The sequence below is a fragment of the Aquarana catesbeiana genome, linkage group LG03 (genome assembly GCF_042186555.1).
Source record: "Aquarana catesbeiana isolate 2022-GZ linkage group LG03, ASM4218655v1, whole genome shotgun sequence".
NCBI classification, from domain to species: Eukaryota; Metazoa; Chordata; class Amphibia; order Anura; family Ranidae; genus Aquarana; species Aquarana catesbeiana.
The window spans coordinates 644,035,133-644,098,590 of NC_133326.1; the positions used below are offsets into that span (position 1 = coordinate 644,035,133).

A 63,458-nucleotide genomic window follows, 5' to 3' on the forward strand; every position below is an offset into this window, starting at 1 on the left:
TTGGGATAGCAGGCGCGCGCCCGCTGCACAGCGGGGGTGCCGATGCTCATGACCGCCAGCCACGAGCGATCGTGAGCAGGAGAGACAGAACAGGGACGAGTGTGTGTAGACACACACTTCCCTGTCCTGTTCTGACAGATCGTGTGTTCCTATTAGCTAGGAGGGGGGGGGGAACGTCCCCTCTCGCCTCCCGTAAGAACGATAAAGCAGCGGAACAGCCGCTATGATCATTCTTATGGTGTAGGGAATCGCCGGCTGAAAAAGCGGATATCTGAATGATGCCTGTAGCTGCAGGCATCATTCAGATATCCCCGCACAAAGTCAAGGACGTCATATGATGGCCAGCGGGCGGGAAGTGGTTAAAATGCATTTTTTTTTAACACAAAGTTGTCCATTTATACAATATTTCTAACACATAGCATGTACATACCAAAAACGACACCCCAAAATAGATTCTCCTACTCCTCCTGAGTACGGTGATACCACATGTGTGAGACTTCCACAGCCTGGCCACATACAGAGGCCGAGTACAGCCGAGTATGGCTGAGCATGGCCAAGCATGGCTGAGTATGGCAGGGTATCGCCGAGTATGACTGGGTATGGTGGAGTATGGCTGGGTATCACCGAGTATTGCAGAGTATGGCAGGGTATGACAGGGTATGGCAGGGTATTAAAGAGTATTGCAGAGTATTGCGGCGTATTGCAGGGTATTGCTGAGCATGGAGGGATGGATGTCTGGCTCTGGATGTCACTGCAATTGTTACAGAGCAGCGCTGTGGGCACTACAGATCCAGCCCACAGCTCTGATGCCATCCGATCTTTCCCCCTCTCCTCCCACACTGTACTGATCGGTACACAGAGGGGAGAAAGGAACCGGCGTCATGACATGACACCAGTTTGTTTACAAGTGATCGCTCCATCATTTGACGGAACGATCACGTGGTAAATAGCGGACATTTACTGTGATCCGTGGGACCCGGCGGTCACGGATGTTCTCGAGTGCGCGCCCCAGGGGGCGCACGAGAGTGGGATTCTGGGAGGACGTCACTGTACGCCCTCCCAGAGTTATCCAACCGCCCTGCAGCCGTCATTCGTCTATGGGCCGGTTGGTAACTGTTTAAGTAACAGATAGAAATCAGGGGTCAGGATTAAGTTTCGGAGCAGAACATGCGAACAGGCAAAAAAATTGTACGAAAACCGTTAAAGTCCATAGGACGCGAAAGTGAAAAATTAAAAGTGCTAATTTTGAAGGGTTATATGCAAGTTATCACCATAAAAAGTGTTTGGGGACCTGGGTCCTGCCCCAGGGGACATGTATCAATGCAAAAAAAAAGTTTTAAAAGCAGCCGTTTTTTCAGGAGCAATGATTTTAATAATGCTTAAAATGAAACAATAAAAAGGAAATATTTCTTTAAATATCGTTCCTGGGGTCTTCCTAGTCTGCCTGTAAAGTAGTGCATCTTTCCCATGTTTATAATAGTACCACAGCAAAATTACATTTCTGAAGGAATAAATGTCATTTAAAGCTGCTCGCAGCTGTAATGTATTGTTGGATCCCGGCAATATAGATAAAAATCATTGAAAAAAAAATGGCGTGGGTTCCCCCCCAGTCCATTACCCCGAGCCAAAAATACAAAAAAAAATATGTCGTGAATGTCCCCCCCAAAATTCATACCAGGCCCTTCAGGTCTGGTATGGATATTAAGGGGAACCCCGCACTAAAATTTAAAAAAATGGTGTGGGGTCCCCCAGGCACTATATACACAGCAGTATATATACACACTATACGGCCTGAACTATATACTCTGCAGAAAAATTGGTCCTTAGGTGTTAGTGGTGCGAGAACACTGTAACCCCTCACAGTTACTCTTGTTGGGCGCAGGAACGGGCCCTGCTGTGAAATATTATATAAAAAATTGTAATTACGTGGCCCTGTTAAACAGGGGCAGGAAAATTGAGCCTTGGGTGGTGCCCTAAACAAAAAATATTGTTAGAAGCTAGCATCATCAAGATTGGGAAGGAATAGGATAGTCAGCATAGGCAGTCTTCAAGGGATCCCAAATCCATAGCAAATTCAAACAGTTACATCAGCATCAGGTGCTTGATAGCTGCTGATCCAAGACTGATTCATTTTTATGAATGTGTGCCTATCAATGGAGTCTGCGGACAGGCGCACTCTTTGATCTGTTACAAACCCTCCAGCAGCACTGAATGTCCGTTCAGAAAGCACGCTGGATGCAAGACAGGCCAGTAGCTCAATTGCATATTGAGCAAGTTCTGGCCAGTGGTCCATCCTCAAGACCCAGTAACCCAGTGGATGCTCCGTTGGAAAGGTCTTCAAGTCTGCTCTTGCCCCTAGATATTCCTGCACCATATAATGCAGACGCTAGCGATGGTTGCTTGAACCGAACAGACCTTGGCGCTGAGGACTGAAAAATAGTTTAAAGGCATCAGTCAGCCGGCCACCTTATCCACCGCTCTTCCTCTGCTGAGCCTCAGCAACACGTTATCCAGCACCAGGAAATGGTAACCTCCCAGGCTCTGAAAATGCGTTACACAAACCTTTCTTCAAGGCCTCCTGAAGATGTTTCATCCTCTGCGGAGGCAGGATGAGTTCTGCAACTTTACCCTTGTAACATGGATCAAGAAGGGTTGTCAGCCAGTAATGATCTCTTTCCTTGATACCACGAATCCTAGGGTCCTTTCACAGTCTTTGTAGAATCAGGGAGGCCATGCAGCATAAGTTTGCAGAGGCATTTGATTCTGAGTCCTCTGGATCACTAAGGATCACATTATCCGTAACTAAAGAAGAAGGGGGGACACAGGGAAGAGAGAAGGTGCTGCTCACCCCTGATGATTGAAACAAAAAAGAAAGAGACAAATTCCCCACTTGGGGTTTTTAGGCAGCAAAAAGAAGGGAAAGGGTGGAGAGCCAATTCATAAAAATGTATCTTTATTGTACAAAAAACTTGAACACACTGGTTAAAAAGAATGAGCTCCCATGGGGTGTATATCAATGCATAACACTCAACACATACACTGTAAATATATATTCATGACAACATGACATGTAGGTTGACTTAGGCAAAATATAGATGGACCTGACGCGTTTCGACCTGTTCCAGGTCTTCTTCAGAGGTCAATTTTGCTAAAATTATATCAAGAGATGCATGTGTCAAAAAAAGTCAGTGTACATTGGAAACAAATACATAACATATCAATACAGCATATTTACCCAGTAATGAGTGTTCTAAACCCAGGAGCTTCTTTGTTGGGTAGATCCCTTTAAGGTTAAGAAATTGCCCGTTCACCTTCCCCCGGAGGTCTCATGGCATCACCGCCGCAGCCCCCATTTCCAGGGGGAGGAAGATCCCAAGAAGATGTGACTTACAAGAGGTCACACTAAGAGGCACCCCCTATACGCAGGCCACCCAGGCGGTCAAATAGGGAAGACACCTGCAGTAACAACCCAGGGAAAGAAGAATAAAAAAGATGGAAACAATGTATATTATGTATTGGTGTGCACTCCAACATAAAGTCTAATGGGTGCAAGAAGCGTATATATGTTTGTATCGGCCTGGTTATAAAAAACCAGGACTGCCTATATCCACCCACAACATGGGCCGTGGCCCATGCGTACTGGGTGTGTGTGTCTGTGCGTACAAAGATCCGCACAGACATATATGTGCGTGTATGCACACCCACATATATATACCATAATCATGGTTTAAATTACCCATTTAGATATGAGAGATATGGCGGAGTGCACACTGAGGTAGAAAAATTATCTAAATTGAAAAGGAGGTAATAGAAAACGAATTAATACCTCAACCCTATAAAGGAGTGTAGGTAGAATAGGGAATGTGATTGATGAAGGGTGAAACAGGAAAGTGAAAAAAGTTATAAAGACCTGGGATATAAATCCATGATGTAAACAAGGAGGTGTGTGAGAAGTGAACACACAAAAATATAGTGAGAAACAAAAACCATTGCAAAATAATAATAATGTGAAAGCCAGGTGAACAGTGCCCTCTGGTGAGGGAAAAAAATTATATATCAGGTGTGCCAGGTAAATTACCTTATAAGCAAGATAAAAACAGTGCAGAAATCACACTATGTTGCCCAAAATTGCTTGCACTTAGGTATGACCTGACCCGGGATAGGTCACTGCCTAGAACTGGCTAAATAAGCGCCTGTCCAGGTTACCATTTGGCAAGTCTGAAAGTATAGAATAAAATAAAAAATATTGAGTATTTAGTATGTATATGTATATGGTCGTTGTAATAGGCCAAAAATTATATTAGAGGGCAGCAAAAGTGCAATAACGTGAAACCAAATAGTGTACTTACGATGAGAAGCCGTAGGGGAGACCATCAGCTAGACAGGAAGTGTTCAGAGTGATAGGGAGGGGATGAGGGAATGTATATAAGCCCCTGAAATTAGGGCGGAGCTCCAATGTGGGTTGATTGATGGCAGGTGTCAGTATTCCACTAATAAGACCGCTCCGGGGGGGACCTAGTACGGGGGCATGGCGGCCGCGAAGCGGCCTCGTGTGATCTCCTCGGCGTTCAGGGAGAGCAAGCGCCCCGTCCACTGACGTCATCACCGTCGCAACTGCGTGACGTACCCGCGTCACGTGGCACGCGCGGGGCCCCGCGCATGCGCAGTGAGCGGAGACGTCCGGGGATGTCCCTGAACGCCGCCGGCAAGGGGGAATCCCCAATCTGGCAACCAGGTCCACCCTGGGTATCCAATGGGGAACGGCGGGAGGGGGAACCATCCATAGAGGAGTCCCGCCTCCCCGCCTTACCTTGCCGGGAAGACACATCTGGGGGAGCCAACCCCGGGAGTGGGGCGGCGCAGGCAGCCACGATGGCTACTCCAAGGGGGAAGGGGAGCAAGCTGATAAAGGGGACAACATTTCAATAATTGTACAAGATCAATAAAGTACAAGAGTAGTAACAAATATGAATGTAAGTATGTCATCCTATATTGATGCACACAATTGGCAAAAAAGATTTTCATATAAGACATCCATATATGCAGGGCAAATTCACATATCTAGGTATATAGAGATATCATGAGATAAAAAACATGAGATAAAAAACATGAGATAAAAAACACATTCTAGAGCAAAAGAAGAGACAACACAGATGGAAATCAAAAATTGCATGTACACTGCACATCAAAAAGTGTACGCAGAGTGAATACATAGATGGTCATGAGTATCCCTAAACTATCAGAAAGGGGGATGCATACAATGCATACAATTCCTTGGGTTTCTGGGGACTGAAAACCATCCTTTGAAGACTGCTGCTGAGTGTTATCCTCTACACCCATGCTGATACAATCCTCCTCCTCCTCTTCTTCCTGTGTGTTTGGCGGGCCCGCAGGAATGCTATCTGGATAAAGGGGGCCTTGAGAGGAAAGGAAGTCCTCTTCCACCCGTTGTTCTGCCTCAAGTGCCCTGTCTAGGATTCCATGAAGAGTGTGCTCCAGCAGGAAGACTAGAGATACAGCGTCACTGATGCATACATTGTCGTTGCTCACAATCCTTGTGGCCTCCTGAAATGGTGACAGAACAGTGCATGCATCCTTGATCAGTAGCCACTGGCATGGCGAAAAGAAGCCAAGCTCCCCTGACCCTGTCCTGGTGCCATACTCGCTCATTGATGGCCCTCTGCTGTGTGTGAAGCTGCTGCAGCATTGCCAATGTTGAGTTCCACATGGTGGGCATGTCACAAATTAGGCGGTTGGTGGGCAGGTTGCATTCCCTTTGAATGTCAGCCAGCCGAGCACTGGCATGGTATGTCCGGCGGAAATGACCACAGACTTTTCTGGCCTGTCTCAGGAGATCTTGTAAGCCTGGGTACCTGGTCAAGAACTGCTGCACCACAAATTCAAGACTTGTGCCAAACATGGAACATAGGTCAAGCGTCCCTGTTTTTGAGAGGACTGGAGGTATAGTAGGGTTGGAGATCCCAGATGAGGAGAAAGTGGAAGTCCACCTTTTTCTATGATGTGGGTCTTTCGAGTGCTGTGGCCAACAGACTGCATGGCAGGTCATCATATGTTTGGTCAAGCATGTGGTGCTCATGCGGCCACGCTTGATCCGCTTCAGACATAGGTTGCAAACCGCAATGGTGCGATCTGCTGCACACGTGTCGAAAAAGGCCCAAGCAGCTTATTCCACTGGGTCCTTGTCCAGTCACTCCTTCCGTAGCCCCACTATCATGCACGGAGGAGTCCCCAGAATTATTCGACCACAGTTCCCCATAAACGTTTACTGTACAAAATAAGGTCCGTTGGCATGGACCATAGGGTGAGTACATGGATTGAAAACTGGCTACAAGGGCGAGTTCTGAGGGTGGTGATAAATGGGGAGTACTCAGAATGGTCAGGGGTGGGTAGTGGGGTTCCCCAGGGTTCTGTGCTGGGACCAATCCTATTTAATTTGTTTATAAACGACCTGGAGGATGGGATAAACAGTTCAATCTCTGTATTTGCAGATGATACTAAGCTAAGCAGGGCAATAACTTCTCCGCAGGATGTGGAAACCTTGCAAAAAGACCTGAACAAATTAATGGGGTGGGCGACTACATGGCAAATGAGGTTCAATGTAGAAAAATGTAAAATAATGCATTTGGGTGGCAAAAATATGAATGCAATCTATACAGTGGGGGGAGAACCTCTGGGGAAATCTAGGATGGAAAAGGACCTGGGGGTCCTAGTAGATGATAGGCTCAGCAATGGCATGCAATGCCAAGCTGCTGCTAATAAAGCAAACAGAATATTGGCATGCATTAAAAGGGGGATCAACGCAAGAGATAAAACGATAATTCTCCCACTCTACAAGGCTCTGGTCCGGCCGCACCTGGAGTATGCTGTCCAGTTCTGGGCACCAGTCCTCAGGAAGGATGTACTGGAAATGGAGCGAGTACAAAGAAGGGCAACAAAGCTAATAAAGGGTCTGGAGGATCTTAGTTATGAGGAAAGGTTGCAAGCACTGAACTTATTCTCTTTGGAGAAGAGACGCTTGAGAGGGGATATGATTTCAATTTAAAAATACTGTACTGGTGACCCCACAATAGGGATAAAACTTTTTCGCAGAAGAGAGTTTAATAAGACTCGTGGCCACTCATTACAATTAGAAGAAAAGAGGTTTAACCTTAAACTACGTAGAGGGTTCTTTACTGTAAGAGTGGCAAGGATGTGGAATTCCCTTCCACAGGCGGTGGTCTCAGCGGGGAGCATTGATAGCTTCAAGAAACTACTAGATAATCACCTGAATGACCGCAACATACAGGGATATACAATGTAATACTGACACATAATCACACACATGGTTGGACTTGTGTCTTTTTTCAACCTCACCTACTATGTAACTATGTATGTAACAGTGTCGTTATATGCTGCTGGAGGATGCACAGCGATTTGAAGGCTCCGATGTTGGTTCACAGGTTGAGGAAGGGAGTAACGTGAGCCTAGAGAGAGGGGGTGCCACAGAAGGACAAGAAGCTGGCAGTCATGTTCCCTCAGCTGCAGCATGCTGCCAAGTTTGCTCCAGTGATGAGGAGGGAGGGGATGATGAGGTCACTGACTGTGCTTGGGTGCCTGAAAGGAGGAGGAGAAGACACATCTCCAATGAGGCAGGATGTCCGCTAGGGGGCAGCTTAAGGGCAGCCACCCTATTGCATCACACCGCAGAGCTCTGCAGGTGCAAGGCGCTGCTGACTCCCCGCTGACTTTTAAAAGCTGTGAAGCCGGCGTCGTCAGCGTGTGAGGGCTGCGAACCCGGAAGTGATGTCATCCGATGAGCGGCTCTGTGACCAGCCTGAACCGCAAACGAAAGGCCGGAGAGGGGATGTGATGTCATCAATGAGGGACGCGTTTCGGAACCATCATTCGTTCCTTTCTCAACCTCGGATTACACTGATGGCTGGGGAGGATATATACAAGCACACTGGCAGTGGATTGGCCGGGGGGCGGGGATAACAAGGTTAAATAACAATAGGTCTAGTGAATGCATATGAATGTAGACACACACCTTCAATAGCATGCTGAAAAACGAAAAAACAAACCAATTGAAGAAAATAAAATCAAGGATGGTGATAATAAAGGTTAAAAACGATCTGTATGACAATCAAAGTACCCAATGTGTGGGTCTGACAGATCATAAAAAATGCTGCACATAACAAATTGTCCGCAAATGGGTAACAAGAAAGGGGGGGGGGGGGGAGAAAAAAGGGGACCATGCATGACATTAGTAACATTAAAATATCATCATATAAAAATATATAAAAAATATATATAAAGAATATGACATGAGAACGCCCATAGATTCGAATAAAAGAGGGTATGTGGAAATAAAAGTATTAGTGATAATAAAACATCTTTTTATTAAAAATTCTAAAAAAAGGGGGGGGGGGAGATAAGATAAGTGTGGTAAAGAAATGTATTGTCAAAGTATGGCACTAACTTCGAAGTCCTCGTTTAACCCTCCAGGGGCTAAAACATTTAATAGAAATATCCAATACATTTCTCTATGGCATAGTCGTCGGTAACGTTCAGCTGGGGGGAGATCTTTTGACATTGCCTCAATGACCCATACTCTGAGGCCGCTAGTGGACTTATCATGGACGTGTAGATAATGTTTGGGGACACTGTGATTATCTAGTCCGCCTTCAATAAAGCGACGGTGTTCACCAAACCGTTTCCGTAGTGGCCGGATAGTGCGCCCTACATAAAATAGACCACAGGGACAAGTGAGGCAATATATGACATGGTCAGAGGAACATGTGTGGAAGCCCTTTATTGGATATGTTTTGCCTTTGACGTGAAAATCTTTCTGGCCATGTGTCACAAACCGACAGGTCTTGCAGAGGGGTTTGCGGCACTGATACATCCCAGAAATAGCTAGGAAGGTGGGCATATGATGACCAGGAGGTGGAGGTCTAGCCCTGAGTTTGCTGGTCGCTACCTTACTCTTAATATTGGGTGCCTTCCTATAGGCAAATTGGGGTCTATCAGACAGAGTGGGAAGTAGATGTTCGTCTTGTAATAGTAGAGGCCAATGTTTTTTAACGATATTTTCCATTTGTTTGTATTGGGTATGGAATTGGGTAATAAATCGTGGATTACTATTGTCAGTGTTTTGGCGTGGATGGGAATTATCAGTAGGCGGTTTACTCTTATATTTTTGATACGCTGTATCCACGAGATCAACGGGGAATCCCTTTTCAAGAAATTTTTCTTTTAGGATGAGACCTTCAGTATCATAATCACCCTGTAATGTACAGTTCTTATTAAGCCTACAGAACTGGCTCTTAGGTATGTTGTTTAGCCAAAGAGGGTGGTGGCAGCTCTTATAGTGGAGGAAGGAATTTCCAGCTGTTGGTTTGGTGAAGTTTTTGGCGTGTATCTCCTTACCTATCCAAAACAGTTCGAGGTCCAAAAAGGCTAATTTGTTTGGGTCAATAACAGAGGTAAAGGTAAGGCCCATATTATTGGTGTTGCAATATGTAACAAAGTCTGAGAATACTGATACACTGCCATCCCAAATGATGATCACGTCATCTATATAGCGGCCATAAAAAACAATATGGGAAAAAAATGGATTGTTGTTCCATATATATTGATGCTCCCAATGCCCCATGGTAAGGTTCGCATATGAGGGCGCAAAATGCGCCCCCATAGCTGTCCCCTGTAGCTGCAAAAAAAAGTTGTCCTCAAATTTAAAATAATTGTGTGTAAGACAAAAGGAAGTGGCCTCAACAATAAAGGAAGCTTGCCTTGGATTGAGCATGGGATCTTGACAGAGAAAGAACTGTAGGGCATTGAGGCCCACTTCATGAGGTATAGATGTATAAAGGGATTGAACATCTAGAGAGGCCCAGTGGTAGTTTGTGTCCCAGGAGTAGGTGGTTAAAGTTTCCAGCAGATGAACGCCATCTCTAATATGTGACTGGAGAGATTGGGCCAGTGGCTGGAGGAATTGATCTATGTACTGTGATAGTCCACTACTGATGCTATCCATAGAGGCCACAATCGGTCGCCCAGGTGGTGTTTTAAGGTCTTTATGCACCTTGGGCAGGTGGTAAAAGTAGGGAGTGAAATGTACTTCTTTAACTAAAAAAGAGGCCTCTTGTGGTGTGATGATGTTTTCCTTCAGTGCTTTTTTAACCAGAGAAGAAGCTTCGGTGGTGAATACGGGTAAGGGATCTTTATTGAGTCTGATATATGTATTGGTGTCAGATAATAGTCGCATGGCTTCAGAGACATAATCAGCTCTATTCTGTATCACTATACCTCCCCCTTTGTCAGCACTCTTTATAACCAGTTCTAGATTGTTGGTGAGTGTGTCAAGAGCTCTTTGTTCATGATGGGTAAGGTTGGAGATGGAGTTTTTATTCTTATTTTTATTGTTATTACACAGCTCCTGTATTTCTGCATGAACGATGCGATAAAACGCATCGATACATGAGCCTTTGGACTGGGTTGGATAGAAGACCGATGTGGGTTTGAGGGTGGTGTTTTGAATGGGTGGAGAAGTTATCAGATGTTGCGTGTACAGCACAAAATCATTATCGTGATCTGCTGAAGGAGAGGATAAGATGGAGGGATGATAGTACAATTCTTCTAAAATGGAAAGGGGATCACTGTCAGTATGAGCCTCAGTAGTATTATGGGACACTTCAAGTGTGTTTGAATCAACATGTGAACGATGTTTATTGGATTGGATGTTGAAAAATCTTTTTAAAGTAAGGAGACGGACAAATTTATTCAAATCTTTGAAGAGAAGGAAGGGATTGGGAGCAGCAGATGGAGCAAAATTAAGACCTCGACTAAGTAAGGAGATTTCGTCATTAGTTAGGATATGGGAGGAGAGGTTGAAGATTTTAACAGTACTCTCTTTTTGCTGGGGTCTGGAGTGTTGCTTATTGCCTCTGCCTCGACATCCTCTTCTGTGTGTTTTCTTTTTTGTGGTTTTGTCCGAGGAAGATCGAGCACTAAAAAAGGGACCGCAGTTAGTTCTGAAGATGAAGTGGTTGCAAGGGGTGTGATAAGTGAGGAGTTGGAGCCAAAAGATACCAAAGAAACAGGGGATGTTATAGATGGAACACATGTGTTATTAACAGTATTGCCAGTACTCTGTTGGCTATCTGAAGTAATAGTAGAACAAGGAAGGGCGTTGTGGATGTTAAGTACAGTGGAAGTGGGGGTTACTTGTGTCACCTGTATAGGCTGAACAAGAATTGAACTGTCAGTAGGGGATGGTGTCGTGGGTGCCAAGGCAGTGGTATTGATTACCTTATTCTGCAAACTCCCTCCACCAGCAGCTGCTGTGTTGGAAGTTGTTGTTTTATTGGAGGGGAATATTTTACGAGGGACAATGGGAGCAAACGGATTGATATCCATAAGGGATGGAAGACTGTGAACGGATTTGCGTTTCCAGGAAAAAACGTTGTTACTACTATAGTCTTTCAAGTCTCTGCTAAATTTCCCCAATTTTTGTTTTATCAGAGCGTCTTCTTTTTTATGGGAAAGTTTGGTTAAGATGGACAGCCATGAGGAAGGTAAATGGGTGGTGAGATCTGCAATGTGGGAAAATACTGTTTTTATTTGGTGGAGACATTGTTCATATTTAATATGTCTCTGTGCAGAGATAATTCTGATCCATTTGTTGGTGCAGAATTCAGATATGGAGGACCATTCTCTCTGGGACTCTGGGTCTAGGAAAGAGCATGTTTTTAAAATTCTCAGGCCTCTAGGGGTAATGTGGGCAGACAGATATTTGAGAAGAAAAAATTCATCCCACCACTGCTGGTTAGCAGAGATGACTAGTCTTTCTAATTTTCGGAACAGTGAACAGAGAGATTTATATTCTACATGAGAAAATTGTAGTGTAGGTGTAAAGAAACCTATGGGTATGATTGCTAGAATGTCATTTATTTTAGAGTATTTTAAAGAATCTATTTCGGACAGAAAATCCATGACTCAGGAAAGGAAATTGGTGGAAAACCGAAAAAATGAAAAAGGATTGGATATACAAAAAAATAAATAAATAAATAAATAAATAAATAAAATTATACAAAATTATTAAAAAACTATTAAAAAACAACTGTGCAGTAAATAAACTTACATAAACGAAAAATATGCATATGGGAGACACATGTACGCAGGTGGCATATAAACTCAGGATATATGTGTACGAAGAGACCAACAATCTAATGCTGAATACAGGAGTCCGTGCGTCAATCTAAAAATAGCTTCATATGAAAACAATAGAAATAAAAAGTAGTATAGGGCGCACAGGACTAGCGTAGTCGGTCCTCTCCTGTGCCGTTCTCCGGTCCTCTCCCGTGCCGTTCTCCGGTCCTCTCCCGTGCCGTTCTCCGGTCCTCTCCCGTGTCCTTCTCCGGTCCTCTCCCGTGCCGTTCTTCGGTCCTCTCCTGTGCTGTTCCCCAGTCTCCGATCCCCCTGTGCTCTTCACTGGTCCTCATGCTCTTCTCCGGTTCCCTCCTGTGCTCTTCTCCGGTCCCCTCCTGTGCTCTTCTCCGGGTCCCCTACCTGTGCTTTTCTCCGGTCCTCTCCCTGTGCTGTTCTCCGGTCCCCTCCTGTGCTGTTCTCCGGTCCCCTCCTGTGCTGTTCTTCAGTCCTCCCCCCTTGTGCACTTCTCAGGTCCTCATGCTGTTCTCCGACCCCCTCCTGTGTTGTTCTTCAGCCCCCCCCCCCCGCTCTTCTCAGGTCCTCATGCTGTTCTCCGATCCCCTCCTGTGTTGTTCTTCAGTCCCCCCCCCGTGCTCTTCTCTGGTACTCGTGCTCTTCTGCGGTCCCCCCCCCGTGCCCTTCTCCGGTCCTCTCCCGTGCCCTTCTCCGGTCCTCTCCCGTGCCGTTCTCCGGTCCCCCTTGTGCTCTTCTCCAGTCCTCATGCTCTTCTCCGGTCCCCCCCTGTGCCCTTCTCCGGTCCTCTCCCGTGCCGTTCTTCGGTCCTCTCCCGTGCCGTTCTTCGGTCCTCTCCCGTGCCGTTCTCCGGTCCTCTCCCGTGCCGTTCTCCGGTCCTCTCCCGTGCCGTTCTCCGGTCCTCTCCCGTGCCGTTCTCCGGTCCTCTCCCGTGCCGTTCTCCGGTCCTCTCCCGTGCCGTTCTTCGGTCCTCTCCTGTGCTGTTCTCTGGTCCCCTCTTGTGCTGTTCCCCAGTCTCCGATCCCCCTGTGCTCTTCACTGGTCCTCATGCTCTTCTGCGGTTCCCTCCTGTGCTCTTCTCCGGGTCCCCTACCTGTGCTTTTCTCCGGTCCTCTCCCTGTGCTGTTCTCCGGTCCCCTCCTGTGCTGTTCTCCGGTCCCCTCCTGTGCTGTTCTTCAGTCCCCCCCCCCTTGTGCACTTCTCAGGTCCTCATGCTGTTCTCCGACCCCCTCCTGTGTTGTTCTTCAGCCCCCCCCCTGCTGTTCTCAGGTCCTCATGCTGTTCTCCGATCCCCTCCTGTGTTGTTCTTCAGCCCCCCCCCGTGCTCTTCTCTGGTACTCGTGCTCTTCTGCGGTCCCCCCCCCCCCCGTGCTCTTCTCCAGTCCTCATGCTCTTCTCCGGTCCCCCCCCGTGCTCTTCTCCGGTCCCCCTCCGTGCTCTTCTCCGGTCCCCCTCCGTGCTCTTCTCCGGTCCTCTCCTCTGCTCTTCTCCGGTCCTCTCCTCTGCTATTCTCCGGTCCTCTCCTCTGCTATTCTCCGGTCCTCTCCTCTGCTATTCTCCGGTCCTCTCCTCTTCTCCGGTCCCCTCCTCTGCTCTTCTCCGGTCCCCTCCTGTGCTCTTCTCCAGTCCCCTCCTGTGCTCTTCTCCGGTCCCCTCCTGTGCTCTTCTCCGGTCCCCTCCTGTGCTGTTCTTCAGTCCCCCCCCCTGTGCTCTTCTCAGGTCCTCATGCTGTTCTCCGACCCCCTCCTGTGTTGTTCTTCAGTCCCCCCCGTGCTCTTCTCTGGTACTCGTGCTCTTCTGCGGTCCCCCCCCCGTGCTCTTCTCCAGTCCTCATGCTCTTCTCCGGTCCCCTCCCCGTGCTCTTCTCCGGTCCCCTCCCCGTGCTCTTCTCCGGTCCCCTCCCCGTGCTCTTCTCCGGTCCCCTCCCCGTGCTCTTCTCCGGTCCCCTCCCCGTGCTCTTCTCCGGTCCCCTCCCCGTGCTCTTCTCCGGTCCCGTCCCCGTGCTCTTCTCCGGTCCTCTCCCCGTGCTCTTCTCCGGTCCCCTCCTCTGCTCTTCTCCGGTCCCCCCTCCCCCTTGTGCTCTTCTCAGGTCCTCATGCTGTTCTCCGATCCCATCCTGTGCTCTGGTCTCCATGCTATTCTCTGGTTCCCCTTCCCCTTGTGCTCTTCTTCAGTTCCCTGCTCTTCTGCAGTCCCCCTGTACTGTCTCCCGGCCCCTCTTCTGCCCCCGCAGCTCTGCCAGGTTCCCCCCTCCCCTATCCCACCAGTTGCTGCGGGGATATGTCAGAATGGAAAGCAGGGAAGGGGCCGGTAAATACATACCTCCCAACTGTCCCTGATTTGGAGGGACTGTCCCTCATTTAGAGCAATGTCCCTCTGTCCCTCTTTCTTCCTTGTTTGTCCCTCATCCCCTCCTGTGTTGTTCTTCAGTCCCCCCCCGTGCTCTTCTCTGGTACTCGTGCTCTTCTGCGGTCCCCCCCCCCGTGCTCTTCTCCAGTCCTCATGCTCTTCTCCGGTTCCCCCCCCCGTGCTCCTCTCCGGTCCCCCTCCGTGCTCTTCTCCGGTCCCCCTCCGTGCTCTTCTCCGGTCCCCCTCCGTGCTCTTCTCCGGTCCTCTCCTCTGCTCTTCTCCGGTCCTCTCCTCTGCTATTCTCCGGTCCTCTCCTCTGCTATTCTCCGGTCCTCTCCTCTGCTATTCTCCGGTCCTCTCCTCTGCTATTCTCCGGTCCTCTCCTCTGCTATTCTCCGGTCCTCTCCTCTGCTATTCTCCGGTCCCCTCCTCTGCTCTTCTCCGGTCCCCTCCTGTGCTCTTCTCCGGTCCCCTCCTGTGCTCTTCTCCGGTCCCCTCCTGTGCTCTTCTCCGGTCCCCTCCTGTGCTCTTCTCCGGTCCCCTCCTGTGCTCTTCTCCGGTCCCCTCCTGTGCTCTTCTCCGGTCCCCTCCTGTGCTGTTCTTCAGTCCCCCCCCCTGTGCTCTTCTCAGGTCCTCATGCTGTTCTCCGACCCCCTCCTGTGTTGTTCTTCAGCCCCCCCGTGCTCTTTTCAGGTCCTCATGCTGTTCTCCGATCCCCTCCTGTGTTGTTCTTCAGTCCCCCCCGTGCTCTTCTCTGGTACTCGTGCTCTTCTGCGGTCCCCCCCCCCCGTGCTCTTCTCCAGTCCTCATGCTCTTCTCCAGTCCCCCCCCGTGCTCTTCTCCGGTCCCCTCCCCGTGCTCTTCTCCGGTCCCCTCCCCGTGCTCTTCTCCGGTCCCCTCCCCGTGCTCTTCTCCGGTCCCCTCCCCGTGCTCTTCTCCGGTCCCCTCCCCGTGCTCTTCTCCGGTCCCCTCCCCGTGCTCTTCTCCGGTCCTCTCCCCGTGCTCTTCTCCGGTCCTCTCCCCGTGCTCTTCTCCGGTCCCCTCCTCTGCTCTTCTCCGGTCCCCTCCTCTGCTCTTCTCCGGTCCCCTCCTCTGCTCTTCTCCGGTCCCCCCTCCCCCTTGTGCTCTTCTCAGGTCCTCATGCTGTTCTCCGATCCCATCCTGTGCTCTGGTCTCCATGCTATTCTCTGGTTCCCCTTCCCCTTGTGCTCTTCTTCAGTTCCCTGCTGTTCTGCAGTCCCCCTGTACTGTCTCCCGGCCCCTCTTCTGCCCCCGCAGCTCTGCCAGGTTCCCCCCCTCCCCTATCCCACCAGTTGCTGCGGGGATATGTCAGAATGGAAAGCAGGGAAGGGGCCGGTAAATACATACCTCCCAACTGTCCCTGATTTGGAGGGACTGTCCCTCATTTAGAGCAATGTCCCTCTGTCCCTCTTTCTTCCTTGTTTGTCCCTCATTTTGGTCTGATCTATATAGTTGTATATAAAATGCACTAATTATCTATTAAAAAGCATTTTACAGAGCTAAACCTTTAATCCATATTCCAAATTGCTGCATTTGTAAATTCCAGAAGCCAATATAAAAGAATAATAGTGGGAAAAAAGCACCTGTGGGTTTAACCAATCTTTTCTTTGTATAATTCTCATTTAAAGGGGCGTGCCCTATTCCTACATATTTTTGCTAATAGGTGTCCCTCATTCCCATCTCAGAAAGTTGGAAGGTATGCAAACCCCGCCATAGCGCTGGCGCTCGCTCCGCCTCCAGCTCCACCTGAGACTCTGGCCACTGGTTGCCTAGCAACCAGTGACCTCACAGCCACGACTCTGCCCAGCATTAAAAGTGGAGAAGTTAACTTTCTCCTCGTCCGCGCCTATCACTCTCCAGTCTCCACCATGCCGGACAGAACACCTGCACTGCAGTCTGGGTTACAGTCTCCGTGGCTCTGCCCCTGGCTGTATCCCTGCCTCATACCGCAGAGCGGGCCAAAGCCGCCTCCCCCTCCTTGGCTGTTTACATGTACACAGGAGCCGGAGGAGGGACACTGATCTGAGGTCTGTTGTTAAGCTTATATTATTATATGTATATAGATGGACTGAGGAGAGGGATAGGGACAGTGATCAGGAAAAAGGTAAAAAAAAGCACCCCCCCCCAGCACATTTCCGACATCCACCTCTCTACTAGCACAAGTGGAAGGGGAGGGAGTCAGTACTGTTGGGGGGGGGGGGGCATAACAGTTTTTATTCGTACAACCCAGTGGGCTGAACAAAAAAAACTGAAGAGCTCAGAAGGAGCTGCTGTACTAACTATCCTATGTTAGTACAGCGATCTCCCCCCGCTGAGCTATTGTGTTCTGATAGGGGGGCACCCCTGCCAGAACATACCGGCCAAGGTGCCGATCGGCAGAACTTTTTTGGTCATGCACCTACAGCAGAAGCTTCTGTCGGACTGGGTGCTGTATACACAGGCCAAATATCGTCTGGTTTCTATTGAACTAGCTATTGCCGCCCGATATTCAGCCCGTGTGTATGGCCCTTTAAGCCTCATTTTCCCCTGAACAACTTGTAAGATTAAAAATGGAACTTCCGCTTTTCGGAACCCTCCCCCCCTCCGGTGTCACATTTGGCATCTTTCAGGGGGGAGGAGGGTGCAGATACCTGTCTAAGACAGGTATTTGCACCCACTTCCGGCATAGACTCCCATGGGAGTCTATGCCTCTTCCCGTCCCCACCACGCTGTCTGCTGGGAACACACAGCTCCCAGCAGAGAGCGGGGACCACTTGGGACGCGCAGCGCGACTCGCGCATGCTCAGTAGGGAACCGGGAAGTGAAGCCGCAACGCTTCACTTCCCGATTCCCTCACCTAGGATGGCGGCGGCAGCTGCCGAGAACCGAGCGGGTTCTCGGCGTCCCCTGCCGACATCGCTGGACCCCGGGACAGGTAAGTGGCCATGTATTAAAAGTCAGCAGCTGCAGTATTTGTAGCTGCTGGCTTTTAATATATATTTTTTTTTGGCGGTGTGGGTGAACCCCCGCTTTAAAAAAAAAAAAGTGTTAAAGGGACACTTTCATTACTTGTAAATTAAATATTACTGCTTTGAAAAACGCAAATATAATACTCCCAGTTTTTGTCTGGTGAGTCCAAATTTTTCTAAGATAGAGGCGCTGCTATAACACACAGAAATTTCAAAATGTAGCTCCATTGTGACTGCCCTCTTTCCAGCCTACATCACAAGTGTGTTCTTGTAGGGTGTGCATTAGTGAAAGCTGGATTCACCAGCAGGATTTTCTCAGTGTGGGTTTCCCGATGGTGATAACATTGAACCATTCCTGTGTAATGTGTGTTGAAATGGCAAGTCATAGTCTTTATTGAAAGCTTGTGTGTCAGGGTGACAGCACAGGAGCACGACTGGAAGTCAGGGACAGAACATTGTCACTGTTAAATACTAATGTAACAGATGAATTGACAGTAGAGCAGATTTTTGATCATTTACACTTCTTTACACTAGCTGTCTGAAGATCATGTGTAATTAAGTGTTCTTGCATAGCAAGACCACTTACTGTTATCTCACATATATATTATTCTTATTATTATAGCCAAATTTACCACCCTAACTCCTCCCACAGTTTTTACACTACATAGACAAGTAATATACCGAAACGTGCGGATTGTTCCCGAATGGTGTGCTATTACTTTGTGGAACGTTTCGCCGAATGGTTCACGAAATATCGTCGTTTTTGCGGCGAAATTGGTCCCATAGGAATGAATGGGGAAACTAGAGTGGGAGATGACAAAAGCTGGAAAATCAGAACATGATTTCTAAACTGCCGCCACTCCCTCATTTTCAAGCCCACCTACACAAATCTTATATCAAAACGTTCAGCTATCCCTGCTGCCACTAAACATGTCCACGGCTAAGCCATAGTCCTGATAGTTTTCACAATATGACCATTTGTTTGCAACTCACGCCGTCCATTGACATTCATTGAAACTACACTCTAGCCCCCTCCAAATTTGAAGGGCAATTTCTAAACTGCGACTGTGCCTTCATTTTTAATATTTCAGAGACATACTATACATCAAAATCTAGGTCTGGGTCTTGTGATTCTCACAATATAAAGATCTTCGCTGTAGGATGTATAGTTTTTAAAATACGGCCATTTGTTTAGAGGTCATTTCAGGAAATTTTAGCCATTAATCAGAGTGTACTGTTAGTGTTTGTTTTGTTGCCATGGTTACCAAAGCTTCTGTTATACACAGGGGGGGAGGTGGCTGGAGCATCTCAGCTCTGATTACAGAGCCCGGGGGAGGGGACAGACACACCATGTACAGATTTATAATAGAGGAATATGATGGGGCAGTTTTGATGGGGTAATTCTGATGGGGCAGTTTTGATGAAGCAGTATTTGGGAAGCATAAACAGGGCATGAGCGTTGCTAGGAAACAGTGGTTGTAAACACAAGATGCTGAGACACTCCAAATGCATGTGACTTCATCTGCTAGACTTGATAATGCTTGTAGACTCCTCCCACAGTTTTCACACTACAGAGACAAATAATATACCGAAACGAGCGGATTGTTCCCGATTGGTGTGTTATTACTTTGTGGAATGTTTTGCCGAATGGTCCACGAAATGACGTTTTTGCGGCGAAATTGGTCCCATAGGAATGAATGGCGAAATGTTCAAAACTAGAGTGGGAAGTGACAAAAGCTGACAACCCCATGATCAGCCAAAACATTATGACCACCCCATGATCAGCCAAAACATTATGACCGCCCCATGTAAAAAAAAAAATATTTTTGAAAAAAAAAATTATTTTTGAAAAAAGTAAAAAAATAATTTTTGAAAAAAAAAAAATTATTTTTGAAAAAAAAAATATTTTTGAAAAAAAAATTACTTTTAAAAAAAAAAATTATTTTTGAAAAAAAAATATTTTTGAAAAAAAAAAATTATTTTTGAAAAAAAAATTACTTTAAAAAAAATAATAATTTCGAAAAAAAAAATATTTTTGAAATAAAAAATTACCTTTGAAAAAAAAAATTACTTTTGAAAAAAAAAATCATTTTTGAAGAAAAAAAAATCATTTTTGATTAAAAAAAATTCATTTTTGAAAAAAAAAAATACTTTTGAAAAAAATGTTCAGCTCTTTTAGCGAATGATGGAACTTTTTTACTACTATTTATACTTTTTACAATATTAAGCTTTTTAACACTTTTCAGTTACTCAAGCCACTCCACCCCACCCAGTTACTCCGCCCACTCCAGTTGTAGAGGCAAGAACACTTTCACAATTTCCCCAGAAATTGTACCTTTTCTAGTTCAGTGTGTAATAGCTACATGTTACAGAACTCCTGTTTATAGGACACTGCACTATGAATGGTGCCTTAGATAAATATGTCTCAGTCATGTGGTCTTCAAGGAAATCTAAAAATGAAAAAACAGTTATGTCATCACATGGTTGTGCTTTCTAATACAATTTGTGAAAATTTAGAGGACATATACACACAAAAGGGTTGATTAACAAAAGGGTTGATTCACTACTAGATTGTAAGCTCTAATGAGCAGGGCACTCCGATTCCTCCTGTATTGAATTCTATTGTAACTGTACTGTCTGCTCTCATGTTGCAAAGTGCTGCACAAACGGTTGGCGCTATATAAAATGATCATCACTAATCAGTAATCAGTGTAAAGAAAAAAAAAATCCCAATCACCTCCCCAGAGTAGTAGTGTCACTATGGTGACAGTAATGAAAAAAATAGTAATAACAATTGTAAGAAAAAAAAAAATTGTAAAATATATTTTTTATATACACATATATATTATATACACACACACACACTTTATTATTTTTTTTTTACATATACTGGCACCAGTCAGTGTCCCCAATCACCATTGCACCAGCCGCTGTGTTCCTGATCACTGCCACATCAGTTAGGCCCCTTTTACATGGCCAGGTTGGTGGGGCCGCCAGATTCTTGCTGCTGGAATGACTGAGTTATGTTCGCATGTAGCCGCACACAGAGCGGTTAGCTGTGATAAGAACAGATGTCCAGGCCTGGATGCAGTCAGCTGTGTCCAGGCTCAGACATCTGTCCCAAATTTTCAAAAGACTCATTATGCCTCTCTGAAAATACCTTGGAGTGCTTGCTTGCCAAAATCGGGTCATTTTGTGGGTGTTTCCACTGTCCTGGTGCTCCAGGGCTCACAAAAACGTGATAGGTAGTCAGGAAATTAGATGTGTAATTTATGCTCCTTGAAAGCCCAAAAGTGCTCCTTGGGCTTTCAAGGGGCATAAATTACACATGCCCCTCTATTCCATTGCCCCGGGCCGCTCTATACATTTGGGCAATGGAAAGTCTCACACATATGGTATCCCCATACTAGGGAGGCCTAGCAGAATGTGTTTTGGGGTGTAATTCTCAGTATGCCAATGCCATGTGTGAGACATAACTTGTCAAAATGACAACTTTTTGAAAAAAAAAAAGCAACACATTGTATATTTCATTTGTTTTTAATTTCCAATAGTAACAAAAAAAAATTGCAACTTCAAAAAACTCACCATGCCTCTTACTAAACATGTTAGATGGTCTACTTTCTAAAAAGGGGTCATTTGGGAGGTATTTGTACTATTCTGGCATTTTAGGGCCTCAATAACATGAGATAGGCAGTCAGTAAATCAGGATTGATCAAAATTTCAAAATATATTATACCACACTTTGTAAACTCTGTAACTTTCACACAGACTAAATAATATATAAAATATGATTTGAGTTTGATTTTTACCAAAGAAATGTGGCAGAATACATTTTGGCTTAATTTTATGAAGAAATAAAGTTTTGCAAGTAAAAAAATCTAACAGAAACCAAAAAAAAAAAAAAAGTGTTTTTTTTATTTAATTCAGTATTTTTTCGTTTATATAGCAAACAATTAAAAACCCAGTGTAGATTAAATACCACCAAAAGAAAAAAGCTCTATATGTCTCAAAAAATTATTAAAATTTCATTTTGGTACAGTATTGCATTACTGAATAATTTGTCATTCAAAGTGTGACAGAGCTGAAAACTTAAAAATGGCCTGGGCTACGGACTATCCGGTGTCAGATGACCCTGCCTTCTTCCTGCTTCACTGCTCTGACATTCCTACTACTACGTACAGAAAGTCGGTAACACGTCATTTACCTAACAATGCCAAGCTCTGCATTGCTCTTTGATGGAAAGAATCTGACCCTCCGTCTATCCAAATGTGGCTTAGAAAGGTTGAAGACATTAACAAAATGGAAGATCTGGTGCTATCTGCGCAAAACAAACATGAACGATATTAGGAAACGTGGCTTTCCTGGAACATGTTCATATATTCAGATGAGGGCAGATCCCTGTTAGATTTCTCCCCGCAACCACCTTAAACATCCCCTCTGGCCAGCCTGTTCGGATGTTTGGGTTTTTTTTTTTTCCCCCTTTCTCCTTCTTATCCATCTGCTCCCTTCTTCCTCCCACCTACTATATTGAAAACCTGGGTACTCAAGCTTGTGTGCACTTAGTAGTTTTATTCTAATTCAAATATTGGTGCAATTCATCCCTGTACAGTCTGTTTTTTTTTTTTTTTAAGTTTTCCGTCCATAAATGCACAATTGAGCAATACCAGCTTGAGTATTTCAAATACTATGTAGACATACTCTGCATTACTCGTCTTATAACAAATATAGTGCTCCTCACTACAAACATTTGTTCCTCGGTTCTTCAAGGTCCACTTATGAGCATAAATAAGATACTATGACATTATGTAGATTAGCCTCTGGTATAAAAATACAGCAAGCCCCCCACTTACGAACGTGTTCTGTTCCGGGAGCACGTTCGTAAGTCCACTTTGTTTGTAAGTCCAACAACGAGAGGTTTATAATGCTTTTCACACAAAAAAAATCCATAAAAAAAAAAAAAAACAAGCATAAAAAATACTGTAAAAAAAGCATTTTTAATCTTACCAGAACAGTACCTTGAAATGTACAGTATAACAGCTGGCATACAGGGGCTGGCATGAAGTGAACAGAGAAGAAGAGTTACTGACTGGAGGAGGGAGGGGAGGTGGGAGATGGTGGAACTGAAAGATCATCAGCAATAGGAGATTACATAGTTACATAGTTTGTGAGGTTGAAAAAAGACAAGTCCATCGTGTGTGCTTTTATGTTAATGTACATTGTATATCCCTGTATGTTGTGGTCATTAAAGTGCCCATCTAATAGTTTTTTGAAATGATCAATGCTCCCCTCTAATACCACTGCTTGTGGAAGAGAATTCCACATCCTAACAGTAAGGAACCCTCTACGCAGTTTAAGGTTAAACGGCTTCTCTTCTAATTTTAGCGTATGGCCGTGTGCCTTTTAAAATTCCCTTTCACTGAAAAGTTTTTTCCCTATCCTAGGGTCACCAGTATGGTATTTGTACATAGATCTCATATCCCCTTTCATGCATCAATGCTTGTAGTCTTTCCCCATAGCTGAGGTCCTGCAGGCCCTTAATTAGCTTTGTTGCCCTTCTCTGGACTCTCTCCAGTTCCAGCACACCCTTCCTGAGGACTGGTGCCCAGAACTGGATGACATACTCCAGATGTGGCTGGATCAAAGTCTTGTAAAGTGGGAGAATTATCGTTTTATCTCTGAAGTGAATCCCCTTTTTAATGCATGCCAATATTCTGTTGGCTTTGCTTGCAGCAGCTTGGCGGGCAAGATGCAATTTCATTCATGCCTGATGTTGATGGCACAGGTTCTGGTACCTCGCTGGATTCAATTCTATCTACTCTTGAAAAAAACGATCCAATGATGTCTGGGTAGTAGCTGTTTATTTCTCATCATAGATGACACGGTAACACTGGATGGCATTCTGAACAGCTTCTGCGACCTTTGTGTATCGTTCTATGTTTGGGTCCCGTGCCTCAAAAACATACAGTGCCTCCTCAAAATAAAGAAAACCCCCTTGCCATTTCCTGCATCAAGAGTCTTTGGTTCTTCAGTTATTTCTTCCTCCTTTCGCTGGGCCTCCAATTCCATCAGGTATTCATTAGTAAGCCCCTTGTGTTGCACAGCAAGGAGTTCAATGAAGTCATCTTGCAGATCCAGGGCCAACTTCTTGCTGAGGGTCACTAAATTTGCGAAGACCTCTTTGGACTCAAATCCACGAACATCATTAACAAGCTGCGGGAAAAGCTTCTTCCAAACCTCATTCATAGTGATGGCCGTAATCTCACACCAAGCAAAGTCAATGTTTTTTATGACCTTGTGTTCTAGTTCTTCCAAAATTGTTGGAAGGATGTTCCTGATTTGTCATACACCTTTACTGCCTGACGAAAAGTGTGACGTAAATAACTTTTCTTGAAAGTTGCAATAACTCCCTGGTCCATAGGTTGGATTAGTGCTATAGTATTCGGTGGCAGATGCACTACTTTGACATTGGGATGAAAGTCATACAAGAATGGGGGGGGGGGGGTTAGGGGTGGCCCGGAGCATTGTCTAGCAGCAAAAGAATGTTGAATGGGACATCTTTATCCAAGTAATATTTCTCTATCTCTGGGATAAAGTGGTGGAAAAAACAGTACTGGAAAAAGTCCTGCGTAACCCAGGCTTTGGAGTTACTCTTCCACACAACAGGAAGAGTCCTGGGCTCTTAGATTTTCTGCATGGTAAACTAAGAGAGGCTTCAGTTTCATATCACCAGAAGCATTGCCACCAAACAGTTAGCCTGTCCTTTGCTGCTTTATAGCCTGGCGTCAACTTTTCCTCCTTACTGATGTAACTTTGGTCTGGCATCCTTTTCCAGTACAGTTCTGTCTCATCTACATTAAAAACATGCTCAGGTAAATAAGCACCTTCCTCATTTTCTTGACGCATTGCAGGAAATTCCCGGGCAGCTACGGTATCTGCACTCACCATTTACTTTTACATTGTGAAGGTTGGTTCTAGCCTTGAACCTATGAAACCAGCCATGGGTGTCATTAAAAGATGCACCTTCTGATTCTTTACCTGTTTTTTTTTTTCAAGCCTTCATACAGGCTTTTTTTGATTTAGCATTAGGCCGAGAGGGACTCAACGCTGATGTTGATCCTGCATCCACACACTGAGAAGTTCCTTTGTTTCCTCTGTCACTTTTCCATGCTCTTTTTAAATTATTGTTGACATCATTGGCACAGCAGACTTCACATGTTCCATGATCTTGTCCTAGTTCTTTAGAATTGTGTAGATGGTTGAACTATTCATGTTATAGAAACGAGCGATGTCTACTATCTTTTCTCCTCGCTTCAATCCTATCAATTATTTTCACTTTTGTTTCTATTGTTATTGCTTGGTGCTACTTAGCAGTCCCTGCTACATCAACATTGCTTTTATGCTTGCTTCCGGACATTCTGGGCTTGAAATCCAGACTGTACACTATAGTACTGTACACAGCGTCACGACCGCTTGTGACAGAGGGTGCACGCATGTGACAATGTCCGACAGACACGTGAGCTACTTCCGTGAGTTGACATGCGAACAAATATTTGCATCTTTGAAAGTTTGCAACTTGAAGATTTGTTTGCATCTTTGCATAAGTAGGGGACTTACGGAAGGAGCTAGTGCATTAATTTGCAGTTTACCATTCAGAACCACTTAGAGACCTGTAGCATATGCCAGGAAATGTAAGTGTTAAAGTGGTTGTAAACCCTGTTACACCACTTTTACCAATTGTATTGAATATCTCCTAAACCTTAAATATCTCCTAAAGCAGTTTAGGAGATATTGTCTATGCACTGCTGGTGACGTCATCGGCGCATATGCACTGAAGAAACAGGCCACTGGTGCCGTTTCTTCAGTAGCTGTGGCGTGACCGCAAGCGCGGGAGCGACGTCATCGCGGCTCTGGCCAATCACACCCCCGAAGCCGTGAACCTGGAAGTAACACCAGTGGAAGATATCTGTGCTGTACTCGGAGGGCCGACGCCAATCCAGGGCATCGTTCGAAGGTAAGTATTTCATAATGAGCTAGTATGCGATGCATACTAGCTCATTATGCCTTTGTCTTGCAGGATCCCCCCCCCGAGGTTTACAACCTCTATAAAGGGAACCTGTCAGAGAGATATGCAGACTGTTCTTGCTGCTATCCTAAAATGTATTTGTCCAGCAGCGTTAATACTTTCTCAGTCACTGTCCTTGACCAAACTGTGCAAAAAGTAAATGACAGAATTTCAGATCTGCATGTCTCTTCTGGGTCTGCGATTTAGAGAGCTTCAGCATGATAATTAGGTGAGTAACCTAATCAAGAGAAGAGGTCAGCAGTGGTAGTCTTCTTATTACAAGCTCCCCTATAACCCAGTGTGACAAGCATTGGAGGGAATTTGTAACAGAATTTTCCCAGGAGAAAGGTAATCACATCAGCCTTTCTATTACTCTTTATTTCTCCATTCTATCTAGACTGTTCTGATAGCTTGAACAGTTGAGTATACTACATATGTGCTTGGATAAACAGAATTCCATCATGCTGCAATAGCCTGGGGCAGATATAATAAGTTAGGGTCTTGTGGTGGATGATTACTTTGAATACAAGCATAACCGGTCTTTGTATCTATCTCTAAACATTGGTACAGAGGATAGCTGTTCGCACAATCTGCCACTTAAATGAGAGATTATGTCAGAGGTCTTCTGAGGACAAGGGCCACGTGTATAATGCAGGTGCAGAACACTGGCCCACACTATGGGGTTGATTTACTAAAGGCAAATCCACTTTGCACTACAAGTGCACTTGGAAGTGCAGTCACTTTAGATCAGAGGGGAAGCTCTGCTGATTTTATCATCCAATCATGTACAAGGAAAAATGCTGTTTTTTATTTTCCTTGCATGTCCCCCTCAGATCTACAGCGACTGCACTTCCAAGTGCATTTGTAGTGCAAAGTGGATTTGCCTTTAGTAAATCAACCCCCAGGTGTAATTATAGTAAAAGAAGAAAGAAACTAAAATAAGGACCTCTGAAAGGCAGGTTATTGGATGTACCTGTGATTCTTTTTCACTAATCTTATATCATGAAACCCTTGAGTTGAGATGATCTTGCCTACCTAGTGGGACCAAAGAGCTGATAATTCAAAGCTAAACTGTAGGTAAACAGATAAATATTCAGTTTAAATAGATACAAGATATCCATCTTACCTGTAAGATTGGTCATATTGTTCAGCCATTTTGGAGCCAGACAAAGGGAAGGCAACATAATATCCTGGTTCAGATGGAATGCCGAGACCACCTTAGGAAGGAATTAATTTCTATAGGTTACCAGTTTAGAGTTACAGAGGAGGTGTAGTGACAATGCGCACAATGCTGGGGATTATTATTGCGTCCACTGACTTCAATGCTAGGAGTTACTAATGTGTCCTCTGATACCATTGTTGGGGGTTATTATGGTGTCCACTGACATCAATGCTGGAGGTTATTAATACGTCCTCTGTTACCTGTGTTGGGGGCTATTATGGCATCCACTGGCACCAATGCTGGCAGGTATTATGGCGTCCACTGACAACAATGCTGGGGGTTATAATTACCAGTGGCGACTGGTGAAGTTTTAGGATGGGGGGGCGCCAGGCTCCGCCCTTCCTTTTTGACCCCTCCCACTTGGTGAAAATGGGCGTGGTTTCAGAGAAATAGTGGGCGTGGCTCTAAGGTGGTGTGGTTAGTGTCTGAGATGAACGAGGGATGGAGGGAGAGAGGGATGGAGGGACAACAGGCCCAGATCCTACACAACAATAGAAATATGTGTATTCTAGAAGGTTTAAAGATACTCCAAACACTTGGTGTTGGCGCTTCAATCATCACGGCACCATGGTTGTGATGATGTCAGGATGATTGAAGCGCATTATTTCTATTATTATATTGTAATATAAAATGAAATCATTCAACTCACCATAATGCAGAATCAGTGGGAGCCCTGAGCATGTCACTAGCCACGTCGCCTGCCACCAGATGCCATCAGGTGTCCCCAGCGGAGTCCCTCCTTACATCAGGTGCGCCCAGCGGAGTCCCTCCATACATGCAGCCCGTGTCACATAAAATGCAGCCTGTGTCCCACCAACTGCAGCAGCATGTGTCACCACCAAATTGCAGCAGCATGTGTCACCACCAATTGCAGCAGCATGTGTCCCCACCAAATTGCAGCAGCATGTGTCACCACCAAATTGCAGCAGCATGTGTCACCACCAAATTGCAGCAGAATGTGTCACCAAATTGCAGCAGCATATGTCACCAAATTGCAGCGTGTCACCACCAAATTGCAGCAGCATGTGTCACCACCAAATTGCAGCAGCATGTGTCACCACCAAATTGCAGCAGCATGTGTCACTACCAAATTGCAGCAGCATGTGTCACCACCAAATTGCAGCATGTGTCACCAAATTACAGTGTGTCACCTAATTGCAGCGTGTGTCACCAGATTGCAGCATGTGTCACCAGATTGCAGCGTGTGTCACCATCAAACCCCCCTCCCCCGGTTACTTACCTTGCTGTGTGTTGTCCTCTCCAGCGGTGTCTCCTGGAGAGCTCCATTGTTCTCATACTTCCTGCTTCTCTCTCCTGGGCGCAATTGGAGAGAAACAGGAAGTGACATCATACTCAGATGTCAATCAAATCGCCCGGCCATAGTAATAGATACTAGGGCCGGGCAGAAGCTACTCAGCGCATCAGAAAGCGCCGCGAGGCGGGCTAAACGCCCGCAAATGAAGCGCCACGTATGCAATCTCGTGATTGCATAGACGTGGCGCTTCCCATAAGTGCATTGTGTCCGGCGTCGCACTGTATCCGGCGTCCGAACACAGAGCATTTAAGGACCTTTTTGTGTATTTTTTTTTTTTTTTTAAAGGGCCAGCTTTAAAAAAAATTTTTTTTTTTTTTGAGACTGGAGGGGACCGGCGCCCAGGCGCCCCCTATGGACGGGCCACCACTGTTAATTACAGTCACTGACATCTATGCTGGGGTTAACTCTAATTCGTGTTTAGGAGCAGAATTAGGGGCGGGACAGGATAGGGGTTGGGTGGGGCAACTGGTGGCAAGTAACTCTTAAGGCCTGGCTAGTAGTTCTTTTTTGAGCCCTGTCGTACCTAGTACGTCATCGATGTGCAGCTGCAGGCATCACCCGATACCATATTTTAGAGCTGGCGATCGGCTCTCTTGTACTAGCAATCGGATTGGCTAACTAGCCAATCGATTGCTATTACAAGCAGCAGGAGAGGACATACACCACCTCCCTTGGCTTGCTCAGGGTATACCATCCCATTAGCTAGGCGGACACCCAAACAAAACTGGGATTGGCTTTGATCGGCTCTCCGCTATGGTAACCTGGAAGCGATGATCTGATATCACTTCCAGTTTGCCCGGATGTCATCGGCGCCATTTTGAAAAAAATCAAAAGCATTCTTATTGATCCCAGATCTCTCCATAAAGAGTACATGTCACATGCCTATTGCAGTCACAAGGCTGTTTACATTCTTTGGGAAAGCAATAAAAATTTTTTTTTTTAAAAGCAATAGTGTAAAAATAAAATTAATATAAAAACAAAATTAAAGTGCCCCCACCTCACCTGTATTCGCAGGCAAAGGTGTACGTGCATGTCGGTCCTACATACACACAGCGATCGTCCCACACGTGAGGTATCACCGTGAACATCAGATCATGGGCAGTAATTCTAGCACCAGACCTCCTGTGTAAATCTAAAGTGGTAACCTGTAAAGGCCTTTAAAGCGTCGCCTATTGATATTAAAATGTATGTTGTTCGTCGCCGCTGCAGGGGCGTGTGCAATTTTAAATCGTGACATTTTTGGTATCTATGTACTCAGCGTAACATCATCTCTTATATTTTACAAAGAAATTGGGTTATGTATTGTGTTTTTGCATTACATTCTTTTTTTTTAAACTGCAACTTAAAATTACACTTGAAGAACCACTGCGCAAATACCGCACGACATCAAAAATTGCAAAACCAACCAAATCATTCTCTACGGCATTGATGGTGAACCTTGGCACCCAGATGTTTTGGAACTACATTTCACATGATGCTCATACACTCTGCAGTGTAGTTGAGCATCATGGGAAATGTAGTTCCAAAACATCTGGGGTGCCAAGGTTCGCCATCACTTGTCTAGGGCCTCTGCTTTAAAATAATATGTCTGGGGGTTCTTAGTAAAGAACAAAAAAGTTTGTTGGTGCTCAAGTGGTTAAAAAAAAATCTTTTCCTTTAGGCCTCTTGCACACTGCAGCTTCAAAAAGCTCAGTGCAGTGTTTTTTTTTTTTTACTGAGCTAAAATGTAAGCCTATTACTCTCAATGTGCCTGTGCACAGAGGCGCGTAAACAAGCGCAGAGTATTCCTTCCGTTTTTCAGGTGCTTTTTTTAGCGTGATAGCGCCTGAAAAGCGCCTCAGTGTGAATGGAGTCTAAAGAGGCCTCTCCTCTCACTCCAGTGTGAAAGCCCGAGGGACGGTAAAAAAAATTCCTGCAAGCAGCATCTTCGGAGCGCTGTAGGAGTGGTGTATACACTGCTCCTAAAGCGCCCCTGCCCATTGAAATCAATGGGGCAGCGCCGCCAAAACCGCCGCTGCAGCAGTGCTTTTAACCCTTTCATGACTAAGCCTATTTTTGACATTTGGTGCTTACAAGTTAAAATCCGCATTTTTTGCTAGAAAATTACTTAGAGCCCCCAAACATTATATATTTTTTAGCAGAGAATCTAGAGAATAAAAATGGTGATTGTTGCAATATTTTATATCACACGGTATTTGTGCAGCGGTGTTTTTGGGAAAAGGGACACTTTCATGAATTTAAAAAAAATCAAACAGTAAAGTTAGCCCAATTTTTTTGTATAATGTGAAAGATGATGTTACGCCGAGTAAATAGATACCAAACATGTCACGCTTTATAATTGCACACACTCGTGGAATGGCGACAAACTACGGTACCTAAAAATCTCCATAGGCGACGATTTAATTTTTTTTTACGGTTACCAGGTTAGAGTTACAGAGGAGGTCTAGTGCTAGAATTATTGCTCTCGCTCGGACAATCGCGGCGATATCTCACATGTGAGATTTGAATGTTTATGCGGGCGCAACTTCCGTATGCGTTTTCTTTGCTGCGCAAGCTCGCGGGGATGGGGGCGATTTAAAAAAAAAAAAAAAAAAAAAAAATTCTTATTTATTTTATTTCTTTTTATATTTAGAAATAGTGTTTAAAAAAAAATAATTTTTTTGATCACTTTTATTGCTGTCACAAGGAATGTAAACATCCCTTGTGACAGTAATAGGTGGTGACAGGTACTCTTTATGGAGGGATCGGGGTCTAAAAGACCCCCGATCCCTCCTTTGCACTTCACAGTATTCAGATCACCGAAAACGGCGATTCTGAATACTGTATATTTTTTTTAAACCGGCACCATTGGCAACCGACGTCGCTTCCACGTTTACAATTAGAAGTCTGAAATGAAGCTGCTCACGGCTTCGTTCCAGACTGTCAGCAGCCGCCAGAGGCAGCCGATTGGTGATCGGGAGGCCCGGTAAGAGCGGTGGGAGGGGGAGGGGGGGACGTCCCTTCCCGCTCCTCAGGTATAACAGCCGAGCGGCTTTTAGCCGCATCGGTTGTTATAAATGGATAGCCGATCGCCCGCTCTACAAAATGGTACCGGGATGATGCCTGCAGCTGCGGGCATCATCCTGGTATAACCCCCGAAAGCCGAGTACGCACATCTGCATACGCTCGGCAGGAAGGGGTTAACCCTTTTTCGGCCACTAGCAGGGGGTTAAAGCCGCCCCGCTAGCAGCTGAATAGCGCTGCTAGAACGACGGTAAAACCCAGCAGTGATTAAATACCACCAAAAGAAAGCTCTGTTTGTGTGAAGAAAGTGATAAAAATTTCGTCGGGGTACAGTGTAGCACGACCGCGCAATTGTCATTCAAAATGTGACAGCGCTGAAAGATGGCCTGGGCAGGAAAGGGGTGTAAGTGCCCGGTAGGCAAGTGGTTAAATTGACAGGACTAATCTGTGTACCACAGGAGCACATAATGTAGCCAGAATTGTTGATGGTTGGTAGGGGATCAAATGCTTATCTTACTCATTGAACTGCAACTCCTTTTTTAACATGTGTATGGTGTGTTATTTTCTGGATTTTTGGTTGATATTCTTTATCACGAACATTACACCAGTGTATGTCGGTTTGTGCACGAGGTTCTCTGGGGGGGCGCACCCATTGGCCAGCAGGGGAGACAATCAGCGGGTCCAGCGGACTCAATAGCCGCCCACGGTCGTTTCCCCCGCGGAGACAGAATGGGGATCTGCCAAAGTAAACAAGGCGGATCTCCATTCTGTCAGGGATGACACACAGATCTTGTTTTTCTGCTATGCTGGAGGATCTGTGTGTTGTCCCAGGCAGCCCATCCCCCCCCCCCCATACAGTTAGAACACACACTGAGGGAACACATTTAACCCCTTGATCACCCCTGATGTTAACCCCTTCCCTGCCAGTGACATTAGTACAGTGACAGTGCATATTTTTAGCACTGACCACTAATAATGTCACTGGTTTCCAAAAAAGTGTAAAAAATGTCAGTTAGGTGTCCGGTCTGTCTGCCGCAATGTCGTAGTCCTGCAAAAAATTGCAGATCGCCGCCATTACTAGTATATATAAAAAAAAAAAATTATATTACAGTGGAACCTCGGATTACGAGCATAATCCGTTCCAGGAGTATGCTCGTAATCCAATGTACTCGCATATCAATGTGAGTTTTCCCATTGAAGTCAATAGAAACGAAAATAATTTGTTCCGCATTGACTTCAATGGGATGCAATACCGCATGCGGCCAGAGGCGGGGGCGCCGGAGAGCCTCGGAAATGGCCGAAAAGGCCAGAGGGACACTTCGGCGGACCTCGGCAAGACTCCATTCACGAGCCTTTCCGAACTGTCCTCAGACCTTTCCGAACGGCGGCGATCGGCGACTTTCGGCTCTGCTCCCCCCCACCTCAGGCCAAAAGCGGTACTGCACACGGCTTTTGGCCTGAATCCTGCTTGTTTTGCGAGACAACACTCGCAAAACCGAGTTAGGAATTTTAGAAATACAGTGCTCGGTTTGCGAAACGCTCGTTAACTGCGTTACTCGCAAACCGAGGTTCCACTGTAATATATAGATATAAAAATTCCATAAATATATCCCCTATTTTGTAGACGCTAGAACTTTTGCGCAAAACCAATCACTATACGCTTATTGGGATTTTTTTTTTACTAAAACCATGTAGCAGAGTGTTAATTTTAGTCTTATGCCGCATACACACGACCGGACTTTACGGCATACTTTGCCCGGCGGACTTTACGACAGACTCGTACGTGATGACGTACGACCGGACTAAAACAAGGAAGTTCATAGCCAGTAGCTGCCCTAGCATCGTTTTTTTGTCCGTCGGACTAGCATACAGACGAGCGGACTTTTCGACCGGACTCGAGTCCGTCGGATAAATTTGAAACATGTTTCAAATCTAAGTCTGTCAAACTTTTGAGAAAACAAAGTCCGCTGGAGCCCACACAAGATCGAATTGTCCAACGAAATCCGGTACGCCGGACCAAGTATGTCGTAAAGTCCAATCGTGTGTACGCGGCATTAGGACTAAAATGACATTTTAGTTTTAGTCTTCTGCAATTGTTTTAGTCAACTAAATCTCCAGTACATTTCAGTAATTGCAATTTAGTTTTAGTCCTAGTCTTTTGACTAAAATGGCTTTTAGTTTTAGTCGTATTTTAGTCATCTCAATTGTTTTAGTCGTATTTTAACCACTTGCTTACTGGGCACTTAAACCCCCCTCCTGCCCAGCCCAATTTTCAGCTTTCAGTGCTGTCACACTTTGAATGACAATTGCGCGGTCATACAACACTGTACCCAAATGAAATTTTTATCATTTTTTTTCCCACAAATAGAGCTTTCTTTTGGTGGTATTTAATCACAGCTGGGATTTTTATTTTTTGCTAAACAAAAAAAAGATGGAAAATTAAAAAAAAAAAAAAATCATGTTTCATAGTTTGTTATAAAATTTTGCAAAACAGGTAATTTTTCTCCTTCATTGATATGCGCTGATGAGGCGGCACTGGTGGGCACTGATAGGCACATTTAAGGCGGCACTGATAGGCACATTTAAGGCGGCACTGATGGTGACAGATAAGGCGGCACTGATGGCCCCTGATAGGTGGTAAGTGACACTGATGGGCACTGGTAGGTGGCACTGATAGGTGACACTGTGGGCACTGGTGATCTGGCGGCAGATCTCTGTGATGGGGACTGATGTCCCTCTCACGGCCGCCGGTGATCAGCTTTTTTTCCTCCTCACGCGGTCAGCACGAGGAGAAAAAATAGCCGATTACCGCCTCTGTTGATGTCACATGATCAGCTGTCATTGGCTGACAGCTGATCATGTGGTAAGGGGTCGGTACCGACCCCTTACTCTGATCTGTGATCAGGCGAGTCTCATAGACTCGCTGATCACAGAGCGCCCGCGCCCTGCAGGGGGCGCGCAGGCCGCTCGTGCACGGGACGAAGTCAATAGACGTCGTCCCGGCAAAGCAGGTCCGCGCTGTAGCCATCATTCAGCTATAGCGCGGATCTCTAGTGGTTAATCATCTCAATTGTTTTAGTTGTATTTTAGTCGACTAAATTAAACACTGGTAGCAGAATACATATTGGCTTAAAATTATGAAATAACATTTTTTTTTTTTTTAAATTGAATGTTTTATAGCAGAAAGTAAAAAATATTGTTTTTTTTTTTTTCAACATTGTCTTTTTCTTTTGTTTGTTTATAGCGCAAAAAACGAAAACCTCAGAGGTGATCAAATACCACCAAAATAAATCTCTATTGGGGGGGGGGAGGGCGCAATTATCAGTAAAAGTAACCCAAAAAAATGGCCTGGTCATAAAGGGGGGTAAATGTTCCGGAGGTGAAGCGGATAACATGAGGAGAGTGTTGCTCGGGGTCCTCATGTAGTAGTAGAGAATGGAGCAGATGAAGCCGTCTTCCCTATGTGAAGAGGCCGCCCTCCTCTCATGTATCGGATCGCTCTCCTCCTCCTCCCCGGACGGTGACGTATATCTCTCTCATACAGAGGAAGCCCAGCCCTGCACCTCAGACAGAGGCGGTCTTCTTACGTCCTCCTCCCATAACAAGGCCCGTCCTTCTCACCGGAGGACGTCTGTCACCAGCCGGCACGGCGGCTCACCCCCAGTCCCCCAGCGCTCCGTTATACGGCCGGACACCGGAGAGGCGGGAAAAGCCGGCTGAGGTAAGAGGAGCCCCACGCGCGTCTCCGCGTTCCACTACTACTGAGAGCTCGGCGCCACAATTCAAACTCCGAACGGGGGCGGGAAAAGGAATCCCTGTCACGGGATTGGACGGAGGGACCGAGCGCGAGGAAGGCGATTGGCTGTGAGAGTTGGAGGGGGGGGCGTGGTAATGGGCGGGGCTGTGCTAGTGAGGGTTGTGTGTGGTGATGGTGGAGGGGTCTTCTCAGTCAGTAACACTGAGGAGAGGGATGATGTGTATTGTGTGGTTATTGATGATCTGTCTGAGGCCCCAATAAAACCTGAGTGCTGTGTAATGGTGTGTTGTGGCGCCATTCAGCCCTCGTCCACATTCAGGCTCTGTTTCCACTACTGCGAGTTGTTGTGCGACTTGACACACATGAGGAGTCAAAATCCATGTATTTCAATGGTCCCCGTTTTTAACTGCTTCAGCCCCGGACGATTTGGCTGCCAAATGACCAGGCCACTTTTTTTGCGATGCGGCACTGCGTCGCTTTAACCTCTTGCCGACCAGCCGCCGCAGTTGAACTGGGGCAACATGGCTTGGCTGCGCAAATCGCCATTATGTTACGTCGGTAACCTAAACGGGCACTAGGGGGGGGCGGCACGTGCGCACCCCCCGCTTGCTGCCTGAGCTGATGCAAGTGCCCGGTGGTCTCGATCACCGCCGGGCTCCCACGATCGCTCGGGGCACACGGAGAACCCGGAACTGTATGTGTAAACACACAGTTTCCGGGTCTCTGAGGGGAGAACTGACAGATCGTCTGTTCATACAGAGTATAAACAACGATCTGTCATCTTCCCTGCACAGTTCAGTTAGAACACAAACTAGGACACACATCAACCCCTTCACTGCCAGTGACATTTTTACAGTAATCAATGCATTTTTAATCGCACTGACCGCTGTATTAATGCCAATGGTCCCAAAAATGTGTCAAAATTGTCCGTGTCTGCCATAATGTCACGGTCGCGATAAAAATTGCTGATCGCCGCCATTACTATTAAAAAAAACGAATCGTTAATAAAAATGCCACAAAACTATCCCCTATTTTTATATAACTTTTGCGCAAACCAATCAATATACGCTTATTGCAATATTTATTTTTTTTTTTCACCAAACATATGTAGAAGAATACATATCGGCCTAAACTGAGGGAAAAAAATGTTTTTTTTATATATTTTTGGGGGATATTTATTATAGCAAAAAGTAAAAAATAATGCTTTTTTTTTTTCTTCCAATTAATAAATTAATAATTTTTTTTTTTTTACTAGTAATGGCGTTGATCAGTGATTTTCTAGTGTGACTGTGACATTATGGCGGACACGTCGGACAATTTTGACACATTTTTGGGACCATTGGCATTAATACAGAGATCAGTGCAATTAAAAATGCATTGATTACTGTAAAAATGTCACTGGCAGGGAAGGGGTTAACACTAGGGGGCAGGGAAGGAGTTAAGTGTGTCCTAGGGAGTGATTCTAACTGTCTGGGGGATGGGCTAGCAGTGACAAGACACTGATCACCGCTCCCGATGAGAGGGAGCAGACGATCCGTGTCCTGTCACTAGGCAGAACGGGGAGATGCTGTGTTTACACTGGCATCTCCCCGTTCTTTAGCTCCGTGACACGATCGCGGACATCGGGTCCCGTGGGCACGGAGCTCGCGGCAGGCGCACGCTCGTGCACGGCGGGAAAATCAAAGTGACGTGCAGGTATGTTATTTTGCCCAGCCGTGCCATTCTCCCGAGGTATATCTGTAGGAGGCAGTCGGCAAGCGATTAATTGGTGTGACGCCCAAAAAAATTTTTTGCACTACTTTGTTCCGACTTCGGTGCGACTTGTTCTCACATGGTTCTGACTGTAAATCACATGACTTTGGGGGTCACAATAGTGGAAACAGCCTGAATCGAATTGTCATGAGATTTTGACTGGAGGCCGAATCGAATGACGAGTCGCAGCCTATTGCCGATGTGTCATCAGATTTGGGCGACCCGCCAGAGTGTGTAACGGAAGTGACGTTACATCGCCGCCATCTTGCTACACCCCGCACTCCCCCTCAGTAAGGCTAGAGTGGGAAGGGGGAAAGCGGACATCTTGTTACACCCACTGGAGTTTTGCAGTTTACACTTATTTTTAACTGTAAACAGGTTATATTGTGAAATGCAGTACTTAGAACTCCGTGTGACTGTTTTGATGTTGAATTTTAACCACTTCAATACCGGGCACTTACACCCCATTCCTGCCCAGGCCAATTTTCAGCACTGTTGCTGTTTGAATGACAATTGCGCGGTCATGCAACACTGTACCCAAACAGGATTTTTATCATTTTGTTCCCACAAATACAGCTTTCTTTTGGTGGTATTTGATCACCTCTGTGGTTTTTATTTTTTGCTAAAAAAATAAAAAAAAGACCAAAAATTTTGAAAAAAAAAAAAAAAAGTTTTTTCTTTTGTTTCTGTTATAAAATTTTGTAAATAAGTAAGTTTTCTCCGGCACTGATGGGTGGCACTGATATGCAGCATTGATAGGCGGCACTGATGGGCACTCATGGGTGGCACTGATGGGCACTGAAAGGCTGCACTGATGGGTACTTATGGGTGGCACTGCTGGGCACTGATATTTGGCACTGATAGTAATTAGAGAAAGTCCTGTACAGCCGCACTCAAACTGATATGTTGCCTTTATTGAATAAAAGTCATCAAAAATACATGCCACAGCAGAAAAATGCAGGAAACTGACGCGTTTCACACTGTAGTCAGCGCTTAATCATAGCTATGCTAAGCTATGATTAAGCACGGACTACTTTGTGAAAAGCGTTACATGCCACAGCAGAAAAATGCAGGAAAGCTAACGCGTTTCACAATGTAGTCAGTGCTTAATCATAGCTTAGCATAGCTATGATTAAGCACTGACTACAGTGTGAAACGCGTTAGTTTCCTGCATTTTTCTGCTGTGGCATGTATCTTTGATGACTTTTATTCAATAAAGGCAACATATCAGTTTGAGTGCGGCTGTCCAGGACTTTCTCTAATTACTTCATTGTACAAGCATTACCAGCACCTGTTGCTTCCAGCATGTTCGTTTTCAATTGGTCTTCGTAGAACGGTGATAATTCTCTCTATGTTGCACTGATAGATGGCATTAATAGACATCACTGATGGCACTGATTGGCAGCTGCCTGGTGGTCCAGTGTGGTGGCAATCCGTGGTGGTCCAGGGTGGGCCTCAATCAGCACAGACCCCCCCTGTCAGGAGAGCAGCTGATCAGCTCTCCTCTACTCACGTCTGTCAGACGCGAGTGAGGAAAAGCCGATCAACAGCTTTTCCTGTTTAGATCGTGATCAGCCGTGATTGGACACGGCTGATCACGTGGTAAAGAGTCTCCGTCGGAGGCTCTTTACCAAGATCGGTGTAGCGGTGTGCCAGACTGACACACCGCACCACCGATCGCCGCGATGCGCGCCCCTTCTGGAGGGCCGTCATATGACGTCCACCCAGAACGAGAGCCACGCCGCCCAGCCGTCTTATGACGGTGGGCAGGCGGCAAATGGTTAAAAGTTGCGGCAAGCCTGCTGATCTTACAGGTTTGCTAATCTGACAGAAGTTCGCTCCTTTTAAAATTCAACATCTAAACTGTCAGACGGAGTTCTACGTACTGCATTTCACTATATAAGTTTACAGTTAAAAATAAGTGTAAAATGCAAAAATCCGGTGGGTGTAACAAGATGTCTGCTTTCTCCCTTCTCAGTGTATCCTTAGTATGGGCGAGTGCGGGGTGTAGCAAGATGGCGGTGACGTAACGTCACTTCCATTACACACTCTGGCGGGTCGCCCAAATCTGAAGACACATTGGCAATAGGCTGCGTCTCGTCATTCGATATGGCCTCCAGTCAAAAATTGCACGACAAATCGATTCAGGCTAGGTTTCCACTATTGTGACCCCCCCCATTACACATTCTGACGGGTCGCCAAATCTGACGAAACACCAGCAATGGCACTGTTCCAATTTGTGCGCCGTCAACTTTGCAGCGCGGCACCGATTTGCAAAAGTAGTTCCCGCCCTACTTTTGGGTGCCACTTCACTAGGCATCTGTGCATGAAGCCGCCACAGATGTCTTTTTCAAGCTGCACCCAAAGTCGCACTGAAATGCGGCTTTGAAATGGTGAGATTTCATAGCAGTGCTCAATGTGGACGAGGGCTCATTGTTGATGACGTCCCAAATGCGGCAAGCAGATACCTCCAAACTGTCCTCATTTGTCCCTCATTGTGTCTGATCTTATAGTTGTATACACTCACCGGCCCCTTTATTAGGTACACCTTGCTAGTACCGGGTTGGACCCCCTTTTCCCTTCAGGAACTGCTTTAATTCTTCGTGGCATAGATTCAACAAGGTGTTGGAAACATTCCTCAGAGATTTTGGTCCATATTGACATTATAGCATCACGCAGTTGCTGCAGATTTGTTGGCTGCACATCCAGGATGCCAATCTCCCATTCCATCCCATCCCAAAGGTGATCCATTGGATGAGATCTAGGGACTGTGGAGACCATTGGAGTACAGTGACCTCATTCTCATGAAGAAACCAGTGGTGAGATGATTGGAGCTTTGTGACGTGGTGGTTTACCACTTAAAGACCGGAAGGATTTGCCCTCTTAATGACCAGGCAATTTTTTTGCTATATGGGACTGCGTTGCTTTAACTGACAATTCCGCGGTCGAGCAACGTTGTACCCGAACAAAATTAACATCCTTTTTTTTTTTTTTCCCCACAAATAGAGATTTCTTTTGGTGGTATTTGATCACCTCTGTGGTTTTTATTTTTTACGCTATAAACAAAAAAAGTCAATAAAAAAAAAAATGCAATATTTTTGCTATAATATCCCTCAAAAAATATTAAAAAACAAATTTCTTCATCAGTTTAGGCTGATATGTATTCTACATATTTTTAGTAAAAAAAAATGTAAATAAGCGTATATTGATTGGTTTGCGCAAAAGTTAGAGCGTCTACAAAATGGCGGATAGATTTATGGCATTTTTATTATTTATTTTTTACTAGCAATGGCGGTGATCAGTGACTTTTAGCGGGACTGCGACATTGCGGCGGACAGATCGGACACTTTTGACACTCTTTTTGGGACCAGTGACATTTATACTATAAAAGTGCACTGATTGCTGTATAAATGACACTGGCAGTGAAGGGGTTAACACTAGGGGGCGATCAAGGGGTTAAATGTGTCCCCTGGGAGGTGTTTTTTGTGTGGGAACACTGCCTTATGTGTATCGGCTTCTGAGACCTTTATAATTGTTTTTATTCACTTTGGTTTTGCGCATTAGTTTTTTTTCTACTTTACCAATTACCGATACCTATCGCCTAGGAAGAGTAGGCAGAGGGGTGGTTTGGGAGGTGGTGTGTGGGGGAGGGGGGATAAGGAAAACTTTGCTTGTTTGCTACCCCCCCCACCCCCGCTGCCGCATTTGGTACCTTTTTGAGGGGGGGCGGGTACCGGCTCCCCTTCTTCTTTAGCTGCCACTAGGCCATCCATAAAGCGCAGCGCGCTTCGCGCATGCACAGTAGGGAACTTGCTCTGAAGCTGCAAGGCTTCAATGCTGGTTTCCCTTACTAGGAATCGCGGCATTCAAGAGCCGATTGAAAAATCGGCTGGGGTGCTGACATCGTGGGATCCCTGGACAGGTAAGTGTCCTAATATTAAATGTCAGCAGCTGCAGTATTTGTAGCTGCTAACGTTACATTTTTTGGTGGGGGGGCTGGAGCTCCGCTTTAAATTGAGGTCATACTGCACTTAGATGGCGCTGCTCTCCCTGTCCTTTAGGACAGGAGGGTGACAGCTGACGGGAAGGGAGGAGGCAGCAGGGAGGGGAATCCTGGGGACCAATGAAATGTCATTGGTTAAGGACGCAGCGTCCCCGCTCCCTAACAACCAATAATTGCCGGCATTTTTTACTTTTACATTTCAGCAGTCTGTGGGGAAATCCTACTGAGGGCTGAAAGAACCAAGTCAGTGCATTTGCAGGAGTACAGATTCCCGTGCAAATGCTTAGTATCGGCACCGGTGCAACCTTACCTTGGTTGCAATGGGTGGTTATTTGAGTTACTGTTGCCTTTCTATTATCTCGAACCAGTCTGCCTATTCTCCTCTGACATCAACAAAGCATTTTTCTCCACACAACTGCCGCTCACTGGATATTTTCTCTTTTTCTGACCATTCTCTGTAAACTCTAGAGCTGGTTGTGTGTGAAATTGGTCCCCAAAAAGTGTAATTTGGGGTCAGATTTGTCTGCTGCAATGTCGCGGTCTCGCTAAAAATTGCAGATCGCCGCCATAACCAGTAGAAACAAAAAAAAGTCCCTAAATCTATCCCATAGTTTGTAGACCTGATAACTTTTATGCAAACTAATCAATATACACCTATTGTGTTTTTTTTTTTTTTTCCCAAAAATATGTAGAAGAATATATATCTACCTAAACTGATGAATACATTTTGTTTTTTTTTATCTATTTTTTTGGGATATGTATTATAGCAAAAAGTAAAAAAAAAATATTTTTTTCAAAATTGTCGCTCTTTGTTTATAGCGCAAAAAAAAAAAAAAAACCGCAGAGGTGATCAAATACCTCCAAAAGAAAGCTATTTATGGGGGAAAAAAGGATGTCAGTTTTGTTTGGGTACAGTGTCGCACGCCCGCACAATTGTCAGTTAAAGCGACGCAGTGCCGTATTGCAAAAAAAGGCCTGGTCATTAAGGGGGCAAATCCTTCTGGTCCTTAACCTCCCTGGCGGTATGATTATTTCGGATTTTAGGTGCTGAAAGCGGTACAATTATTTTGCATGGAAATTTGGCGTTTTTTTATATTGTAGGTCTGTAATTCTTAACAATAACACACTTAAATCTGTCCAAACAAGAGTCTAGTAGATATCCCGGGTATGATGAAGTTTGAAACACAAAAACATAAATTATAATATAATAAATAAAAATAAATAATTAAAAAAAAAAAAAAATAAATAGTAATAAAATGAATTTCCCCACGATTCACTATCGCTCAATTCTGCAAGTGTTCTAATTTACTATCGCTGTTTTCTAGCTGGTCTAAAGCCACTTTTGAAGTAAAGGGACACCTTTTTGGTTGCTATGGACTGCATGCAGGGCATGGGCCAAAGCACTGGGGACAAAAGGGATGTGAAATCATTTCATACAGTACTGTAATCTGTAAGATTACAGTACTGTATGTGTTATGATTTTTACTTTTTTTTTTTTTAATTTGCCGCCAGGCTCCGCCCCCGTGCGTCGCGACGCTCGCAGGGAACGGAGCCTGGCAAGGAGAGGTTTCGGAGGAGGACGGAGCCCACGGACACTGCGGGGGACATCGCAGGATCCCGGGGACAAGGTAAGTAAAGGCACACCAGGATCCTGCGATGTAATCCCGAGTGTGGCTCGGGGTTACCGCTAATGGTCCTGAATTTTAACCCCGAGCCACACTCGGGAAAACCGCCAGGGAGGTTAAGTGGTTAAACAATGCATTACAATTTAACTAAACCCATTCGATTTTAGTCGACTAAAGTGTACTGGAGATTTTAGGACACTAAATACTATTAAAACAATTCAAATGACTGCAACTGAAACGGCATTTTAGTCAAAAGACTGACTAAAACTACATCGAAATTTTACACCAAAATTAACACTGCTGACCAACAGATCCCAGGGAGGAAAACAAGCTTCCATAGACCGGACAATACTGACCCGACAGATCCCAGGGAAGAAAACAAGCTCCCATAGACCACACAATCCTGACCCGACAGATACCAGGGAAGAAAACAAGCTCCTATAGAACCACACAATCCTGACCCAACAGATCCCAGGGAAGAATACAAGCTCCTATAGAACCACACAATCCTGACCCAACAGATCCCAGGGAAGAATACAAGCTCCTATAGAACCACACAATCCTGACCCAACAGATCCCAGGGAAGAATACAAGCTTGCTTATAACACGCAGTCCTGGCTGACAGTTCTTGGGACTGGAAATGGGCTCAAATTTCTAGGAAGAAATCAGGCTATCATAGGTCAGTCCTAGCCGACAGATTCCTGGGAAAAAAAACAGGTTCCCATAAGTCACAGTCCTGGCTGACAAAACCTGGAGAATAAAACATGCCCCATAGACCACACAGTCCTGGTTGACAGATCCCAGGGATAAAAACAAGCTCCCATAGATCACACAGTCCTTGCTAACAGTTCCTAATACTGGAAATGGGCAAAAATGAATGGGAAGAAAACAGGCTACCATATGTCAGATAGTCCTGGCTCACCGATCCGAGAAAGGAAAACTGAGTCAAAAGGATCAGACAGACGGTCAAGGCCGACAGTTCCTGGGACTGGAAATGGGCTCAAATCCTGGGGAAGAAAACAGTCTACCATAGGCCAGAAGGTTCTGGCCAACATAACCTGTGGAATAAAATGTGCCCCTCTAGATCACGCAGTCCTGGTTGACAGATCCCAGGGAAAAAAAACACGTCACATGGATAACCTAGCCCTGACTGAGAGATCACAGGGAAGAAAACAAGCTCCCATAGATCACACAGTCCTGGCCGACAGTTCCTAGGATTGGAAATGAAATGAATGGGAAGAAAACAGGCTACCATATGTCAGATAGTCCTGGCTCGCAGATCCGAGAAAGGAAAACAGGGTCAAAAAGATCAAACGGTCATGGCCGACATAACCTGGGGATTAAAATTGGTTTCCAGAGATCGCACAGTTCTGGTTGATTCCAAGGAAAAAGTTACGTTGTCCCGACTACTCGTCATCTTATACTGTATGCACACACACAATTATTAGACAAGAAAGGGAAGTATTTATATTTATTTTCTTGTACAAAGGTTTTTATTGGACATATAAATCAACATAATACATATAAACAATGAAGGACACATCATGTGCACATGTTTGCGTAGACTATAAAATTTCAAAAATAATAGTCTGAGATACTAGGATTTGCACTAGATCCTAAAATTACAATGGGAATCTTATAAGATCAACAAATATTAATAGTATAGCGAAATGCTAAGTTCCACTATTTTGTAGATATAGTTGCAGAACTTTATATAACATTTGCGTTAAGAGAAAAAAACAAAAGGGTAAAAGTAAAACATAACTTATCACTATGGAAATAAAGAAAGGCAATATATATTCGTGAGTTGTTTCTCATCATGTGTCTGAGCCCAGCAGGACCTAGCCTGTGGGCTAGAGAGACTTAGAAAAGAGAAGATAAGAAAAAGGTATGAGAGGGGAGAGGACCAGAAGGAGGGTGAAAGAGGTGTGTAGGATAAAGAAAGGGGGGAATAAACAGAGAGAGAAGAATAAGGAGAGAAGGGAGTCCACGGGGTGGGGGGGGGTGGGGGGGGAGACATACTAGAGAGAGAGTAGTGCTGAATCGAAACGGGAAGGGTGGGAATACGCCACCCAGGGTTGCCATTTCCGAAGAAATTTATCATGCGTATCTGATAACAGGGCCGTCAGCTTCTCATTAACCATGATCTCGTTTACACGATTTTTAACTGCCTTGATGCTGAGAGCCGGAGTTTTCCAAGCCTTTGCTATGGTTAATTTAGTTGTAGTAAAAATATTAGAATAAGAGTTGCCAATTGGCGTTCTGGTCTTAGTAATTCTGTGATCGGTTTCCCCAGAATGGCTTCAAAGTGGTCCCTCTTTATGTTGGTGTTGAAGAGGTTAAGGAGCAATGCATAGACTCTGACCCATAGTCTGCATACCCTGGGGCACTGCCACCATGTGCCATCATACCCTCTCAAGAACACCCACGAAAACATAGGGGGGAATATGTTGGGATAAAACTCGCTATTCTGGTCGGGGCGTAAAACCATCTATAAAGCACTTTATAGGCATTTTCCAAGAAAAGAACATTCTTGGAGCACTTGGACAGTGCGATAGTCATGACCTGCCAGTCCTCTGGGTCCAATCGCTTCCCCAATTCCGCTTCTCACGGGAGATGATAGGATCCCAAGGGTGGTTTTCTGGAGCTTGTTATAGCTGTATATATTAAAGAAATCAAACCCGAGGATTGGGGTTGTGATCTACAAAGGCTTTCGAAGGGGGTTAACGTGTAGGGGGTTGGTTGTGATTTTGTAAGGGTTTGGAGGAAATGTCTGAGTTGTATATAGCTGTAGTGCTCCCTAAGGGGGATGTTATGGGAGGATCGCAAGACTGCAAATGGAATGATCTTGGTAGGGGTAAACATAGAGTGGACTTCCATAAAGCCATTTTCAGTCCACCACGTAAATTGCAGTGGATTATCGCATCCAGGTGGAAATAGCGGACACTGAAGAAGGCGGAGTAGGGGGAGGTGGGGAGAAATTAAGCCCGCAGAGTATTTGACCGTGTCGCATAACCGGAGAGAGTGGGCCAAACATGGACCTATAGTGGTTGGGCGATGAGCTCGAGGGAGCCAAGGGAGGGAGGCTAATGGTATGGGGTGCGAGTCCATCAGATCAATAGTGGCCCATAGCGGCATTTGTTGTTTCTCATGGAGGTGAGATAGTGGGGCAATAGCTGCTGCTGTGTAGTAAGCGTGTAAGTTGGGAACTGAGAGGCCACCATTGATCTTTCGGGCATACAGCACCTGCCGTTTGATCCTAGGTCTTGTAGAGCCCCATATAAATTGCATAATTTTGCGTTGATGTATGCCTAAAACATATGAAGGGACCTGGACCGGTAAGACCCGAAAATAATATAGCAACTTTAGGAGATATGTCATACGGATGGTTGCAATCCTTCCGAACCAGGACAATGGAAGGGTGGACCAGGAGGAGAGCATAGCCGCCAGCTTTCGAAACAATGAAGGAAAGTTGGCTTGATATAGGCCTGAGTATTTTGGGGTGAGCCGAATCCCAAGGTAGGGTAATGATTCTAGCCATTGGAAGGAAAATGCGGATTGCAAGGCTCCCAACTCAGAGGGTGAGAGGTTGATCGACATTGCTTTGGATTTCCAAAAGTGAAAGCAAATTTGGGAGGGAGATTCTAGGTTTAGTGATGGTCAGCAGGATATGGTCCGCGAATAATGATAACTTATGCGGAGTACCCGCTACTTCTACCCCCGCTATATCCGGATGGGTTCTGATGGCCTCCGCCAAGGGTTCCAGTGCCAGGATAAACAAAAGTGGGGAAAGTGGACAACCTTGACAGGTACCCCTTTTAATAGGGAAGATAGTTGACTTAAACCCGCAGTACTTCACTTTGGCCTGGGGGGAATCATAAATAGCTGAAACCCAGCGCATAAAGGAGGTGTCGAATCCATAGCATTTAAGTACCTGTGTCAAGTAGGGCCGTGTCAAAAGCCTTGTTGATATATCTAATGACAAAAACATTGTTTCTAGGGACCTGTTATGGACAATGTGCTGTATTTGAAGGAGACGTCTTATAGCGTCACCAGCCTGCCTTCTTGGGACAAAGCCCACCTGGTCCTTTTTTATCAAACGTGGTAGAAAAGAATTGAGGCGGTTGGCCAAGATTTTGGTTAAGATTTTCATATCAATAGTAATTAGTGAGATTGGCCTAAAGTTAGCCCACGAGGAATGATCCCTGTCAGGTTTAGGGATCATAACGACGTTGGCAGTCAGAAGGTTCGGTGTGCAGAGGCGACCTTCCTTAACTGAATTGTACATATTTGTTAGGTGAGGAGCAATAACATCTGCTAATTTTCGATAGTAAAGTGCCGTAAAGCCATCTGGGCCGGGTCGTTTGCCCACCTTTTAGCTCCTTAATACACTGGAGGACTTCCGAGACTTGTATGTCTCGGTCCATCAGGGATGTGTGGGATTCGGATAAGGAAGGTAGAGATAGATTTGTCAAAAAGGCGTCAAGGCCCTGGGTGGAGGAGTGATCAGGTACAGAATACAGTTTAGTAAGACGGTACTGGAATTCTTCCAGAACTCGCTGGGGATTACCGGTAAGAGTATTGTGGCGACTGCGCAGTGCAATGGGAGCAAATTTTGGGGCAAAGGTTCGCAGTCTGTTGGCTAGCATAGCGTTAGGTTTATTGGCTTTGACGTACCATTTTTGCCGGGCCCAACGTAGGGTGCATTCCGCCTCGTCCGTCAAACATAAATCTAGCTCTGTGCGGGCCTTATCTAGGAGTTTGTGATTGGCGGGGGTGGGGGATTACTTGAAGGTCATTGTTAAGGCCTCCAATTTCGACTCCATATTATGGCGTGCCTGTGCCCTCTCCCTTTTACACTTAGACGCTAGACGAATAACGTGGCCTCGTAGTACTGCTTTGTATGCTTTCCACAATGTGAAAGGAGACTAAACTGATCCTGAGTTAAAGCTAAAATATTCCACAGAGGCTTTATGGATGTCATTAAGAGTCGCTTTGTAGGACAAAAGAGTCTTTCATCACCCAGGGGGAGAATTGTGGTTTACGAAGCAGAGAGTGACAAACCGTTAGGATGGGGTCATGATCCGACCATGGGGCCGCCAGGATAGAAATTGATTCTATTAAGGGGAGGTGTTTGCGAAGAACGAACATATGATCAATCCTGGAGTGAGAGTGGTGAGGGTGGGAGTAATAGGTGTAATCCCTACCCAGTGGATGGAGTTCCCGCCAAATATCTAATAAGTCGTGATTTTGCAGTGAATGTGAAAATGTTTTAGCTGCTGGGGAAGGGAGTTTGTGACCTGAAGGGTAGTTGTCTAGGGAGGGGTTCAATGTCATGTTAGAGTCACCCGCCAAAAGGAATGTGCCTCTCTGGTGGGACCTCAACAGGGTGCAGACATGGGTCAGAGAAGGCCCCGGATTTTTATTTTTGGCATAATAAGTCATAATCGTAACCTCAGTATATTGAATGTATTTATATTTTATTTATTTTTTTTGGGCAGAAGAGACCTCAAAGTCTTGTCTACTAAAAATACTCCCTTTAGTCTGGGAAGGTTCTCATTTATCCAGGTCATAGTAGATCTACTAGTAGTTAGTCACATGCAACTGGACTTGTTCTGTAATGATAAAGATGTTTCATAGCTCATCCAAGCCACTTCTTCAGTTCTAATTAGAGCCAAATTGGCTCTAATTATAATTTTAAGAAGTAGCCTGGAGAAGCTACAAAACATATTCAACATTACAGTTGAGTCCAGTTGAACTACTAGTAGATCTACCCATTTGGGGTCAGTTCACATATATGCGAATTGGATTAGTTTTGAACCGCTTCCAATTCGTATGACATGCGAGTCAAACCGTCTTTCTTTGGAGCCGGTTCACATAGGTCTGGGCCAGCCCCAGTCCGTTTTTAAAAGAGTCCTGTGTGTTTTTCAGTCCAGTTAAGGTGCAATTTCAGATAAATATTGGCACCTGAACTAGACTGCTCCTGACTTTTTAAAATTGCACTGAAACTGTGGCCAGACATAAGTGAACCTAGCCTTGGAGATCTTTTTTCCCCAATTTCAGTTCTGCTTTAAAGTGACTCAGTCACTGAAGGGAAGGGAGCAATCTGTTGCAGGTATGAGATGCTTGCAGATACTTGCAACACCCTCTCAGATTTTCCTGTCAGGACCAAATCTCACGCAGTTTTGAAAGGCAAGCCTTTGGCACTTCTCATAGTGTCAAAGCTTGCCCACCCCTTCCTATCTCCCGTAGACTCCATTGGTCAGTGAGGTTGTCCATCATGGTGATTTGACAGTAGGAATGTGGGGGAGGTGGGGAGTAATCAAGCAAAAAGAAAATCCAAAGCTTTTGCAAGGTAATGAAGGCAACAATGGGCATCTTGTGGTCTCTTCTCTTGGGCAGTATACAGTATCATTCTACCTACTTCGTTTTTAAGATCTTTATGTCTTGATTTGCCGAATGTGCATTTTGATCTACAGATCTATTCTGCCAGCTGTCTTATATCCAGTTGAAAATGCTTCAGGAGGAGATGGAAGAATATGTGGAGTTGAGCCGGGAGCTTGTCAAGGTCCTGGTTTCTGACGGCGCAGTTGCTGATTTAAAGAAGAGCCTGGACTGGCAGGAAGCCATGATCAACTCGCTTGTAGACACGCAAATGCAGACCTTGGATCTCATTAGAGGTGCTTCTGTCATTATGATTACCTGGCTTTGAAGTATTTTTGGGCCTCCAAAAGGTCTACCATCATGATTCATTTGATATGGCAATAATGCAAGCAGCAAACACACTTAGTTCCTCAAAAGATCAGAGTAAAAAATCTGAATGGGAAATATTACAATTGAATTGCATCATGCATACAGTATGTGTGCTAAGCTCCAGACTGGGCATTGCCATATGGTAGGTTAAAGTGATTGTAAAGGTTCAGTTTTTTTTTTTTTTTTTTTTTTAAATTTAAACAAACATGTCATACTTGCCTCCACTGTGCAGTTGGTTATGCACAGAGTGGCCCCGATCCTCCTCTTCTGGGGACCTTCTGCGGCGCTCCTGGCTTCTCCTCTTCTCAAGTGTCCTATCGGAGAAGCGCTCTCCGACGGGACGCCCGTGCAGGTGCGCTCCCGTGTCCTGCTGCTGCGTCTGTTGACACAGACAGCAGGACTCGGCTCCGCCCCCCCTGGCACCCACATCATTGGATTTGATTGACAGCAGCGGGAGCCAATGGCTGCGCTGCTATTAATCTATCCAATCAGGACATGAGACACCGGCCAGAGCTGATGTGCTCGTTCCCGTTGCGCGAATTTCGGGGCTCAGGTAAGTATAAGGGGGGCTCGGGGGCGAAGAAGAAGGTTTTTCACCTTCATGCATAGAATGCATGAAGGTGAAAAACAGCGAGGGTTTACAACCCCTTTAAGCCTGGTGTACGCTACTAGTTGTGTGTTTTTTTTTTTTTTTCGTTCAACCCAGTGGGCTGAACGAAAAAAAAAAACTGACAGTTTAGAAGGAGCCGCTGTACTAACTATCTGATGTTAGTACATCAGTCTCCCTTGCCGTGCTATTGTTTTCTGCCAGAGGGGATGCTGAATTTCAGGTATGGATATTTTTATAGTTACAAGCTAGACTAAAGTAACTATGCATAATACAATACCTGGCCGATCCCTCTGGAAGCTGGAAATCACTTTAGTAGATCTCACTACTGTAGTGATCTCCACTTGCTTCCAGATCCTATGCTGAGCGACTGACCTGCTGCTTACTGAACACAGGAAGTTGCTCACTCGACATCATTCAGAGATCGCTTTGCATTTTGTCATTGAATGCAAAGCGTTCTCTGATTGGATGAGGCAGAGATTGTGAGGTCACTCATCCACTTAGAAAATGTTTTGCATTTATTAAGGAAATGCAAGCAACTTTTGAATGGTGCTTGTGCCAAGCCAGTGACCTCCTGTGTTCACAGTGCAGCAGGGCAGCCGCTTGGCACAGGGCCCAGAAGCAAGTGAAGATCACTGGTGTAGCAGTGCGTACTAATATGATTTCTGGGGCATCCCACAGGTATGGTATAGTTTTGGTCATAACTAGACCAATGTAACTATGTAAAGATATCTATGCCTGGAGTTCATCTTTATGCTTTTAAAATGAACGCAAGAAGCTGATTAGTTGCTACGTACATCATCTTCAGTCTTGGTAAATTCCCCTCTCTCCCAAAAAAAAAAAGATATTCATTGCTTTTGATACACAAACTACTATGTTCAACTATTCTTTTATCCCTGTTTGTGTTTCAGTTGTGCTGATCTCATTCGGTCTGTTTCAACCACTTTCTGTCTACATACACTCAATCTAGCGCATGTGTTGGCACGGCCACTTGTCGTGTCTAGGGGTGCATGTGATAGGGTGACAGCGCAGTCGTTTGGGAGGCATTTGTCACTCCATAGGAGGAAGTGCCTGAACAAGGAACTTTATGACAGGATCATCCTGTATTGTTTCAATAAAATCTGGAGGCCTAAACACATTGAAACAACCTCTGAAATAAAATCGGCTTTTATATGAGATTTTAATGATTGGGTTTAGGTCCACTTAAAGTGTTACTAAGCCCAGGATCCTGCATTCACTATATCTGGTCGTACACAGAACATGAAAATGCAAATATTTTAGTAAAAAAACTGCTAAATACCTTTTCTCATCAGCAGTATATAGCGGTCTTGTGACTTCTATCAGTGCCTGGTTAAAGCTTGTAGGAGGAGTTTTCACAGTAAACTGGCTGTCCTATCAGGATCCAGGTCCCCCGACCCTCTGTCTGGACAGTACTGATTGACCCTGTGCTGATCACATGCACTCTCCCAAGAAAAAAAAAAAAAACTCTCTAGCAATACACACCAAACTGAGCACGTGCAGCCTGACTCCAGTAACTCGGGACCTGTTTTGGAGTCAGTGGAAGAAGAGAAGGATCTGTGCATACAGGATCAAACAGCCTTTTTACACACTGCAGAGGATTAATCCCTTAGGTTCCACAGTGAGTATAACAAGCATGCTATGCTGCATATACAGACTGACTGATTTTACTGTTGTGGGTTTAGTAACACTTTAAGGGTTCGTTTTTCTGCATTGGGATAAATGCAGTTCATTCCTAGGACACATAGAAAACAATTGTTTTCTATGTGCCCCATTCACACCACAATGCTGGAGTACTGTATGTTGCAGTGCAGAAAAATGCAGCATTTTTATGCAGCACAATGGACAGCACTGCATGTCGCCACACACAGTGCAACACACCCCATTGCTGTGCAGTGGAATGAATATTAATGAAGTTTCACTATATGGCACTTCAAATAGATTTAGGAAAAAAACAAGCAGTACTGTATACTGAAATACGCATTGCACTGTAGCCTACCGCAGCTGACATTGAAACTAGCTTTAATTTACGCTTCTTTCTTTTGAACTCTTTAGATCTTCTGTCAGTGGAAGAAAAAGTTGCACATACCGTTCTTGCAACAGAAGAGACCAAGCAAAAAGTGTCATCCAGACTCCATAAGATTGAGCGGGAGCTGCAGGATGTTTGTGAGAAAAATGCATCAGTGGAAACCGACATAAAATATCCTTCAGACCAAAGTAGTGTTGCTTTTCTTGTACAAATGACACAATGATATTATAGGCAACCAAAAAATAGGGAACATGCTTTGTTTACCAATTGGCAACCACTAACATGCGGGCGGCTCCCTCAGGCACCACAATGCACTCGTACTTCGTGTTGCACATGCACACTGTGCCTGCCCCCTGGGGCTGCAGCAGTGCGAGCCGCAACTGCAGTGTCACAGTGGACACTGCAGATTGCAGTGCTTGGTATCGGGCCGCTATTAGCGCCCCAGGTACCGCATGTTTGCTGTGCGATCACATGTCACATAGTAAACCATAGTCATGAATTAAATCTCTTTATAACATCATTGTTTACTACTGTGTGTGTGTGTGTGTGTGATCTGTGATTTGTCACCAGTGATCACGTGGCAACCTGTATCATGTGATAGCTGTGGGTCAATCACAGTAGTAAACAAAGCCATTCATAACAGTTCAAACGATTGCTGTTACAATGATCACCACTGTAATAAGCAATCAGTGTAAAAAAAAAAAAAACTCCCTGATCACCCCCCAGAGTAGTACAATGTCACTATGGTGACACTGAACTATTCTGACAGTATATGAAGAATTAAAAAAAAAAAAATGTTAGTTAAAAATGTAAGAAAAAAATAATTTAAATCACCTGATGGATGAAAAAAATGGACAGACGGAACGTCCGTGTGTAAGGGGGGCCTCACAAGAATCCAGATCACAGCGGCAAAAGGGAATTTGGAGGAGGCTGAGAGCAATAGAGGGGTTATTTTTGAGTTAAAGTGGAGTTCTGCTGAATCCTTTTTTTTTTTTTTTTTTTTTTTTTTTTAGCAGCTACAAATACTGCAGTTGCTGACTTTTAAAATATGGACACTTACCTGTCCAGGGCGCCCGCAATGTCGGCACCCGAAGCTGATCTGTTCCTTGGGTGGAGGCGTCGCCATCTTCGGTAAGGGAATCAGGAAGTGATGCCCTGTGTGTCTCCCAGAAGACAGGGGGGGGGGACGGAGGAGGCGCCGGATATGGTATAGGTATCCGAAGATACTGCGGCTATTTATGCCCGGAAGTGGGAGAAAATACCTGGATTAGACAGGTATCTGCTCCCCCTCCCCCCTAAAAGGTGCCAAATGTCACACCGAAGGGGGGGGAGAATTCCTAAAAGCAGAAGTTCCATTTTTGTGTGGAACTCCGCTTTAAGAATACATACTGGAATATGATATACAGTATTTTTTTTAAATCAACATTTCTTATCACTTTAAGGCTGCATTCACACCTGAACGTTTCAAAGTCGCACATTTTTACCGTGATTTTTACAGCTTACCAATGTAAAAAGCAGAAAAACACCTGTAATCTGCCCCAAAGAAGCTCATGTTCTCTTTTTGAGCTTAAGGTGTTTTTCAGGTGTTTTGCTTCAGGTGACAAAACGCTCAGATGTGAACAGGTGCCATTGAAATGAATGAGATTTTGCTTGTTGGGTGCTTTTCGGGAGTTTTACGAGCGTTTTATGAGCTGAAAACCCTCAGGCGTGAATGCAACCTTAAGGATAAGTTCACCTTTACAGCCGTCCCAGCTGGGAGAACGCACAATGATTATTGCTAGCAACTATAGCCACTGACAATAGTAGCATGAAAAATCTAACAGGCTGGTTGTACCCAATTTGATTGATCTACTTTGGTACAATCAGTCTGCCCATACATGGTTCAAATCTCAGCCGGTTCAGCAGAGCAGATTCAGTCTATGGCTGGGTTTACCCCTCCGCTAGAAGATGACAAACCTTTTTGATTTCTGTTTTTAAAGTCTGACTGTGACTTCCACTGTCTTTTCATTAACCTTGTGAATCAGCTGTTTTATTTATGTATATGTTTTAATTGTCTAATTTGTGAAGTTTGCTTTTCCTGAACATCAGTACATTCCTCCAAAAGGAGATAGAAGACTTGAAGCTCCTAGAAGATGAAATTGAAGAGGTAGAGCGAGAAGCTCAGGAAGATACGACTGTAGTCATCCCCTCAGCCTTGTGAGTTCTGTCATCATTGAAAGAGACTTGCAGGCAGAACATGACATGCTGCATCACATATGTAATGTAAAGGCTATTTGCTTAGGCCACATTATTTTTTCATAGAACCGCAAAAAAAAAGCTGTAAAAAAAGGGTAAAAAATCAAAATCTATCTCTGCAGGAACATTAGTGTGTTAAGTATGCAGATTTAGTTTTAGTTTAAAGTGGTTCTAAAGGCAAAAGTGTTTTTTTTTTTTTTTTATTTATATATATATATATATATATATACCTTAACCTCCCTGACGGTATTCCCGAGTGTGGCTCGGGGTTAATTTTCAGCACCATTAGCAGTAACCCCGAGCCACACTCGGGATTACATTACAGGATCCTGGTGCGGTGTTACTTACCTTGTCCCCAGGATCCTGCGATGTCCCCCCACGGTGTCTGCAGAATCTGTCCTCCTCCCGAAGCCTCTCTATGCCGGGCTCTGTTCCCTGCGAGTGTCGCGACGCACAGGGGCGGAGCCTGGCGGCAAATTAAAAAAACTGTAAAAATCATAACACATACAGTACTGTAATCTTACAGATTACAGTACTGTATGAAATCATTTCACATCCCGTTTGTCCCCAGTGCTTTGTCCAGTGCCCTGCATGGAGTTTTATATTATATATACTGTTCTTTCTGCCTGGAAACTTGAGATTGTCCAGAGCAACCAAAAAGTGTCCCTTTATGTCAAAAGTGGTTTTAGACCAGCTAGAAAACAGCGATAGTAAATTAGAACACTTGCAGAATTGAGCGATAGTGAATCGCGGGGAAATTTATTTTATTATTATATTATTATTTTTTAAAATTATTTATTATATTATAATTTATGATTTTGTGTTTCAAACTTTATCATACTCAGGATATCTACTAGACTCTTGGTGGACAGATTTAAGTGTGTTATTGCTAAGAATTACAGACCTACAATATAAAACGCCAAATTTCTAAGCAAAATAATTGTACCGCTTTGAGATGCAAAACTCTGAAATAATCATACCGCCAGAGAGGTTAATGCATTCTATGCAGGCCTCCCCTGCCCCTCTCATACTTACCTGAGCCCCATTTCCATCCAGCGATGTGCACTAGAGCCTCAGCTCTCTGGGGACTCCCCCTCCTCATTGACTTAGATGGCAAGGGCACCATTGGCTCCTGCTGCTGTCAATCAAAGTCAGTGAGCCAATGAGGAGAGAGGGGGTGGGGCAGAGCTGCGGCCCTGTGCCTAAATGGACAGACAGAGCAGCGGCTCAGGGGCAAGCCTGCTTGGGTGCCCCCAAAGCAAGCTGTTTGCTCTGGGGGCCCTCGGTAGGAGGGAGGGGCCAGGAGTGCCGATGGGGGACCTGAGAAGTGGAGGATTGAGGCTGCTCTGTGCAAAACCACTGCACAGAGCAGGTAAATATGGCATATTGTGGCGTTTTGTTTTTTTTTTTTAATCTAACATTGACTGCCATAGACTGAAAACTTGATAAATGACCGGAGTTCTACAGGATTGGTTGAAGATTGAAGATCTGAAATGCTGTTAGGAACTAGGGACATGCTAAATGAAACTTCCAGAGATTGCTGTTATTAAAGGTCCCCTTACACATCAATGCTCCCACTATTGACTTCTGGGACCTGAAGGCCACACTAGGGCCCTAGAGATTTTAGACCCCTCAAATCTATAGATATTATTGCTGGTTCTAATAGAAGAAAAGAAGGGGAACGTATAATACAATTCTTTGTGTTCTTTTCAGGTACATGGCAAAACTGTTCCATTCTGTAACCAAGATTGATTGGGATTACAGCTGTGACTCCACACTCATCAAAGGCAGTATCCTTCCAATGCTATGTGACTATGGTTGTGTGGGGTTTTTTTTCCCTTATGGGCAATTGCAAAACAATTTGCAAGTAGTATTATGGCAAAAACCAAAAATGTCATATTTTCTGGAGTTTATCAAAGTTGAAGACATTTCGAGGGTTATTTACTAAAGCAGAAGTGCAAAGTCTGGTTTAGCTCTTCATAAAAACCAATCAACTTCCAGGTTTTATTGACAAAGCTTAATGGAAGAAGCTGACGTTAGAATCTAAATGGCTACACCAGTGTTAGTAAATCTCCCCCTAATGCCCCGTACACACGATCCGAAAATCGAACGACGGATCATCTGACTTTTTTCGTTTACTAGTCACAAGTAGAAATTGAAATACTAATAAAATGGTTAGATTACAGTCCTGTTTACACCTTGCTTTTTGCTTGGTGCTTCAATGAGGATTCGGTGCTGCTTTGATGAGATTTGGTAGGGCTTTGGTGGGACTTTGATGAGCCTTCAGTGGGGCTTCAAGCAAGCTTTGTCATAGACTTCTATGGAGGCGTTGAAGATGCTTTGAAGACGCATTTTATTTAGTGTAAACTAGCCCTAAGACTGTCAGCAGACCTGCCTCTACAAACACGGCAGTGCCTACAAATGCCTAAAAATGGAGAGCAGCTGAGCATGTGCAGAGCAGGGTGAAACAGTCTATTACTGGATTTTAAACAGCATAGGCGCTTATTTTTAATGTTTTACAGTAACATATAGCTATACCTTTACCTGCAAAAGGAGCCAGCCTGGAGTGATCTAGCAGTTCTAGCACTTTAAGATGCTTTGTCCGGCACTGTGTCGCTGTGTGGAGGCAGCCATCTTGGTAGAGGCATGGCATTGCTTCCTCGTGTCAGAGCTTCCAGCAAGGAGAACAGTGAGCTGCACCGTGGTGATATAGAGAAATCTCCTGAGACTAGCCGTCAAACAGCAGTGCCTTACATCTGTATGGGAAGTGAAGCAGTTCTGAAGCAAACAGAAGTCCATAGGCACAATTCCTTACTGACTTAGGATGCCTTGTCCTGCACGGTGTCTCTGTGTGGAGGCAGCCATCTTGGTAGAGGCATGGCTTTGCTTACTCATATCAGAGTTTCCAGCAAGAACAGTGAGCAGCACCGTGGTGAAATCACCTAATCTCCTGAGACAAGCAGTCGGGGGCCGTATGCACAGGGGTGCCTAGGCACATTCACATACCAGGAAGTGCACTGCTACTTTGTAGGAGCAAATTAAAACTTTTTTTTTTTTTTTCCGTGCAGGGTACTACTAAGGCACATTTAACCTTTTTTAACTATAACATGACAGGAGTTTGATTTCAGGTCCACCTTTTAAGGATTATTTACCAAATTCTCTTAAAATGATTGAGTAGTAATTGTGATTTCCATGTGCAGGATAATGTTTAGTGGCCATTTACTTTGCAATATATTCTATAATCTTTCTTTAACTGTAACCTTAAGTCCACTATGGAGGAGAGATTGCTCAGCCCATCTGCATTGACAGCACCCAGCGCTCAAAGATTTTCATCTGCGATTACCTATGGAGCCTTCTGTCCACTGAATGGTGACCGAGCCTGCGGTGGGGGGAGGGCGTTTTTTATATAGCATTTCAAAATGCAATCATAAATTCCAGCACGACACGTGTAGATGTCGGAATATGATTTTAAGTATTCACATGCTTTTGTATGATACATTTTCTATACACGTCATGAAAGTTTGTATACCTGTGTATATATACTGTCCTTGTAAATATTCCTGTGTTTATTTATATATATATATATATATATATATATATATATATAAAATTTGTATGTAGTAGTTTATAGTTTAGCTTAAACACTTAGTTAAAGATTTTATAGTGCAAACAGTCCCAATTATCATTACAGCAGCAGACAGAATTTCTCTATACCCTATTATTTTACTGCTGGTTGCATCCACCGACAAATGAAGGCCTTTTGACAACTGTCCCATGAGTATGGATGTCAAATGAAAGTTAAAGCGACATTAAACCTCCTTTTCCTGGCGCTCCAGGCCCCTCCTCTTCAGCGAGTGACCCTGTGGAAAGCCGCTTTCCAAGGGGGCAAACATGCGTCCTCTCTCCCCAGCCTCCCAGTCTGCATCTATAGACACAAACTGGGCGACTCGGCCACTTGGTATAAAGGGGCTCTTGTGTGTGTTCAATCCCGAGCCCTGCTGTGTGTTCATAATGCTGCATTCACACATGATCACGGGCGAAGTAATGGCATCGCAAACACATCCAGCATTTTGCAGCCATTTGAAATTGCAGGGGGGAATCACGGCGATTTCCGCCCGTAATCATGTGTGAATGCAGCCTTGGACACACAGAATGGGGCTCGGCCCTGGCCTTGCTCCCTCCTCACTGGCTGTGATTGATCGCAGCAGGAGTCAATGTTTCAGCCAATGAGGAGGCAGAGACCCGGGAAAGCAGCTCTCTTGTGCACATCACTGGATTGCAATCAGGCTCGGATAAGTATTAGGGGGGCTGACGGGGAAGTAATGAAGGTAAAAAAACCTTCAACCTTTAGAACCACTTTACAGGACACCTCTACTGAGAAAAAGCCAAGGCTGCTATTTGCTGACTTTTATCTGAAAATGCTAGTTGCCTGGATGTCTGTTGCTGGAATTCTTTTTAAGCCACTGTCCTGGAAGAAGTATTCAGATTAAAAGGTCACAGTAATGTCAGACTTGTAAACTTGTTTCAGGTCAGAAACTATAAAAGCCTTTGGAACAGCAGGATGGCCAGATAAGTTCCGTTTCCAGAAGGAGAGGACACATTTGGTAGCTTCCATACTCTATGTGGAGGCTGATTTTAAGGGGCAAGTTCACCTTTAGGTCCCTTTCACACTTGTGCGACTTGTGCTGGACTTGGGACTCTAAAGTCGCATGACAAGTCATACCCCATGATTTTCAATGAGTACCATTCATATATGTGTGATGTCAAGTTGCACCGACTTCAAAGTAGTCCCTGTACTACCTTGGTCCGACTTTGATGCAAGTTCAGGTCCATAGACCTCAAGTTTACACAGGCATTCCCTGAAATTGCATCAAAATCGCAGCTGCGAAATCAATCGACTTTCAAGTCGCAGCAGTGTGAAAGGGGCCTTGCAGAAAAATCTGTAAGGTGAACGTACACTGGACCCCCTCCCCATCACATCCGGTCCCGCTCTACCTGGAGCCAGCGATCTACTGCACTGACACATCGTATCGCCGATTTTACCGGTCCGGGGATCAGAAATCCCCCGCAGCTTAATCTCCTAAACGTACCTTGTAGAGGTATGGCTAGGAGGCATTCTGGTCCGTTCCATCACATGGGCGGCGCCGACCAATCAGAACCAGCGTAGCCCGTCCTGTCAGTGCTGAAGAAGAGAAGAGAAAGCCGCGGGGATTTCAAATCCCCGGACCGGTAAAGCGGCGATCCGATGTGTCAGTGCGGGAGATCGCCAGTTTCAGGTAGTGGGACCGGGTGTGAGAGGGAAGGGGGTCCAGTGTAAGTTCACCTTACGGATTTTATGTAAAGGTGAACTTACACTTTAAAGAAATAATGCAAACCTAAAACTGCTTAGCCCTGGTTCACACCGGTGCAGCTTTGAAATCGCGCTACTTCAGCAAGATTTCAAAGCCGCACATCCGTGCTATTTGCACTGACGATTTCATTGCAGCTTGAGACTTCATTTATCCAAAGTCTATGCAAGTCGCAATGAAATAGGTAAAAAGTAGTGCAGGAACCTTTTTCATATTCACTGTGACATCAATGGTTCAATTGCCGGCAATGGGGTGCGACTTGTCATGTGATTTGGAACTGTAAAATCGCATGACAAGTCGCACTGGTGTGAATGGGGGCTTAGGGCACTCGGGGAATAGAGGTGAAAAACACTGGTTTAAATTCCATGTGTTTTTTTTTTTTTCAGCCTGGAAATCTAGCAAAGAGCTTTGTGCTTTTTTTTTTTTTTTACTGGAATTCCATGCAAAAAAGCAAAACATTTTGTAAAGTTAATTTTTTATTGTACCCTCAATGTATCTCAATTTTGTTTTTTTTAAATAAAACTAAAATTGGCTTTTAATGCATCTGTTTAAAGAGTGAACATTGATGGAAAAAGAGGAATCTGCAGTTTTGTGTAGAATCTCTATAGTGACCAGATTTATTTATTGTGTGAATTGTTGCTGTTCTTTTGTGCTGCTGCCAGCAGTTTTTAAATTTTGTAAATAAAAAGTAAATGGTTCTTACATGCTTTTTGTTTTTCATTGTTTGTAAAATAAACCATTGCATACCTTTTTTTTTTTTTTAATTTATTTATTTTTATTTTTTTAGATCCAGTGACATCACCTCTCTGCGCTTCTCTATGCAGTGCAGGCAGGTCGTGGCTGGTGGAAGTAGCTGGAAAGGTGCTGTACATTTAGTTTTCTGAAAACATCACCGCATTCTGCCTCGGTTTTCTCTCAAGAATCCTCAACTTCGATGTAAGCAGTGGGCTTGCTGTTAGAAGGCCTTATGCAAATACCAAAATCCTTTGATGTGTGGATGTCAGTCTAGAGCAGTGGGTGTTCCTAGGCAGGCTTTATTTTAATGATGCCCACATGTGATGCTGAGCCGAACTGTATTCCAATAAATGGAAAGGGCTGTCCGGGGACAGTAAAGCCGTCCATACATGGATCGAAATTTGGCCACTCCAGCAGAAGCCGGCTGAACTTCGATCCATGTGTGGTCAGGCTGGTTGTACATAATTCGATCTATCAATTGTACACAAGTCAAACAGCCTGTTGGGATTTTGCCGAACAATCAGCGATGTTAGCTATAGCCGGCAACCTTTGATCATTGTAATCTGCCGGGGGGGAGTTACCCCACTGTCAGAACACTATGGCTCAGCGGGAGGGATTCCCTCATCTACCCTGAATGTGTGGATGGGGGGATTTGGTAAATTTTTTTTTTTTTCTTTCATTCAACCTGCTGGTTAAATGAAAATTTAGTAAATCATGTATGGCAGGCTTAAGGCTTGGGAGAAAAAAACTTGATAATATTTGGGCATCCTGCAGCCAGAGAATGAAATGGCTTCTATCAAACTTGCTGCAGCTTCTAATGCACTCTGATCAAAGCAGTGAAATCAGTGTAAGTAAGCCATTTCAGTACAGAAGAGGGGCCTGTAAAACTGTGCAAGACTGAGGACTTAAAGTGGTTGTAAACCCTCATATATCTGCTGTCTTCCCCTTTCTACGCTCTTTGAAAAGTGCAGATTGTGTTAGAAATCCTTCTTCCTGTTTCAGCAGTGGGAGGGGAGTCTGGGCATACAACGTGTGAGAGCTGATTGGAGGAAAGGGACCCCCCCCTCCACATAGGCAGAGGAACGAAGGAACATGCAGAGCTATAATCTGAATAGACCAGCTTCCTGCAATCTCCCTCCCCACACAAATTTTCAGCTGCTGTTATCTCATGCGTCGGAGAACTTGTCAGAAGTGACTCTGCTGATAATAGAGAAATGAAGCACCGGAGAGAAACAACACTTAGAGCTCTGGGGAGAGATAAGCACATCTATCTGTAGTCAAATTTCATGAATGGGGTTTACAACCACTTTAAGCCTAGTGCTCACGGGGTCGAATGTTGGGCGTCATCGGCCGGTTCAATAGAAACTGGCTGACATTCGGGCCACGTGTACAGCAACCGGTACGACAGAAGCCAGCCATTTAGCTGGCTTCTGTCGAAGGGTCATGATCGAAAAAGGTCTGCTGACCGGCTCCTGTTCATTGGCTGAGATCGCTGACCAGAGTGTTCTGGCGGGGGGAGCCGCCCCCCTGTCAGATCACAATAGCACAGCAGGGCTGATTGCTGTACTAAAATCGAATTGTTAGTACAGCACTGTGACCTGAGCTGTCAGATTTTTTTTTTCGTTCAACCTGCTGGGTTGAACAAAAAAAAAAACTAGTAGTGTGTACCAGGCTTAAGGCTGGAGTTAAGAAAAAATAAAAAGGTGACCTAACACACCCTAAAGCCCCCCTATTTCCCATCCCTCCTGTACTTACCGCCTTGGGTGATGAGCTGTCAGTGCCCACATAGCTGTCTGGGAATTTGAAATCCCCACTTGTCTCCCTCTTTTTCCTGCAGGGCATCCGGGATGGATCAAAGCGATTCACTGTGCCTGTGCTGTCCAATCAGAATCACACAGATCTGTCCCAGAAGCAGTGCAGAAAGGAGAAGAGTGGGAATTTTAACTGCTGCACAGGCTGTGTGGGCACTGACAGCTCATCGCCCACGAAGGTAAGTACAGCACAGACCAGAGGGTGGCTAAAAGGTGTTTGTTCACCTTTTTATTTCTTTTTTTTCTGAAAAGGTGATCTTACACTTTAACAGCTTGCCGACCAGCGCACAACGATGTACGTCGGCACAATGGCACTGCTGTGCAAATGGGCGTACCTGTACCGTACCCCTTTAAAACACGGGTCCCGCTGACTCGATGTCCGCCGGTGGCCCACGATCGTGACACGGAAAGGCAGAACGGGGAGATGCCTATGTAAACAAGGCATTTCCCTGTTCTGCCTAGCAACAAGACAAGGATCTACTGCTCCCAGTGATCTCTGTCATGTTCTAGTGAGCCCATCCCCCCTACAGTTAGAACACAGTTATCCCCTTGATCGCCCCCTAGTGTTTAACCCCTTCCCTGCCAGTGTCATTTACACAGTAATCAGTGCATTTTTATAGCACTGATCGCTGTATAAATATCCCTGGTCCCAAAATAGTGTCAAAAGGGTCCAATGTGTCTGCCGCAATGTTGCAGTCACGATAAAAATCACAGATCGCCGCCATTACTAATAAATAAAAAATGATAATAAAAATGCCATAAATCTATCCCCTATTTTGTAGACGCACTTTTGCGCAAACCAATCAATATACGATTATATTGATTTGTATAATATACGCATTTTTTTTTTTAATCAAAAATATGTAGAAGAATACATATCGGCCTAAACTGAGGAAGAAATGTGTTTTTTATATAGTTTTTTTTGGGGGGATATTTGTTATAGTAATAGTAAAAAAATATTGTTTTTTTTTTTCAAAATTGTCGCTGTTTTTTTTGTTTTTAGCGCAAAAAATAAAAACCGCAGAGGTGATCAAATACCACCAAAAGAAAGCTCTATTTGTGGGAAAAAAAGGACGTCAATTTTGTTTGGGTGCAACGTCGCACGACCGCACAATTGTCAGTTAAAGCGACACAGTGCCGAAGTGGTTAAATACCAGAGTAAAGACCTAGTGTCCTGTATTGCCTGTAGGCTCTTTGAAGCTGCTATTTTTCACACTACTGACATACTTTGCATTCTTCTCACTGCGTCTCTATGTGGAGGCGGCCATCTTGGTATAAGGGCCACTTACTCTTATCAGCTGCTCACTTATGAATGGTGTGGTGAAAATTAACAAAAAAAAAAAAAAAAACAGCAGCAGAGATGGAGAAAGAACAGATCCACAAAATGACAGAAGCAGAAATCGGGAGAAATGTGCATGTTATCTCAGCTTGCAGAGCTTTTGATTCATTGAATGAAAATGTAAATATTGCAGAATATACAGCCTCATGATACATAACTAAGCTTCATTTCATGCTGAATAAACTAAATTATTAATTGTATCTTAAATAGAAAATAGGTTTTTACTCCAAAAGCATTTTATTAAAATAAATTTGATAAAAAAAAATCTGATTTAAATGAAATAAGAAAATTTTTTAATTTTTTTTTAAAAATCATCGATTTTTATCCACCTTGTTCGCTATGG

At 44.8% G+C, this 63,458-nt stretch overlaps 1 protein-coding gene across 1 annotated transcript; it reads left to right on the top strand.

Moving 5' to 3' along the window:
* The first annotated feature begins 34,621 nt into the window (after window positions 1-34,621).
* SPC24 (SPC24 component of NDC80 kinetochore complex) lies at window positions 34,622-59,932 on the top strand. Its single transcript, XM_073622569.1, has 6 exons — window positions 34,622-34,824; window positions 48,720-48,920; window positions 51,674-51,818; window positions 53,739-53,843; window positions 55,596-55,672; window positions 57,149-59,932. The coding sequence occupies exons 2-6, from the start codon at window positions 48,755-48,757 to the stop codon at window positions 57,253-57,255; spliced, it is 600 nt and encodes a 199-aa protein (XP_073478670.1). The 5' UTR covers window positions 34,622-34,824; window positions 48,720-48,754; the 3' UTR covers window positions 57,256-59,932.
* Window positions 59,933-63,458: the final 3,526 nt, after the last annotated feature.

What these genes read in the sequence shown, in the direction of transcription:
- SPC24 (XM_073622569.1), top strand. Translation starts at nt 48,755, where the DNA reads ATGCTTCAGGAGGAGATGGAAGAATATGTGGAGTTGAGCCGGGAGCTT. An exon ending in GTAGTCATCCCCTCAGCCTT is followed by an intron (nt 53,844 to 55,595) that starts GTGAGTTCTGTC and finishes TGTTCTTTTCAG; the next exon opens with GTACATGGCAAAACTGTTCC. An exon ending in CTCCACACTCATCAAAGGCA is followed by an intron (nt 55,673 to 57,148) that starts GTATCCTTCCAA and finishes TGTAACCTTAAG; the next exon opens with TCCACTATGGAGGAGAGATT.